The sequence below is a fragment of the Amblyraja radiata genome, chromosome 19, assembly GCF_010909765.2.
Source record: "Amblyraja radiata isolate CabotCenter1 chromosome 19, sAmbRad1.1.pri, whole genome shotgun sequence".
Lineage (NCBI taxonomy): Eukaryota > Metazoa > Chordata > Chondrichthyes > Rajiformes > Rajidae > Amblyraja > Amblyraja radiata.
Window position 1 is genome coordinate 9,293,815 of NC_045974.1, and position 68,637 is coordinate 9,362,451.

The 68,637-nt window shown below is 44.8% G+C and overlaps 1 protein-coding gene across 1 annotated transcript; it reads right to left on the bottom strand.

Annotated features, from left to right (window-relative positions):
• Nucleotides 1-19,895: 19,895 nt before the first annotated feature.
• slc13a1 (solute carrier family 13 member 1) lies at nt 19,896-57,156 on the bottom strand. Its single transcript, XM_033038372.1, has 14 exons — nt 57,058-57,156; nt 53,630-53,758; nt 50,728-50,864; nt 49,081-49,272; nt 45,350-45,398; nt 42,683-42,837; nt 40,813-40,932; nt 38,846-38,944; nt 32,530-32,631; nt 30,744-30,828; nt 28,927-29,028; nt 27,663-27,824; nt 25,221-25,358; nt 19,896-20,400 (listed from the first exon to the last, which is right to left on the bottom strand). Exons 1-14 carry the CDS (start codon nt 57,154-57,156, stop codon nt 20,263-20,265), a joined length of 1,707 nt encoding a protein of 568 aa, XP_032894263.1. The 3' UTR covers nt 19,896-20,262.
• Between the last annotated feature and the right edge of the window lie 11,481 nt (nt 57,157-68,637).

Consider the following 68,637-nt stretch of genomic DNA (forward strand, 5'->3'; position numbering starts at 1 on the left):
AGTTTTCTACGATTAGTGACAAGTTTTCTACAATCCGGCTTCATAACTTGCAGCGGGCAGGTTGCAAGTTAACGTGCGATCATGGGTCATTACAGTTAAGCAGTAGAGACTACGTGGACGTTGAACTTGAGGAACGCCTGCACTGTCTCGGACTGCTGCGTCGGGAGGACCCAGCGGCCTGCAGAGCCGCGGAGACATTCACAAACACTGGCCGCTACAGAAGGACACGGAGGCGGCGCTACAGAAGACAGAAGCGGGGCTGTCAAGGAGGGCTAACGGCGAGGCTAAAGGCTAACCCGTGGAGGACACCGCTCCCATCCGTTCTCCTGTCGAATGTCCGCTCTCTGGAAAATAAAATGGATTATTTACATCTGGATCTCACAACAAAAAGGGAGATGAGAGACTGCTGCGCTATAGTTCTGACAGAGACATGGCTAAACTCATCTGTACTTGATGCGGCTGTTAGCTTAGGGGGGCTAACAACATTCCGGCTCGACAGGGACACTGTTTTGACTGGTAAATCCCGGGGTGGGGGTGTGTGCATCTACACAAACAACAGCTGGTGTAATAATGCTACCGCTGTTTCCAGCCACTGCTCTCCGGACATAGATTTTTTGACTGTGAAATGCAGGCCAATCTATCTGCCACGGGAGTTTACTGTGGTTAGCATTACTGCTGTATACATCCCCCCCGCGGCCAACACTAAGGAGGCTCTGCGTATTCTCTACCGTTCCATCAGTGAGCTGCAAATAAATCATCCAGAGGGCGTTGTCATTGTTGCTGGGGACTTTAACCAGGCCAACATGAAGACTGTCCTCCCTCATTTCCATCAATATGTGGACTTTGCTACACGTGGAGAGAATATGCTGGACCGGGTCTACAGTAACATCAAGCAGGCTTTCAGAGCAGTACCCCGGCCTCACCTCGGCTCCTCTGACCACCTCTCTGTAATGCTCATCCCAGCCTATAAGCCCCTGCTGATCAGAGAGAAACCCACTGTGAAGCAGGTTAGAGTCTGGTCTGAGGGAGCTACAGAAGCACTCCAGGACTGCTTTGAGTGCACGGACTGGGACATGTTCAGGACAGCAGCCACTTACAACCAAAACATCAATGTGGATGAGTATGCCATGTCAGTGTCGGGCTACATACAGAAGTGCATGGAGGACGTCACTGTCATCAGGAACATCACAACCCGGGCCAACCACAAACCTTGGATTACTGCAGAGGTGCGTGCCATGCTGAAAGCACGGAATGCGGCTTTTAAATCTAGTGATTTGGGGGCTCTGAGAACAGCGAGAGCCAACCTCAACCGTTAAATAAGGAAAGCAAAGCGCGCCCACGGACAGAAAATCCAGGGTTTCTTCCAGGATGATACCAACACCAGGAACATGTGGGAAGGCATCCGGGCCATAACAAACTACAAGGCCCCTCAGATGTCTTGTAAGGATGACACAGACTTTCTCAATGAACTCAATAATCATTTCGGCAGGTTTGAGGCGCTGAACACCACTACAGTGAGGAAAGTAGAGCCTCAACCAGGAGAACAGACACTGTCTTTTGAAACTGCTGAAGTCCGCAGAATCCTGGAGGGCATTGACAAGCGAAAGGCAGCCGGACCGGATAACATACCGGGGCGTCTGCTTAGGGGATGTGCCGACCAGCTGGCCCTGGTTCTGACAGACATTTTTAACATCTCCCTGAACCAGGCCATTGTTCCATCATGTTTCAAGACAGCCACCATCATACCAGTTCCCAAAAAGTCTACAATAACCAGCCTGAATGATTACTGCCCCGTAGCACTCACACCAATAATAATGAAGTGCTTTGAGAGGCTTATTAAGCAGCACATGGTCTCTAAACTCCCCTCCAGTTTTGACCCGTTCCAGTTTGCTTATCGCCCGAACCGCTCCACAGAGGATGCTATCTCCTCTGCAGTCCACCTGAGCCTACAACACCTGGAGGAGAAGAACACCCACGTGCGGATGCTGTTTGTTGACTTCAGCTCAGCATTCAATATGATAATCCCCCAGCATCTGGTGAGCAAACTGGCACCCCTAGGATTCAATACCACACTATGCAACTGGATCCTGGATTTCCTTTCTGAAAGACCCCAGTCTGTGCGGGTGGGGAAGAACACCTCCTCGGTCATCACACTGAGCACCGGCTCCCCTTCAGGGCTGTGTCCTGAGTCCGCTGCTCTTCACATTTATGACACATGACTGTGTCGCCAGGTCCACTACTAACCATATCATCAAATACGCGCATGACACAACAGTAGTGGGCCTCATCCGCAACAACGACGACCAGGCATACAGAGAGGAGGTGGAGCAGCTGGTGAGCTGGTGCAGCAGGAACAACCTTCTCCTAAATGTGGACAAAACCAAGGAGATTGTCGTCGACTTCAGAAAGAAAAATCAGCCCAGTCACACTCCGCTGTGCATCAACAACTTAGCAGTGGAGCAGGTGAAAAGCTTCAAGTTCCTGGGAGTGCATATAACGGATACCTTAACTTGGACCACAAACATCACATCTCTGGTAAAACGGGCACAGCAGCGTTTGTACTTCCTCCGCAGGATGAGAAGATCACACCTCCACCCTCCCATCCTCACCACATTCTACAGAAGCACCATTGAATCAGTCATGACCAGCTGCATCTCTATGTGGTGCGGCGGCTGTACAGCTGTGGACTGGAAGTGCCTTCAGAGAGTGGTGAGGACAGCGGAAAAAATCATTGGGACTTCTCTTCCTTCAATCATGGACATTGGTTACAAACGCTGTCTGACAAGAGCTAAGGGCATTACCAGAGCCCCCACACACCCACAATATGGACTGTTTACACTGCTGAACTCTGGGAGGAGGTACCGCAGCATGAAGAGCGGGACAACCAGGTTCTGCAACAGCTTCATCCCCCAGGCCATAAGACTATTGAACTCACAATCAAACCGAGGCTAGAACTTTCTTATACATTGCCACTTTTAAAAACTTTCCTACATATCTATTTTACAGAACTATGCACATGAAGCACTTTTTATGGACACACTAAGCACTTTTACTGATCGCCTGATATAAATGTTATATTCTGCTGCTACTTTGAAGAGTCAATGCAACAAAATTTTGTTCAATGTGCACTGTGTCTATGTGTATACCTGAATGACAATTAAAGTTGTTATTATTATTATAAAGGTTATTTCAAAGGTTATTTATTAGTCACATACACCTAGGTGTAGTGAAATGCTTCTTGCCAGTGCAGCACATAAAGAAAGAATACAGACTCCCAGGAAAGAATACAGACATAACATTAATAAGAGATTTAAACATAAAGAACATCCCCCCACAATGGCTCCCACCATGAGGGAAGGCACAAAGTCCAGTCCCCAACCCCAGTTCACCCATAGTCGGGCCCATTGAGGCCTCCACAGTTGCCTCTACGGAGGCCCGATGTTCCTGGCCGTTCTCGCCGGGTGATGTTGCTCCGGCGTCGGGAGAATCCTCGCAGCGGCCTGGGAACCCTGGAACGGCCGCTTCCGTACTGGAGGCCGCGGCTTCCGAAGCCAACAAGGCCGCGCCGGTTGGAGCTCCACAACTGGCGATCTCATCTAGAGATCCCAGGCTCCCGGTGTAAAGTCAGCGCCGCCGCCCGCAGCTGGCCGCTCCTCAGACCCGCAGCTCCGCGATGTTTTACTCGGCGGTCTTCAGCTCACCGGAGCTCCAGCGCGGCGACCCAGGCAAGGCATCGCCCGCTCCGCGATAGCGCTCCAGCGCTGTGCCGCTGCCGAAGCCGTGGTCCTGGGTGGTCCCCGACAGGAAACGCCGCTCCAGGCCCGCTGGTAGGCCGCGAGGACGGGTCGAAGCTGCAGCCCGGAGAAAAGCTGCCTCTCCGACCAGGTAGGGACCCTGAAAGGTAGTTTCCCCCTTCCCCCCCCCCCCCACCCCCCACATAAAAAAGTCTAGAACTCCAGAAACAAAAACACTTTAACTAACTAAAAATAAAAAAAAGATGAAAAGACAGACAGCTGCAGGCTGGGCAGCCGCGCACAGGTCAGCGCCCCCTGTTATTATTATTACCCACTCATTCCTGGGATCATTCTTGTAAACCTCCTCTGGCTCCTCTCCAGAGCCAGCACATCCATCCTCAGCAGGTGTGGATTCGAAGAAAGTGAGTGGGGAACCTATCTGATAATCATGGGTCAGTACATTGCCTCATTGCTTTGCAAAGGGTCTAATTAATACCAGATCAAGGACTAAGACAATTCCCAACCTCCCTCAACAAAAGCTTATGCAAAGTCATGAGCTTCTATATTGTTCAGAAACCATGTCCAATAATTTAACCTGGATTTTACTTCGGAGTCACGTGAGTGGCTACGTGAAGAACCCCGCCAGGACACATGCGTGTCATATCGCTACACGCATTGCAACGAGTCACAGCAGGGGGAACGACGTTCCCTTAGCGGCAGAATTTGAAAGCCGGGAACAGCAGGTAAGGAGACTCTGCGTTCCTTCCACTTACCTTACAGCAGGTGGAGACATGGACCAGATCCACGAAGGCTGCGGAAAAGCTGGCGGGGGAGAACCGCGGAGTTGCGGGCAGCCGGCAGCAGCAGCCAACGGCACGCCAATCTCCCGAAATGGGAACAGCTGTGCCCGACTTCGCTCCCGCACCGGCCACGGCCGGGCGGTAGAGCGAAGCAAAAAACTAACAGAGTCGTTGACTCCGATGAGTCCGACTCTGAATAGCCGCGAGCGGTCAGTGCCCGTGAGCATTGGGGCCGGTTGGAGCGGCTTCAGGAGCAGCCGCGAGCGGCCAGTGCCCGTGCGCATTGGAGCCGGTTGGAGCGGCTGGGAGCGGGGAACAAATGCAGCCGCGACGGCCAGTGCCCGTGAGCATTGGGGCCGGTTGGAGCGGCTGCAGGATCAGGAACAGCCGCGACGGCCAGTGCCCGTGAGCATTGGAGCCGGTTGAAGCGGCTGCAGGATCAGGAACAGCCGCGAGTGGCCAGTGCCCGTGAGCATTGGAGCCGGCTGGAGCGGCTGGGGGAACAGGAGCAGCCGCGAGTGGCCTATGCCCGAGAGCATAAGAGCCAGTTGGAGCGGCTGCTGGAGGAAATACTCCAAAGTGGCAGGCTCCAGGAGATGGAGGCTAGCCACAGTGGGTAGTTAGTAAGCCCCACAGCAGTACCTCTTGTGGGGCTGCACAGTGTTTCTCCCTCATCAGAGGGGAGCACGGAGGGTCAATTCTGGGCTGACCCTGAAGCGGGGAGTGATCAACATACCCCTAGTATGCCTGGGGTGAAAGAAAACATGTTGGATATGGTGTCCCAGTTTATCCAACCCGACCAAACTGGCCTAAACCTGGAGCCGAAAATAGCGGCAAGCATTGACTACATGTCTTTTAACCAACTACAGGGACAAGCATTATCGGACACCACAGCACGACACTTACCACCAGGGAACTGCAAGTCGCTAAATGTTCCCAGTGTCAACCAGTGCATCTGGAAACATGTTGGGGCATCAATTAGAACCAGGGACTTAAAAATACAGAAAGTCCTAACAGTCCTAACAGCAGGAATTACGGCTTTTGCCCGCACATTGAATGAGCAAAACATGACCCAAGACCACCAAGATGCACTGGCTTTACTCTGCAACTCACAATACGAGTTAAACAATATTAGGAAAAGTGCTATCCAACCGGCTTTAGACCCCAAATTTGCAGGCCTCAGCAAACCTGGAACCTCCAAACCATCAATACTACTATTTGGAGGGGATTTATCAAAACAAGTCAAAGAATTTGACGAAGAGGCGAAAACCCTGGGGCTCATAAAAGCAGAATCCAAAAGCTACTACGGCCAAAAACATCACCCCTACGCACCCACCAGTCGGCCAAGACCAACTGGAGAAAGCGCAAAAACCAGGAACACCCAACATCGGTCTCTTTTAGGCCATGGCCCAGACCGACCTTCCTGGAAAATGCGCAAGCTCTCAACACCAACCCAACTACAGACCCAGACAACGGCGCCTCAACGTCCACGGAGGATGCCGAAGAAATAACACACCTACCACTGGTAACCATGGAAGGTGGGTCTGGTTCCTTAAGAATTAAAGGGAGCATGGAAGTTGGTGGGAGATTACGATATTATTTGGATGCATGGAATAAGTTAACTACCGACACTTATATTCTAAGCAGTATCCAGGGTTATACCATAGAATTTATACAAAAACATAACCCTCCAGTTCAGCATGTACCGAACCGAATGTTTGTGCTCACAGGCATAGAAAAATCTAAAGCACATGCTGAATTACAGCGGCTATATAAAAAAGGAGTAATTGAGAAAACCCAACACGAATCACCGGAATTCGTGTCCAACATCTTTATAAAAAACAAGAAAGATGGTGGTTGCCACATCATCATCGATTTGACTACTTTGAATACCTTTGTACAATATATTCATTTCAAGATGGAAACCTTTGTTACTGCTAAGCAATTGATTTCCGAAGGCTACTACATGGCAAGCATCGATTTAAAAGATGCTTACTATACAGTACCCACAAGATGTGACCACAGATGTTATTTAAAATTCAACTGGATGGGTCAGCGCTGGCAATACAGGGCACTACCTAATGGCCTAACATCAGCCCCAGGCTGTTCACAAAAATTTTGAAACCAGCCCTAGCGTTGCTGCGGAAACAAAAACACATGGTAATGGCATATCTAGATGACATACTTATTGTTGGCAAAACTTTGGAATTGGCTAAACAAGCGGTAACAGCCACAAAACAATTGTTTGAAAAACTGGGGTTTATCATCCATCCAGTTAAGTCTAAATTAACGCCTTCAACAAAAATGGATTATGTGGGGTTCACCATTAACTTAGTTCTCATGTCAGTGACTTTGCCTAATCAACCATGGTTCCCGGTGATACTAGACATGGTATTAGAACCATGCATCACCATCCATCATAGACCTAATTTACTGGTCCATCCGGTAACAAAGGAAAGATCACCCACAGATCTATGAACATCCCGTCTGTTCTGGAATTCCTGGCAAGCCTCCATTACGATGAGAGGCTCAGTCATAGTGCCATCAACTGCGTCAGAAGTGCTCTGTCAACATACCTGTGGCAAGGAACAGAGCGGCATTCTGTTGGGACACACCCTGGTAACCAAACTCATGAGGGGCATTTTAATGTTAATCCCCCAAGAACCAGGTACTCCCAAATATGGGATGTGAGCATTGTACTGACCATGTTAAGAAACTGGTCTCCAGCTACAGCTCTGTCCCTACAGAAACTGACTATGAAAACAGTCATGCTGATGGCCTTGGTCACGGCACAAAGGGTCCAGTCACTACAGAACCTAAGGCTGGACAACATGGCTATTTCATCTGGAAATTTAACTTTTCACATCAATGAATTAGTCAAACAGAACCGACAGGGGTCAGCAGGCCTAAAAACAGAATTCAGGGCATACCCGACAGATGATCGTCTCTGTATTGTAACACACTTACTATTATATATGGAGTATACTAAGATCATCAGAGGGAAAGAAATGTCACTTTTAATCAGCTACAAACAGCCACTCAAAAAAGTGACAGTCCAGACCATCTCTAGATGGCTAAAACAGGTCCTAATAAGGCTGGAGTAGACACTAGCATTTTAAATCTCACTCCACCAGGGCTGCCGCTACATCGGCAGCTATGAAGTTGGATGTTCCTATGGACCAAATCCTCAAGACAGCAGGATGGTCAACGGAGAAAACTTTCCAATGATTTATAACAAACCAGTCATTAAACCTGGAACATTTGCAGAAACAATTTAAAGTTCTGTAATATAATTTACCCCATAAATAGGGGCTATAATTTGGTGTTAATATATTTATCGTTGGGTTTTCAATATCGTATTGATGTCTAATGATGTTAACACTATTCTCCCCATAATCAAGGCAGATGTGATGCATGGACTCGTTTCCACGGCATGAAATCACAGAGCTTTAAAATCTTCACGTAGTCACTCACGTGACTCCGAAGTAAAATAGTAAGATTAAACGAGAACTTACCAGTTTGAAGTTTGATCGTTATTTTATGAGGAGTAACGTTGAGGGATTACGTGCCCTCCGCTCCCACCCTTGATCATATACTCAACTGGTATCTCTTCTCTAACCTTACTATGTTTAGTCATTACAGTTATCTGTGATTTCACACCGCTGCTTTGAAGAATGACACGCATGCGTCCTGGTGGGGTTCTTCACGTAATCCCTCAACGTTACTCCTCATAAAATAACGATCAAACTTCAAACTGGTAAGTTCTCGTTTAATCTTACTATTTTATTGAATTCTAATCTTCCAATTTGCTTTAGCCAATGTATCCAAACTGCACGCTTAAATGTTGATCAACCAGAAAGAGATTCAGGTGTTCTCTGGGTGATGGGTGTAGTTGCAATGTCCTGGAGAATTGTGTGTCCACGTTAAATGGAGGATTAAATCAATGCCACTTTTATTGTCACATGTGCAAACTGCTAACACAGCGAGATTCTTTATTTCGAGTCAGTTCAATAGAGTATTAACATACCTGGTAGGCTCAGTGGCACAGCGGTAGAGTTACTGCCTCATAACACCAGAGACCCGCGTTTGATCCTGACAACGGGTGCTGTCTGTACAGAGTTTGTACGTTCTCCCCGTGACCCACGTGACTTTTCTCTGGGATCTCCGGATTCCTCCCACACTCCAAAGACGTACATGTTTGTAGGTTGATTGGCTTTGGTAAAATTGTAAATTGTCCCTAGTGTGTGTAGGATGGTGTCAGTGTGCAGGAATCATTGTTCTGGGCCGGATGGCCTGTTTCCGTGGCCTGCAGGAGGAAGTCACTGAGCGGGTCCCCTGCTCGTTGGAGAGCAACTCTACCGCTGCGCCAGCGTGCTGCTCCTTTCTTCCATTCGACCGCGAGGACTGGCTCGGCGGCTCCCCTTTGAAGCGGCGATCCGCCGGGTCTTCCGTACTAAATGCGGAGACTCTGCCTGTGAAACCCGTGCACACTAACGTCATTACAGTTCGTAAATTATCTCAAGTAGCCCTGCTTATGGTCACACTAATATAGAATTTGCTTTGCCACAAACAGTTTGATCATATTTGGTAAACTGGGAGACACAAGGAAATTGTATTTATTAATAACATCACAAATGTCAACATAATCTATTAGTGCCTGAAGTAGATAAAATTGAATGGTTCTTTTGGCTAGTCTTTGAATTCACAACCGCTTTTATATGCATCATCCACCGTACTCGGGCTCCTGACGTGGACTGGTGTGCATCGGTGAGACAAAGATTAGACCAGCGACCATTTTGTCGAGCACCAGCGCTCAGTCCGCCAAATCCTGCTGGGTCACCCGGTTGCTAACACTTTTACCTCCCCTTCCCATTACCCATACTGACCTTTCTGTCCTAGGCCTCCTCCATTGCCAGAGTGAGGCCACACACGAACTGGAGGCACAGCACCTCATATTCCACTTGGGCAGCTTACACCCCAACATATCGTCTATATTGAATGCTCTTGTAACTTTGTCAGCGCCCTTTATGTGGAAGCTCTTTGCATACTTATGTACCGCAAGCAGAACAAAGAATTTCACTGTGACAATAAAGTACCTACCTACCTATTTATCAACCTACCTACCTATTTATCAACCTACCTACCTACTTACCAACCTACCTACCTACCTACCTACAATTTAGGTAAACAATAATCCCTCCCGCTACCCCTTCTTCCACCACTCCCCCTCTCAGCGGATCAGGCAGCATCTCTGGAGAAAAGGTCTGCAGAATGGTCTCGACCCAAACCGTTACCGAAAAGGTCTCGACCCAAGAGGTTACCTAATCCTTTTCTCCAGAGATGCTGCCTAATCTGCTGAGTTACTCCAGCTTTTTGTGTTTATCTTTGGTGTAAACAAGCATCTGCAGATCCTTCCTACACTGCTTTTAATTTAGTTTTGTTAACTTAGAGATACTGTAGATACGGCACGAAAAACAGGCCCTTCGGCCCATCGATTTCAAGCCGACCAACAATCCCCATACACTAGCACCATCCTACGCACTAGGGACAATTTACAATTTTTACCGAAGCCAATTAACCTGCACACCTGTACGTCTTTGGAGTTTGGGGGCAAACCGGAGCATCCGGAGAGAATCCACTCAGTCACGAGGAGAACGTATAAACTTATTACAGACCGCACCCGTAGTCAGGATCAAACCCGAGTCTCTGGCGCTGTAAGGCAGCAACTCCACCCGCAGCGCCAACATGCCGCCCAAGACTGAAGACTGAATTATGCAAAATAGTTTTTCATAATTACATCACTAGTATTACAGTTACAATATTGTAGCACTTGTTTATATTCCTTCTTCTGGAGTATGTATTTTAAAAATGATCTGAGCATGCATTTATTTAAAAAAAACCTAATTAATAGTACATAGTAACACAGGAAAGAAAAGTAACGTGAAAAATGAGGACATTGAAAACAGAGAACTGCTTTGGTTGAATTCATAGTGAATCCTAAATGAGTTTTTTTAATTAACTTGGTATCAAATAACCGTTAAAAAGGCTACCAATTAAAGGAAATTGCTGTCAATATCAGTCAATATCAGTTTTATTCGTTATTCACTTTGCATAAAGTGCAAGTGAAATGAATTAATTGAGGTTTAGTTAAGTTTTGTTTAGAAGTACATGCCTTTGGCCCCCCGGGTCCGTGCCGACCCCCGCATATTAACACTATCCTTTGGGATGACAGATGGCACAATGGGCTAAGTGTGCGGCTGGCAACCGGAAGGTAGCCGGTTCGAATCCCGCTTGGAGTGCATACTGTTGTTGTGTCCTTGGGCAAGACACTTCACCCACCTTTGCCTGTGTGTGAATGTGTGTGAATGTGTGTGAGTGATTGGTGGTGGTCGGAGGGGCCGTAGGCGCAGAATGGCAGCCACGCTTCCGTCAGTCTGCCCCAGGGCAGCTGTGGCTACAGAAGTAGCTTACCACCACCGAGTGTGACTGAGGAGTGAATGAATAATGCGATGTAAAGCGCCTTGAGTATTAGAAAGGCGCTATATAAATCCCATCCATTATTATTATTATTATCCTACACACATTAGGGACAGTTTTTTACATTTATACCAAGCCAATTAACCTACAAACCTGTGCGTCTTTGGATTGTGGGAGGAAACTGAAGATCTTGGAGAAAACCCACGAGGGTCACGGGGAGAACGTACAAACTCCATACGGACAAGCACCCGTAGTCGGGATCGAACCCGGGTCTCCGGCGCTGCAACCCGGGTCTCTGACGCTAAACTAAACATAATCCATTCACACTCTCCAGCACCCACTCCTAAATGAAGAAGCACAGACCATTAAAACTGAATCCACTTCTATATTCAGTCACATGAGAGTGTGCTTTGCATATAAAAGGTATTACACAGGTCTACAGGTTAATTAGTTTAAAATGTCTCACTCTAGTGATTAAATTTGAAATAAATCTATCAGCCGTGACTTGTGGCATTATTTACACAGCATCTGTTACCAAACCTCATAGAGCTTAATATATTTAGCCTCTATGTACTGACAACAAACATTACTAGAAGTGTGGAATATTCGTAGACCCCCCCCCTCGGTCACGACTGACCATGGGTGATGCATCCTAGTTGTTGGAGGCTTGCTCCAAACCTCGGCTAGAGCAGCGTCGCTTACGGTCGGATGCAAGCCTGGGCGATGTCATATGGAGGACAGGCTGTTGCCCATGCAGCACGTCCCCCCTCTCCACGTCGCTGATCGATCCAAAGGAACAGCAGGGCCGTTACAGTTTGGCACCAGCGCCGTCGCAGGAGCTGCCAGATCGAGGTTGTAGACAACGACGAACTCCCTTAGGGGCCCCGACTCCGGATTTTCTTGAGGTTTACTCCTAGAGCCTTTGCCATGACTGGATATGGCCACAAGGCAGTGGAGGTTTTAAATCAGAGTTCTACCTCTCCTAGATGGACCGCCTTCCCAGGCTGACGAGCCCCATCTGCCTGAGACTCGTGGGGACGGGAGCGTCTACCTTCCCGTGCAGGTCTATAGCACCTGCCCACTGCTTTGTTATTTCTTACTTTGTGAACACTGCAAACATTTTTAAAAGTTTTAAAACAGGTTGGCACGGTGGCGCAGCGGTAGAGTTGCTGCCTTACAGCCCTAAGGTCGATCCTGACCACGGGGGCTGTATGTACAGAGTTTGTACGTTCGCCCCATGACCTGCGTGGGTTTTCTCTGAGTGCTCCGGTTTCCTCCCACACTCCAAAGATGTAGAGGTTTGTAGGTTAATTGGCTTCTGTAAAATTGTCCCTCATGTGTAGGACGGTGCTGGCGTACGGGGTGATCACAGGTCGGCACGGACTCAGTGGGCCGAAGGGCCTGTTGCCATGCTGTATCTCTAAAGTCTGAAGACTGTGTAGGGATTTCTCTAACATCAAGTAACCCTTGCATCCCCTCTCTCTCCGTCCCTCCTCCAACCTAGTCGTTATACTAGTTTTACTGTCGTCCTATTGAGTTCTACTGTCTGTATAACTCGTTATCACCTATCCCACAGCCAACAATGCACCATTGTGGGCTCCTTGATTACCGTTGCTTTCTGCAAATCTTCCATTCATTTTTCCCGAAGTACCCTCTATATCTCTCATAGAAACATAGAAAATAGGTGCAGGAGTAGGCCATTCGGCCCTTCGAGCCTGCACTGCCATTCAATATGATCATGGCTGATCATCCAACTCAGTATCCTGTACCTGCCTTCTCTCCATACCCCCCTGATCCCTTTAGCCATAAGGGCCACATCTAACTCCCTCTTAAATATAGCCAATGAATTGGCCTCAACTACCTTCTGTGGCAGAGAATTCCAGAGATTCACCACTCTCTGTGTGAAAAATGTTTTCCTCATCTCGGTCCTAAAAGATTTCCCCCTTATCCTTAAACTGTGACCCCTTGTTCTGGACTTCCCCCAACATCAGGAACAATCTTCCTGCATCTAGCCTGTCTAACCCCTTAAGAATTTTGTAAGTTTCTATAAGACCTGAAGAATTTTCCCCCTCGTCCCCCTTTCCCCAGACTCTCAGTCTGAAGAAGGGTCTCCATCCGAAACGTCACCCATTCCTTCTCTCCAGAGATGCTGCCTGACCCACAGAGTTACTCCAGCATTTTGTATCCATCTTTTGTGAAACACTTCTTTGTTTAAAAGGATTCAATAATAAACTGGGGTACTGTCTGATTCACCTCTATATAATTGAAGATATTGGACCCTTGTATAAGATTTAAGACTTCACTTTCAGTGACCAATGTCAGGTGAATTAAATTTACCCAAAAATATCGCCGGCACTCATCTTGGTCATCAGTTTCACCACAAATGATTTATTGCTTTCTCAATGTTTACCAAATTTATTCAAATATCGTTTTATGGTTCCCTTCAAAAGTGCGGTAAAATAGATGAGCTGTTTGTCTGGGCAATCTTCTTGAAAGCTTAAGTTACTGGCTTCTCTCCCTTGATAAAATCAGTAAATGCATGTCAGTGAAATAAATTCATTCTAGATTGATACATTTATGAGAGGAATAATATTCTCTTCCTGAAAACTGGCAGAATTTCATCATTCAAATGCTGGCGCCATTCAGACAAAATTTCTTGATTAATGAGGAAGGGGTTAGAGGAGAGAGAAGAGAGAGAGGGAGAGATAGAGAGAGAGAGATGAGAGAGAAGAGAGAAGAGAAGAGGAGAGAGACAAGAGAGAGAGAGAGCATAGAGGAGAGTAGAGAGAGAGAGAGAGAGAGAGAGAGAGAGAGATAGAGAGAAGAAGAGAAGAGAGGAGATAGAGAGAGAGAGAGAGAGAGAGAGAGAGAGCGACGAGAGAGAGAGAGAGAGAGAGAGAGAGAGAGAGAGAGAGAGAGAGAGAGAGAGAGAGAGGAGAGACGGGAGAGAGAGAGAGAGAGGAGAGAGAGAGGGAGAGAGAGGCTGAAGAGATAGAGAGAGAGAGAGAGAGAGAGAGAGAGAGAGAGAGAGGAGAGTAGAGAGAGAGAGAGAGAGAGAGAGAGAGAGAGAGAGAGAGAGAGAGAGAGAGAGAGAGAGAGAGAGAGAGAGAGAGAGAGTAGAGAGAGAGAGAGAGAAGAGAGAGAGAGAGAGAGAGAGAGAGAGGAGAGAGAGAGAGAGAGAGAGAGAGAGAGAGAGAGAGAGAGAGAGCGAGAGAGAGAGAGAAGAGAGAGAGAGAGAGAGAGAGAGAGAGAGAGAGAGAGAGAGAGAGAGAGAGAGAGAGAGAGAGAGAGAGAGAGAGAGAGAGAGAGAGAGAGAGAGAGAGAGAGAGAGAGAGAGAGAGAGAGAGAGAGAGAGAGAGAGAGAGAGAGAGAGAGAGAGAGAGAGAGAGAGAGAGAGAGAGAGAGAGAGAGAGAGAGAGAGAGAGAGAGAGAGAGAGAGAGAGAGAGAGAGAGAGAGGAGAGAGAGAGAGAGAGAGAGAGAGAGAGAGAGAGTAGAGAGAGAGAGAGAAGATAGAGAGAGGAGAAGAGCAGAGAGAGAGAGAGCGAGAGAGAGAGATAGCGAGAGAGAGAGAGAGAGAGAGAGAGAGAGAGAGAGAGAGAGAGAGAGAGAGAGAGAGAGAGAGCGAGAGAGAGAGAGAGAGAGAGAGAGTGAGGGAGGGAGAGAGAGGGGGGGGGGGAGAGGGGGGGAGAGAGAGAGAGAGAGAGAGAGAGAGAGAGAGAGAGAGAGAGAGAGCGGGGGAGAGATGAGAGAGAGAGAGAGAGAGAGAGAGAGAGAGAGAGAGAGAGAGATAGAGAGAGAGAGAGAGAGAGAGAGAGAGAGAGAGAGAGAGAGCTATGGAGAAGACTCTCTCTCTCTCTCTTTCTCTCTCTCCGTCTCTCTTTCTCTCTCCCGTCTCTCTCTATCCAACCCTTTCCGTCCTCTCTCTCTCTCTCTCTCTCTCTCTCTCTCTCTCTCTCTCCAAAAATCGTAAATCCAGAGATGCCGCCTGTCCCGCTGAGTTACTCCAGCATTTTGTGTCTATCTACTGCTCGCTCTGCCCATTTCAAGTTTGATGGAAATTCCTACTTTTGTTTTTAAAAGGCGTGCACACACGGCCAAACATTTTCTCAGCGCTGGTTAACAAGTCCGCCATCTCACAGCAGAGAAGTAGAGAGCCTCGGGCCCTGTCATCGCCCCTCAAGGTGCAATGAAATCTGCTGGAACCCCTTTGCCAATTGGCAAAAGTCTAACGTGTGGGCAGTCATGAGCCAATGTTTTGCAAGGATTTGGGTTGATTTGCCAACACCACATCATGGTTCTTGGCCAAATCCCTTGTCATTGTGCATGTGTGGGGGGTGGGGGGGGGCAAGGTGATGTCGGGCATGAGAAACCAGAAGTGACAATCTGATTACATTTGCACAATTCTTGATGCTTTATCACTTTCCGTTCATTTTTCAGCGAACATGTTCTGCGTTAGAGAAAACATTTCCTAAAAATTAAGAGTTAATTAATTTCGTTTCTGCCGTGAGAATAAATATGCAGTGTATGAGACCCTGCTGTGATTTGTGCACAGTGTCACATCCTTTCAGCACCATGGCAATTCTTGGCATTTGAACATTGGTTGATCTAAAACACAACTAACGACAAATCCTTTCTTCTGCAAATATCTGTTTTGTTTGCATTAGTGAACGTGTGTCTCTAAAACGTCAACAAGGCCTGAAGACATGCTCACTTAGGGACTTAACAAATTTAATTACAATTTCATGAACATTTGCTCAGATGAATACAAGAGAAAATATATTTTTACTTCAGAGAGCCTCACCAGTTGATTTTGTCGTTCGGGTGACTTTAAACTACAGAGGTACAGCACGGAAACTGGCCCTTCGGCCCACCGAGTCTGCGCCAACCAGCGATCCCCGTACACTAACGCCATCCTACACACACTAGGGACAATTTATAATTCTCACCGGAGCCAATTAACCTACTGTACACACCTGTATGTCTTTGGAGTCTGGGAGGAAACCGGGGTACCCGGATAAAACCCGCGCAGGTCAAGGGCAGAACGTACAAACTCCGTGTAGACAGCACCCGTAGTGAGAATTGAACCCGGGTCTCTGGCGCTGTAAGGAAGCAACTCTACCGCTGCGCCACCGTGCCGCTCATTTTGTAGATCTGGTGACTTTAGATGTTCAAGTTCAAGTTCAAATTTTTACTTGGTCACATTTAGGTGTAGTGAAATTCTTTTTGCCATGCAGCACATAAAAAAAAAAAAAGAATACAACATGACAGTAATAGATAGTTTCAACATCAAAACATCCCCCCACAATGGCAACCATTGTGGGGAAAGGCACAAAGTCCAGTCCCATCCCCATGCCCACCCTTACTCGAGACCGTGGCTTCCGGAGCCGACAGGGCCGCGCCGAATGGAGCTCTACTGGCGATCTCATCAAGAGATCCCAGGCTCCCGATGGAAAGTTCAGCGCCGCCGCCCGCAGCCGCTCCACAGACCCGCAGCTCCGCAACGGACCCAGCTCCAGTTACCGGAGTTTCAGCGAAGTCACCGCCAGCCCCGCAATGGCGCTCCAGCGCAGCACCGCCATCCTCCGACCCGCCATCCTCAGCCGGTACCGCTGCCGCCGATGCCGCCGCCGCTGCTGAGCCGGTGCCGCCGCCGCCGCCGCTGAACCGGTGCCGTCGCCGAGCCGGTGCCGCCTCTGAGCAGGTGCCACCGCTGCTGAGTCGGTGCAGCCGCCGCTGAGCCGGTGCCGCCGCCGCTGCTGAGCCGGTGCCGCCGCCACCGCCGATGCCGAAGCTCCAGGCGGTCCCCTCAGGAGACGCCGCTCCAGGCCCGCTGGTAGGCCGCAGGGACGGGTCAAAGCTGTTAGAGACACAACGCAGAAACAAGCCCTTTGGCCAACCGAGTCCCCGCCAACCAATGATCACCCCTACACTAGCAATATCCTACCCACACTAGGGACAATTTACAGAAGCCAATTAACCCTTAAACCTGCACATCGTTGGAGTGTGGGAGGAAACCGGAGCACCCGGGGAACACCCACGCACAAGTGTTCAGTGAAACAGTCACCGAGTCTATGCTTGGTCTCACCGATGTACAGGAGACCACATCGGGAACACCGGATGCAGTAGAAACATAGAAAATAGGTACAGGAGTAGGCCATTCAGCCCTTCGAGCCAGCACCGGCATTCAATATGATCATGACTGGTCATCCAAAATCAGTACTCCGTGCCTGCTTTCTCCCCATATCCCTTGATTCCATTAGCCCGAAATGCTATATCTAACTGTCTCTTGAATACATCCAGTGAATTGGCCTCCTCTGCCTTCTGTGGCAGAGAATTCTACAGTAAGTGAGGTTAGACAAGGTTGATTCAGATGCATTAGATGATCCATTTTTAGCATTGACCATGTTTACCTTGGCAGCTTTCTTCTGGATTTGATCGATGGTCGGCGCGGACTCAGTGGGCCGAAGGGCCTGTTTCCCTGTTGTATAAAATATTTCTCATCCCTATCTCTCCTTTCTCTTGATGAAGGGTCTTTGACCCGAAACATTAAGTCTGTTTCTCATTCCACAACAGCTGCTTGACCTGCTGAGTGTAGCTGCCGTCCTCTGTTTTTGTTTCAGATTTCCAGCATCTGCACAGTTTTTTTTTTTTAATTTTCAGTCTGAATAAAAGCTCTGCGGTAATTAGCAATCTTGTTCAGATTGCACTCGCGCGCTGACAATTCTTTTTTCGCATGTTTACTTTATTTGTTATTTAATTCAAAGCATACGCTGTGAGTGAATTATTGAATGACAGAAACAGACTGCTAAATGTGGCAACATTGCTCCCTTGTTTCGATGGAAAACATGATACGACTTATTCTACTTATTGAAATCACATGTCACAATTAATCGAAAAGGAAAACAGCTTTATTAGCTTTACAGTGAGACATTTATTCTAAAGAAAATTCTGCAGTTCCCATCTGCAGCGGCATTGATGAATAATGTAACAGAAACATGACACTGATGCAGAGAAGTTGTTTGATTTCCTGTCATGAGCAATTCTGCAAATAACAGGCATGCTATTCTCTCATGGTAAAAAAAACAATATTACGTACTGTCTTGTTCTCACTGCATTGGTGAAATTGGAATGATTTAGTTTAGTCTGGAATGATTTAGTCAGCGTGGAAACAGGCCCAATGACCCACCAAATCTGCGCCAACCAGCAATCACCCCCGTACACTAGTTCTATCCTACACGCTAGGGACTTTACAGAAACCAATTAACCTACAAACCTGCACGTCTTTGGGATGAGGGAGGAAACCGGAGAAGGTCACGGGGAGAATGGACAAACTCCGTACAGACAGCACAGACACCAGCAGTCAGGATCGAACTTGGGTCTCTGGCGCTGTGTGGCAGCAACTCTACCACTGCGCCAATATGCCGCCCCCAAATACAAATACTAAAAATAGTTAAGATTTCTAAATACTTTCTTTTAAAAGGGATTAAAATGACTTAAAATGATTTACTCTGGTGCCGTGTTATAGTTACATGGACAAAAAAAACATCATAAAGGAAATGGAAGACAAATAAAATTAAATTCAGACACAAGATCAAAGGCCAGTATGGTATTTAAATCACATTTCTACGAAACAATACGATAGAATATTTATTCCAGGAGGTAAATTAATTTGCTAACAATCATAAAAAACACAAAATACATGAAACATGAAAATAAAGTGACGAGTGGTAAGGCTTTGGGGATGTGCAAAGGTGGGGAGGGGGGGGGGGGGGGGTGGGTGTCTGTCTCAGTCTCAGTCTACTCCACGACAGAGAGGGGAAGAATCGTAGAGTTTGATATATTGTATATTGTATAGTAAATCGTTTTTTTGGCATCACTCACGGGCAAGTGGTGATATTACTGTTTCAAATGTACATACAAAATAATGGGGAGACGTTTCGAGTTAAGACTCTTCATCAGACGTCAGTATTCCACCTTTCCATGATCATCATTGTTGGCATCCATTTGGCCTTTTGCATACCTTTCATTCATCTGTTACATGTACCTTTTCATATCTTTTGTTTCCCTCTTCCCTGACTCTGTCTGAAGATTGGTCTCAACCCGAAACACCGATGAAAGGTCTTGTACCAAAACGTCACCATTTCCTCCTCTCCAGAGATGCTGCCTGACTCGCTGAGTTACTCCAGCATTTTGTGTCAATCCTCGGTGTAAACCAGCATCTGCAGTTCCTTTCAACACAAAATAATGGTTGTTTTGGGTGACGGAATTCAGACCAAACTTGTTCCAAGGAGCCACAAAGCAAGCAAAACAAGTATTTAAACCTTGATGATTGATATGAATAGAAATGAGGATGATTCAAGAAGTGCCTTTCAAGATTTTCATTGTGTCTGTACCTTACTATGCTTGTGCATGGGACAATGAAGTTGACAGAAAAAGCAAAAAGAGTCTCGACCTCGAAACGTCACCACTCATTTTTTCCTGAGAAAAAACACTGATGAAGGGTTTTGAACCTGGTGCCTTTTCAATGTTACCCTGCACCAGTGGGGTGATTAGTACTGGTGATTAATATGGGTGTCAGGGGTTATGGGGAAAAGGCAGGAGAATGGGGTTGAAAGGGAAAGATAGATCAGCCATGATTGAATGGGGGAGTAGACTTCATGGGCCGAATGGCCTAATCTTCCCCCTATCACTTATGAACACAAACTTATGAACAAATACATATGATATTGTGAAGGCATTATGCATTTGTTCAAATACAATATATTGCATTGCAAAGCAAGACAATATTTGCATTTGAACAATATTTTACGTGACCTCAAAATGCCGCAAGTAACTTAATCAGTTATGTAACATTTCAGTCGAATCTCAGAATAAATGGTGTAATGCAACCATAGGCAGGAAAAGCTTTTGTGCAAATCTGGATGTTTTGTAAGTGGAATGTATAGCAAATTAATTGTAAGTCATACATTCATAAAATGACAACGGAAGTTTCAACTATTTCACAGTAGCAAGTACTTCCAATTGTCTTAAATGGATGCAGTATTCCAGTTATAATTTTCATTATATATTCTATGTTGCAGTTTGGGTCTTTTGTTGGAAGAAGTGAAGTCTAGAAATGAAGATGCTGTAAACCTTATTGTATAACTTGTGACTTTTGAAAGTCTTCACTGTAAGAAAGTGTCTTCATCATTCACATTAATAGCAATAGGATTCCCAGTAATGTTCTGCCTGTTCACGTACATCCTAGATGCTATGGAGCTGTTGCATTCCTGAGATCTTTTGCCCACGAGGGATATGTTTTGAGATCAAAGATTGGAATTGCCCACGTTGATATCGCGACCATCACGACCACAACGCCAATTAAATTAAGACCCAATCCTGCTTTTACCTGAGGAACAAAACACAAGTTAGAAGTGTGCTTCCATCTGGAGTTCCTTTCCTGGTACACGTGCAAAACTACGAGCAAACGTGGGCCCCGTATGGGAAGGACGTGCTGGCGCTGGAGAGGTTCCACAGGAGGTTTACGAGAATGATCCCAGGAATGAGTGGGTTAACATCCGATGAGTGTTTCTCGACACTGGGCCTCTACTCGCTGGAGTTCAGAAGGTGAGGGTGTACTTCTTTGATACTTACGGAATAGTGAAAGGCCTGGATAGAGCGGATGGGGAGAGGATGTTTCCACTAGTGCGAGAGTCTAGGACCAGAGGTCACAGCCTCAGAATTAAAGGACGTTCCTTTAGGAAGGAAATGAGTGTTGTAGCCATTTAGCTTAACTCAGTATGTTATAAGGATAACTTTACATTTTATCTGCCTGTAATTATGTGGGTGGGATTTATAACCTAGTCGGAGGCGTGTTTGCGGCTGGGATTCTCGAACCGACGCCCTAGTCGTTTTTAGTTTAGTTTGAAGAAGCATGGGGGAGTGGTCACGGCTTTCAACCATGCACGAGTTTAAACATGCACAAGTTGGACTACGAGTAAGATCAAAATGTACTTAAACAAGAAGAAGTTTGGATGAATATCTTACTGTTTTTACTATGACAATAAAGAAACTATTAACCAAGAGACTGTGTTTTGAAGATTTATCTTTAGGTCAGGGGGTGGTGAATCTGTGGAATTCATTGCCATAGAAGGCCGTGGAGGCCAAGTCAATGGATACTTTTAAGGCAGAGTGGGTGCCTGGAACACACTTGTCTCCAGCAATGGTGGTGGAGGCAGATACAATGATGGTGTTTAAGAAGCTTTTAGACAGGCACATGGATAGGCATGGACGGGAGGGTATGGATCATGTGCAGGCAGATGTGATTAGTTTATCCTGGCATCACGTTCAACACAGACATTGTGGGCTAAAGGTCCCCCCGTTCCTGCGTCCTACTGTTGTGTGCTCTATGTAATGTTTGGTGTCAGGCAGCTAATTTATTTATTCATGTTGTCCTTCTCTACATCGCTTCTGAAAGTACTGACTGCCATGCTGTAGAACAAATTGTTCAGGATCTTACAGCCTCTTTATACTGGCATTTCCCCCCCACCTCATTGCTCACAGTCAAAGGTTACATCTCCGCTTGAGCCAAGACCACAAGCAGAATCTTCAACTACCTTAGTCCTCTGTCTCTTAGGTTCTTCCCCGAACCCACCCTCATCGATGCATCAACACGTCTCAAAGACCTGTTCAACACCTACTTCACAGACTCTGTCCATCTGCCCAAAGCATTTCTCAACATCTCCCGGAAAGCCACGTACAGCTTTGCGAAAGACTTGGGCAGCTGACAACCCAGCGGAATATATATTAATTTCTCTAATTGCAAGTAAGCCTTGCATCCCCTCTCTCTCCGGCCCTCCCCCACCCTAGTCATCGTACTAGTTTCACTGTCGTCCTGGTGAGTTCACTGTCTGCACCACTCGTTATCACCTATCCCACAGCCAACAATGGACCATTGTGGGCTCCACCTCTGCTTGATCATAGTTGCTTTTTGCATATCTTTCATTCATTTTTTCTATGTATCTTCTATATCTCTCATTTCCCTTTGCATCGACCTATTCCTTTTCTCCAGAAATGATGCCTGACCCGCTGGGTTACTCCAGCTTTTTGAGGCTATCTTTTGCGAAACACTTCTGTGTTTAAAAGGATCTCAATAATTGCTGTAATAAATGAAAATGCCAGCTGTAATGGCAAGGATAAGTGTCGTACTAAGACGTGACTCAAAATGATCATTCAAAATTACAATTATGATTTCTATTTAAAACAGTGTGACATATTGTTCGAAGTAAATGTACATTTCAAGATAAAACCCAACCTAAAATCACTGACATTCACCAGGATCCAATTAAAATTCTAGAGAATTACTTCCCTGCTGTGCATTATTGATAGTTCATTTTAGAATCATTGCATTTCTACCAGGCTTAGCATACAGAGTGTTTTTCGAGGGCGGCACGGTGACGCAGAGTAGAGTTGTTGCCTTACAGCGCCAAAGTCCCGGGTTCAATCCCGACTTATAGTGCAGTCTGTACGGAGTTTGTACGTTCTCCCCGTGACCTGCGTGGGTTTTGCTCCGAGATCTTCGGTTTCCTCCCACACTCCAAAGACGTACAGGTTTGTAGGTAAATTGGCTTGATATAAATGTAAATTGTCCCCAGTGTGTGTAGGATAGTGTTAATGTGCGGGGATCGCTGGTCGGCGCGGACTGGGTGGGCGGAAGGGCCTGTTTCCGCACTGTATCTCTAAACTAGACTACAGGGTCAAAAATGGCCATGGAGTGAATAATGCATTTGGATGTCTGAGATGGAACAATGATCAGTATTCCTTCTCAAGGAAGTTATATCCTATAATGAAAGCACCATAAATATACTTAGTTTTAGCGAAACAGCGTGGAAACAGGCCCTTCGGCCCTCTGAGTCAGCGCTAACCAGCGATCACCGTATGCTAGCACTAAACCACACACAGGACAATTCACAGAAGCTAATTAACCTACAAACCTGCTTGTCTTTGGGATGTGGGAGGAAACCGGAACATGTATCTATACACTGTAAGGGTCCTTCGGCCCTTCAAGCCAGCACCACCATTCAATATGATCATGGCTGATCATCCAGAATCAGTACCCTGTTCCTGCTTTCTCTCCATATCCCATGATTCTGTTAGCCCTAAGAGCTATATCTAACTCATTCTTGAATACATCCAGTTAATTGGCTTCCACTGCCTTCTGTGGCAGAGAATTCCATACATTCACAACTCTCTGGGTGAAAAGGTTTTCCCTCATCTCGGTCCTAAATGGCCTACCCCTTATTCTTAAACTGTGATCCCTGGTTCTTGTCTCGCCCAACATGGGGACCCTGTTTCCTGCATCTAGTCTGTCCAATCCTTTAAGAATTTTATATGTTTCTATGAGATCTCCTCTCATCCATCTTTCTGTTGACTGGTTAGCCCACAATAATGATTTTTCACTGTACCTCGGCACATGTGACACTAAACTAAACTAAACGCACCCGGGGAAAACCCACGCCGCCACAGGGAGAAGGTACAAACCCCGTAGCAGCTCTACCCACTGCGTCACCGTGTTGCTATTGAAACATTTCTTTGCTCTGACTATTGCCAAGGCTCTGTTACTATGTGAACAAGAAGATGGAATGGATACGAGGAATTATAGAATCTTTTGCAAAGATTAGAAGACAGAAAATGATCTCAACAATCAGATTGGAGCTACCTTGGACGAACTTTGTGGTTACATGGTCTGTTGCATATTTGAGCTCTGGGAATGATGGCACATTCTAAGCCGCCCTAAAGTAAACTAATCGCTGAAGCTGCAAAAGTAAGCACCACAGTGCCGGTATTAAAATTAATTTATTTCGTTACTTCGCAACAGCCTTCATTTGAGCTGCAGACTCATTTAGTTTAGTTTAGAGATACAGCACAGAAACAGGCCTTTTGGTCCACCGAGTCCGCGCCGACCTGCGATCCCCGCACATTAGCACTATCCTACACACACACAAACTAGGGACAATTTTTTACAATTATACAAATTTTGGCGCCGTTTAGAGGGGGCGGGTTTAAAACGCGATTTTCCCTAGGCTGTTCAAATCGAGGTTTTTCAGCCTAGTTAATTATTAACGACAAATCGCTGGAAGATTCCCTCGCTTGAGCTATTATTAGTTTTAAGGGCGTTATTTAATTGTTATAGTAGGTTAAAAATTAACCTCTAAACCCCCGACCGCCGACAACGGGCCAGATTTCATACAGGGGAAAACGGAAGGTAGGCTGTTTATTTTTACGTTAAAAAGGGCTTCTTAAGATCCCTTTATACAAAGTTTAATGTTGCGAGTAGCTAATTTTGGGCCCATTATATCCCGCAGTATTTTTCTGGGCATTTGAGGGCACAAATCTACCGCAATGTGAACGTTCTAAACCAGCGCGTTCACAGGATCCCACTAGAAAGCTGATTTAAATGGACTTTAATTTACAGCAATTAAACACTAAATTCCTTCCATTTGGCCTATAAATGAATGTAAATGAGATTTAAAAATCATGTTTTATTGTGAATTATTTGTGAATATTATTTGGACACTTTGGCTATTTAAAAATGTTAATCATTTATTAAGAAATGGATAGATGTTTAGATCTAGTAACTGAAGTTTGGAATTAGCTACAATTGGGTAACTAACTAATTATATGCTTTAATTTCAGGTCATCCAAGTAAGATTATTTTATATTTGTTTCAGAATGCTTCAATCTATGATAACTGAAAATTTCATTCAGTTCTCTTAATTTTTAAGAAAGTTATGGGCTTTTGACTGTCCACGATCACAGCTTTTTTGTTATGTCCATAGAAAATCAATAGGGAACAAGATGCTAATTTCCGAGTATGAAAATGGCCATAACTTTTTAAATAATTGAGATATGAAAGTGAATTAGTGCTTTATCTTATGGGATAAATTGGGATAAATTGCAGACTTGATTTTTAAAATCTCAAAATGTTGTAATATTGCTACATATATATGCATATACACACCCACACACACATACACACACATACACACACATACGTATATTATGTTATTCGTTTATATAGGTCATATGTGTATGTTATATATTATGTACATATACATATATCACAAATGCTGCTCAGAGTTATATATGTACCTTTATCAGTGCCAAGTTAAATAACATTAATGGATGATGTTATTCAAGGAAATGCTGTCACGAGTATCATAGACTTACCATGTCCATAACTGTAAGATGGCCGTATCCAAAGACTATAGCATTTGGAGGATTGGACACGGGCAGGAGGAATGCAAATGAAGTGCAAAGAGTTGAGGGTATTAATAAATAAAGTGGATTTACATGAATGGCTTCAGACTGTAAGACAAAACAAAGAAAAAGATTATTTTGTCACAGCTAAAGAAATTAAACATGTTATTATGTAAAATGGAGACACCAGGAACTGCAGATGCTGTTTGACACATAGTGCTGGAGTAGCTCAGCAGGTCAGGCAGCATCTCTGGAGAACATGGTTTGGTGACATTTCGGATTGGCACTCTTCTTCAGACTGATGTGGTCATACCACCTATCACTTGCCAGAATTTCTCCGGCCCCACCACTCTTTCAGCCTTCTGCCCACCTGCAGTCCACCGGTTACAATGGGCAAATGTTTTCCTTAAGTATTCTTATATTCACCATTGCCTGGGGAGTATTTCTTTGTTGAAAAGTTTTAAATTCTTAAGATGTAAGGGTGGCAAGGTGGTGCAGCGGTAGAGTTGCTCGCTTACAACGCCAGGTTTGATCCCGACTATGGGTGCTATCGGCACAGAGTTTGTACGTTCTCCCCGTGACCTGCGTGGGTTTCCTTCAAGCACTTTGTTTTCCTCCCACATTCCAAAGACGCACAGGGCTGTGGGTTAATTGGCTTGGTATACATGTAAATTGTTCCTAGTGTGTATAGGATAGTGTTAATGTACGGGGACCGCTGGTCGGCGCGGACTCGGTGGGTCGAAGGGCCTGTTTCCACACTGTTTATCCCTAAACTAAACTAAACTATGGTCAGTCCGAAGAAGGGTCCCGATCTGAAACATCACCTATCCATGTTCTCCATAGATACTGCTTGCCTGCCGAGTTACTCCAGCACTATGTGTTGTTTTTTATCATTATGTAAATGTAGTTAAGAATGAAACCATGAGACGCTTGCTTTGCGAGATCGCAATTGTAAATACGATTTGTTTGTGAAAACTATTAGCCAGCGGCCTTTTTCTCAGAATTATTCATTGCACTAGTTAAAAATTCACAGACACTGGAGAAATGTAACAGTGGTTGCTGCTGACATCAAAGAGAGCTCAGCACAATATTGCAGCAATCCTATCGTGAAAACCTCCCATTTTCACATGCCTGCTGTTGTCAGGTGTCAGTTCAAAGAGCTCCTTCCTGTCCTGTAGCTCTGATCTCATCTAACTCACTTAGCAACCAGTCTTTAAACTTTAATTTAGACTTTAGTGATACTGCGCAGAAACAGGCCCTTCGGCCCACTGAGTCCGCGCTGACCAGCGATCACCTCGTACACTAACCTACACACACACACTAGTGCCAATATTTACAACTTACCGAAGCCAATTAACCTACAAACCCGCACGTCTTTGGAGTGTTGGAAGAAACCGAAGATCTCGGAGAAAACCCACACGGGTCACGGGGAGAACGTGCAAACTCCGTACAGACAGCACCCGTCGTCAGGATCTCTGGTGCTGTAAGGCAGCAACTCTACTGCTGCCCTGCCATTGACAGTCATGTTCAAAAAATTCTCAGGCCATGTATCCAGAAACGAAAAGCATAATTTGAAATGAACTCCTGCACATTGAATAAAATACTGAATAAAGACTGCAACCTACAAATGTATGAAGAACATAGAACAGTACATCACAAGAACCTTGCAAGTCTTGCAAGTGATAGGTGGATGCAGATGAAGGGTTGGAGGGGAGGGATGGGTTGATAGGCAGATGGTTGTTCAAGGGCTAGAGATGAAAAGACAAAAAATGTGAGGTAAGAGGTGTGAATGGTGGAAGGAATACAGTGGATGGGGACTGGAGAGCAGGGGAATGAAAGGGGGTGGGGGAGGGAGAAATAGGTGCAAATCCCTATGTGGCACAGGGAAGAGGGGAGAAAATGGAGGGTGGGGAGAAAGCGGGGGAGGGATGGGGAGAAAGGGGGGAAGTTTTACCATATAGCTCAACATCCTTTTCAAGTGAAAAAAAATCAACATTTCTCTGTATCAGGTTAGATGCAGGAAAGATGGTCCCCCTGATGGGGGGGGGGGGTCCAGAATCAGGGGTCACAGTTTAAGAATAAGGTGTAGATCATTTAGGACAGGGATGAGGAAACACTTTTTTTACACAGAGAGTTGTGAATCAGTGGAATTCTCTGCCACAGAAGGCAGCGGAGGCCAATTCATTGGATGTTTTCAAGAGAGAGTTAGATTTAGCTCTTGGGTCTAACGGAATCAAGGGATATGGGGAGAAAGCAGGAATGGGGTTTATGATATTGAATGGCGGCGCTGGTTCGAATTTTCTATGTTTCTATGTATCCTTATTCTCCTCTGAGACCTCTCCCATCCATTCTTCACTGAATGGCATATAGTCACCATGACCGGATAGAGAATGCATGGAATGGGATACTCACCAAGGCAATTAGAATTGGAAGGAAGATTGTGATCGTGGCCGGGTTACTTGCAACCTCTGTGACACTTGTCACAATCAGACAGGACACCAGTACGATAAGCCATGGGGGCAGACTGCCAAGAGGTTCCAATTTGCCTCCCACCCATAAAGAAAGCCCAGATACCTGGAGGACAACACAAGCATACAGTACGTTACTTATGCTCGACTTAATCAGATTTGGAATCGCTTCTACATTAGATTTACAGTATTTTTTAGCATTGGGCAGTCACGGTGGAGCAGCGGTAGAGTTGCTGCCTTACAGCAAAATGCAGCACCAGAGACCCGGGTTCGATCCCGACTAGGGGTGCTGCCTGAATGGAGTTTGTACGTTCTCCCCGTGATCTACGTGGGTTTTCCCTGAGATCTTCGGTTTCCTCCCACACTCCAAAGACGTACAGGTTTGTAGGTTAATTGGCTTGATAAAAATGTAAAATTGTCCCAAGTTGGTGATATGCTGAGTACTGCCCTGCCAACTACAAAATTCAGAAGGTTCAAGTATAACAAGAGAGCTAGTCCTCGCCCACAATCAGCCTCATAGGAGACATTTGAACTACCTTTAATCGGACTGCATCTTCCACTAAACATTATTCCCTTTATCCTTTAGATTAGTTCAGAGATACAGCGCAGAAACAGACCCTTCAGCCCACCGAATCTGCGCCGACCAACTATCCCCAAACATTAACACCATCCTACACACACGCCTGAGGGACAATTTACACATTTACAAAGCCAATCAACCTGCAAACCTGTACGTCTTTGGAGTGTGCCAGGAAACCTCCCCGTGACCCAGAGAAAACCCCTGCGGTCACGGGGAGAACATACAAACTCCGTACAGACAGCATCGGTAGTCAAAATCGAACCTGAGTCTTTGGCGCTGTAAGGCAACAACTCTACCACTATATTACTGTACCACGTCTGAAGAAGGGTCTCGACCCAAAACGTCAATCATTCCTTCTCTCCAGAAACGCAGCCTGTCCCGCTGAGTTACTCCAGCATTTTGTGTCTACCTTCCATTTAAATCAGCATCTGCAGTTCTTTCCTACACATTGTGTCAACTCTGCCACTGCGCCACCATGCTGCACTAATAGCTCACCTGAACCTCCCGATGTGCTACATTCTGCTGGAGTTTAGTTTAGCTTAATTTAGTCCAGAGATAGTTTACTCTTGTGAAGTTTTCTCTCATTCCTTGGTGAATGGAAATGTACACATGCGACAGGCTACGTTACCTCAGAACCCTTTGCCAGGGCAAAGCCGCCACCAACAAGTATTGATGTTTCCCAAGGCATGCATGACTGGAACTCTTTCCAAGTAATGAGTGCGGTGTACTCCTTCCCCCCTGTAACAGAAACAAAGTCAGGTAGCAAAAGATCCAGCAGAACCTTGCCAGCTCACTTTAAAGCCTGTAACAATTCTAAACCAAGACACACTCTTGCAGCCCATGTACTCTGACACACAGTTATTTTAACTTAAACATGTTTATATAAGTTATTCATATATGGCTTATATAAACATGTTTAACATAATAAGTGTATGTATATACACACACACACATATACTGTATATACACACGTATGTATATGTACAGATAGATAGATATGTACACACACACACACACACACACATATATGCCTTTATTTTGTCCACACATCTCACTGCCCCCTTTCCAACTACTCAATTAACATGGAACAGATCAATAACTCAGAGAGGGTCATAGCCTCAGAATTAAAGGACATTCTTTAAGGAAGGAGATGAGAAGACATTTATTTTGTCAGAGAGTGGTGAATTTGTGAAATTCTTTGCCACAGAAGTCTGTGGAGGCCAAGTCAGTGGATATTTTTAAGGCAGAGATAGATAGTTTCTTGATTAGTGCAGGTGTCAGAAGTTATGGGAAGAAGACATGAGGATGGAGTTAGGAGGGAGAGATAGATCAGCCATGATTGAATGGTGGAGTAGACTTGATGGGCCAAATTCTACTCCTATTCCTTGTGACCTTACTTGGGTTATATTGATATTTAGTTGACCTTAGCTTAGTTTGGAGAAACAGCATGGAATCAAATCCTTCATCCCACTGAGTCCATGCCACCAATTGATCACTTGTTCACACTAGTTCTTCATTATCCCACTTTCCCACCTGCAAGCCCGCACGTCTTAGGGATGTGGGAGGAAACCAGAGCACCCAGAGTAAACTCACACAGTCACAGGGAGAATGTGCAAACTCTGCAGCGATAGCATCCGAGGTCAGGATCGAACCTGGGTCTTTATTGCTATTAGGCACCAACTATACCAATGTGCCTCACTTTTATAAAACAGGCCAATGTGTTTTTCTCCTGTACAGTGGGGATTGGATTGGTCAGCCAGTCTTTCTATTGCATCTCAATAAATATTACTGGATGGGGAACTAAAGACCAGAATATTGACGTGGAATTTTCACACAAAGGGTGGTGGGTGTACGGAACGAGCTGCCGGAGGAGGTGGTTGAGACAGGTACTATCGCAACATTCAAGAAGCAATTAGACAGGTACATGGATAGGACAGGTTTGGAGGGATATGGGCCAAAGGCAGGCAGGTGAGGCTGGTGTGGATGGGACATGTTGGTCGGTGTGGGCAAGTTGAGCCGAAGGTCCTGTTCCACACTGTGTGACTCTATGACTCAAATATTCTCCATAAACCAACAGTTCTATTAATTTCCATGGTCCTGGAGTCTCTTCAAGCTTCTTTATATGTAGCAGGGCATTTGGGAATATTCTTCCAAATTAAATGAGGCCTTTATCTCCTTGCACCTCTAGCCAGTTAATATGAAGCATCAACATTGGGATTTTGTTGATCGGAGGTAACATATTGTATCAGGATTGTGACTATTTACAACAATTAATATGTAACCTTAATGCAGAGTTTCATGATGCATTCTCCTTCAGTCACCAACTCATCCACCTGGTTTTCGGAAGGTGTAACCCCATTTGTGACACTACCAACCTGTTCCAATTAAAGAGAAAATAAGATTTTTTTTTAACAATGAGATAAGAACTCAACTCTTTTTTATAACTGAAGCAGGATTCTCATCAGGCAAGATGAAAAATAGAATTCCTAGGAAGAGTGCGACGGTGGAATCCGTGGCAAAGCCTTTGTACCTGCAAAGGAAAAGTTTACGTTCAAGTCACATTGGTATTTTCTACTTTTAGTTTTGAGACACAGCGCGAATACAGGCCCTTCAGCCCATCGAGTCTGCACCGACCAGCGATCCCCACACATTAATGGTATCGTACGCATACTAGGGACAATTTACACTTCTCCCAAGCCAATTAACCTACAAACCTGTACATCATTGAAGTGTGGGAGGAAACCAAAGATCTCGGAGAATATCCACGCGGTCACGGGGAGAACGTACAGGCGGCACCCGTAGTCAGGATCGAACCTGGGTCTCTGGCACTGCAAGCGCTGTAAGGCAGCAACTCTACAGCTGTACCACCGTGGCCCAAAAGATTATTCCGCCTCAATCAATAGTCACATTTATATTTCTTAGCTTGGTATAACATAAAGCAGATGTGAAGAAAAAAAGTGAGGATTGCTTGATTCTGACTGAAATTACACAACCATGTAAGCTATGGCCAATTGTAATTCAGCGGGCAGTCATTTTGACTCTGTGTTAGAGGGGTGCTGACTCTTTGCATGCTCTTCCCAGGGAAGGGCCTACTGCCATTTGAAACAGTTGCTCCACTCTTCAAAGTCTCTTTTCTACTTGCAAGTACAGAACTATATTCTGCACTCTGTGCCTTTCCCTTTGCTCTATCTATTGTACTTGAGTTTGATCAGATTGTATCTATGTATGATATGTCTGAACGGTTTGGAAGGGTGCAAAACCAAGCTCTGCACTATAAGTCGGTATATCAAGTTCAAGTTCACATTTATTGTCACATGCACCAATTAAGGTACAGTGATATTTGAGTTACCATACAGCCATACAATTAAAAGAACACAATACACAATAGAATTTAACATGAACACCCATCACAGTGGAATCAGCATTCTTCACTGTGATATCAGGAAGGCAATAACGTTTCAGTCATCTCCCTCCTTTCTTCAGCCGTGGTCGGGGCCTTGAACCCTCCGCACCGCGAGGGGGGCGAAAATGCGACATGGAAAAAAGTCGGATCTCCGTCGAGGTTCCATGGAGGTCCTAGAGACCCTAGGTTTTTGCTTTCAAATCGTTTAATCAGAAAATCTCCTTGCAGCCAAACCACAGATCATTGCTGCAAGAGAAAAAGCTACTTCCCTACAAATAGAGCCTTAGACTTAGACTTAAATTAGACAAATGCATTTCGTTGTCTAATGCATTTCGTTGTCTCTGTACTGTACACTGACAATGACAATTAAAATTGAATCTGAATCTGAATCTGAAGTTGGATGTAATATCTAGAATTTGGCCGTCTCCTCATCTTAACATTATTACATGGGAAGACCACCAGTCCTGAAGCTATCAAGATGGAGGCGTTAAATTACATTGCGTATACAATGCAGCTTGGTATGCACTGCGCTTACTTCTCCATGTTAAAATTAATTGATTAGTACGGATGTCAGGGATTATGCGTAGAAAGCAGGAAAACGCGATTAAAAGATAGATCAGCCATGCTCGAATGGTGGAGTAGACTTGATGGGCTGAATGTCCTAATTCTGCTCCTATCATTGATGAACATATGAATTCCTTATACAAGAGATCAAAAGTTTTAGAATTTTAAGCAAAGCCACACTTTTTCATCGTTTCTATTCCAATGCAACGTGAACGATGAGATTTGATCTCAAATTCAGAAAGGTGTTTATTTGCTTTCACTTACTGTGGAAATAGATTGGACCATCCGGGGAAGAATCCTGGATTCCGTGTAAACCACAACAAAGCCATGGAGCAAAAGATGGTGAGGGTGACAATCTCCTGATACCTGGGAGACAAGAAAGGTTTACAGTCGTCGTAGCATAAATCTTAATCATAATCATACTTTATTAGCCAAATATGTTTTGCAACATACGAGGAATTTAATTTGCCATACAGTTATACCAATAAAAAGCAACAAGACACACAAAATACATTTTAACATAAACATCCACCACAGTGACTCCTCCATATTCCTCACTGTGATGGAAGGCAAAAAAAAAGTTCAATCTCTTCCCTTCTTTGTTCACCCGTGGTCGGGGACCTTGAGCCTTCTGTTGATGGTGCGATCTTGGCTCCCGTAGCAGGCAATCGGGCCCTCTGCATCGGAGCGATCAAGCTCCTGAAGCGGGGGGATCTCAGCGCCCCACGCCGCACGATTGGACCCCGGGTTGGGGCTGGTCGAACCTTCTGCATCGTTGGAGCTTCCGGGCTCGGTCTCTACCCGAGATTGCGAGCTCCGCGATGTTGAAATCCGCAGGCCGCGGGTTGGAGCCTCGATCCCAGGCAAGGGATCGGCTCCGATGGTAAGCATGGCAGCATATTCAAGCATAACTCAGTTATCTCAACATGGATGGTTTGAGGATGGTTCAGCTTCCTCGATACAGCAGAACATTCAAGGATGATTCATGAAATGTGCAACAAAGAATTCACAGTAGCTTTCTGTGAGGCTGAAGAGAAAATGACCAGAGACATGGCCCCGGGAGGTAGACTGAGAGATGAAGGAGGGTCTCCACCCACAACGTCACCTATTCTGTCTGTCCCATTGTTACTCCACCATTTTGTGTCTATTTTCGGCTTAAACCAGCATCTGAGAGATGGGATGAGTTGAGACAATGATAGAGGGGGTTTTCTTTTTACCAGCAAGTTCCTTCACCAACACCATGTTTAGGATAGTGTTAATGTGCGGGGATCGCTGGTCAGTTCGGACTTGGTGGACCAAAGGGCCTGTTTCCGCACTATATCTCTAAACCTCAACTAAACTAAACACTTCACTCTGGTCTCTGTAACCTACCTTACGACAGATAGCGCAATGGGGCGACAGATGGCACAATGGGCTAAGTGTTCGGCTGGCAACCGGAAGGTAGCCGGTTCGAATCCCGCTTGGAGTGCATACTGTCGTTGTGTCCTTGGGCAAGACACTTCACCCACCTTTGCCTGTGTGTGAATGTGTGTGAATGTGTGTGAGTGATTGGTGGTGGTCGGAGGGGCCGTAGGCGCAGATTGGCAGCCACGCTTCCGTCAGTCTGCCCCAGGGCAGCTGTGGCTACAGAAGTAGCTTACCACCACCGAGTGTGACTGAGGAGTGAATGAATAATGCGATGTAAAGCGCCTCGAGTATTAGAAAGGCGCTATATAAATCCCATCCATCATTATTATTATTACCTGAAGCATTCTGAGCCCACAAATATTCCTCATCCCTTTAATCACCTGCAGTCTTGATTAGTTCCTTCGGTTAGTCTCTGAGTTTTCAACCCGCTAAGTTACTCCAGCACTTTGTGTCCTTTTGTGCAAACCAGCAGCTGCAGTTCCTGATTTCCACAAATTACTTTCACATAGCTTTCCTGTTTTCCTATCACATCAAAGAAGGCTATTTAGACCTTTGAGTTTCTACTATCAGAGCGATTCCATCCATTCCATTCCCCCACTTATTTCCCTGTTTTCCTCACAGACGCAGCAAATATTTATCCAGAGAACTGCTGATGTTGCAATCTTCATAAGTGATAGGAGCAGAATTAGGCCATTCAGGCCATCAAGTCAAGTCCACCATTCAATCATGGCTGATCTATCTCTCCCTCTAAACCCAATTCTCCTGCCTTCTCCCCATAACCCCTGACACTTGTACTAATCAAGAATATATCTATCTCTGCCTTAAAATTATCCACTGTCTTGGCCTCCACAGCCTTCTGTGGCAATGATTTCCACTGATTCACCACCCTCTGACTAAAGAAATTCCTCCTCTTCTCCTTCCTAAAGGAACGCCCTATAAATTTTGAGGCTATGACCTTTGGTCCTAGACTCTCCCACTAGTAGGAAACATCCTCTCCACATCCACTCTACCCAGGCCTTGATGGAAGTTCCCTTTTAAATTAATCTGGTTAACCATTTTGAGCAAAACACAAAGAGCTGGAGAAGTTCAGGAGGTCGGCCAAAACCTGTGAAGGGAATGGACAGACGATGTTTAGGGCTTGGACCCTTCTTCAGACTGAAACATTGGATGATCTTCAAAATCTTCACTGCCAATATGAGGAATGAGGAAGATTTTCAATCTAGTCCATCTCATATAAGAACATCCAAATCTTCCTCTTCTATCCATAGATGCTGCCTCACCCGCTGAGTTACTCCAGTATTTTGAGACTACCTACAAGTCTTCATTGACGATATGAAAAGGGAATATTTTCAATCTAGCTTGGTTCTCAGTCTTCATACATGTATAGGTTTTATATCTTCGAACCTTCACGGACTATATTTTGCATCAGATCCTCTTTGACATTCATTGTGGCCTTCACTCCTCCCTGGTGTCTCCCACACCTTTAAGAAAGAGCCTGCCAGTGCTCCGCAACTCAGCTTCAATCAGAATTAAAGTACATTATGCAGGGCTGACAACATTGGGTGAGAGTTGAGAGATGAGTAATCTGAACCCACCTTACGACAATGTCTACGACAAGCTACTGTTGACCGTCGACACAATTCCTCGCGAATTGGGACATCCACTTACGACCACACCTGCGACAACCTCTGACAACACGGGCGACATTCCACGACAACCGAAGTCAACTTACATCCACCTGCGACAAGATACGACAAGCTACGACCCTGCCGGCGACAACCGAAGACGTCGCATCATAGTGACGTCACGTCACTAATTGTACTGCGTCAGGGCGGTGCTGAAATGAGAGAGTCTAAAGGGCCGGTCCCACGAGCATGCGACTGCATGCGGCAAGCGCGACCTAACGTGGTCGCTTGAGCCGTACGGCCTCGCGGGGCCGGTCCCACTTCGATCGCCGGAGCCTTATGGAGTTGTGCGGAGCTGGTCCCGACATCGCGCAGGGCTCCGAAAAACTGACAATGTTCAAAAATTCCGCGCGGTAACGGCCTGCTGGCCCGCAGCCGCCTCGACGCCGTACGCACCGCCTCGAAGGGCATATGCAGCGTCTCGACGCCGGACGCAGCGTCTTGACGCCGTACGTCACGCGCGAACTTCCCGCGGACTTCGCTCGAACTTCACGTCACTCACTCAACCTCCGCGCGGCCCCCACTTCCGGTTTGGTGGCGCTTGCCGCATGCAGTCGCATGCTCGTGGGATAGGCCCATCATGCTCAATGCGTGAGAGTTAGCAGCGCTGTATTATGGGTTAGTGCATACACATATGCGCATGGATTTTACATCGTTTTGAAGGCCACATCCATCTGCAGTCAAATCCAAGACCTATATTTCCCTTCCTTCTATTGAGGTCCTGTTTGCTCCTTCATAACCTCACAACTTTCAGAATTCCTCTCAGCCTATGATATGAAGTATAAACCTACTGCACGTGTTAAAATAAATCTTCTCCATAACCAGCTCTAGTGATGGCCTCTGTTCCTTTATTTTATATTGAATTATCAGGCAACTGAACCGTCCTCTCACCAGCTAGAGAGGGGTCCTGACCTCCCATCTACCTCATTGGAGACCCTCGGCCTATCTTTAATCGGACTTTACTGGGCATTATCTTGCACTAAACGTGATACCCTCCATCCTGTATCTGTATACTGTGTAGGAAGGAACTGCAGATGCTGGTTTATACTGAAGATAGACACAGAAAGCTGGAGTAACTCAGCAGGTCAGACATCATCTGTACACTGTATACAGCTGTCTGTATACTGTGGATGGATTGATCGTAATTATGTATAGTCTTTTCGCTGACTGGATAGTATGCAACAAAAAGCTTTTCACTGTACCTCGGTATACATGCCAATAATAAACTTAACTGAACTAAACTCAACTAACTGTGCAAAACTTTTGAAGAACATCAGTATTGGTAGAGGGAAATGGGTAACAAATGATGATAGATGTGAGAAATAAAGCACGCCATACTATGCATAAAACCATGCCTGCCAGAAACCTTTCTTGATCAAGATGAAAAACCCTTAATCAAAATGATCTCGCAGCTAAATAATCAAATTCTGCCGTAAGATCAAATAATGCTGGGTATACTCAGTACGTCTGGTTGGCTGTTTGAAGAGTTAAAGAGAGTTAATGTTTCAAGTTGACAGGCCGAGCAACATATAGGAATTAAACATTGGTTTATGTCACAGAGGGGTGAGCAGGGGGAGAGAATAAAGATAATGCTGGCACCAGTTCCTCAGTTCACCACATTGTATTCCTCTATGTCTTGTATGTCTCTAAACATACGTCCTTTTATTCTGAGCTGTGCCCTCTGGTCCTCGACTCTCCCACTAGTTTAGTTTAGCGATGCAGCGTGGAAACAGGCCCTTCGGCCCACTGAGTCCGCACCGACCAGCGATCCCCGCACATTAACACTACTCTACACACACGAGGGACATTTTTACATTTATACCGAGCCAATTAACCTGCAAACCTGTACGTCTTTGGAATGTGGGAGGATACCGAAGATCTCGGGCAAAACCCATGCATGTCACGGGGAGAACGTACAAACTCCATACGGACAAGCACCTGTAGTCAGGATCAAACCCGGGTCTCTAGCGCCGTAAGGCAGTAGCTCGGCCACTGCGCCACAGGGCCACCAAGAGCGAAGACATCCTCTCCACATTCACTCTACCCAGGCCTTTCACTATTCGGTAAGTTTCATTGAGGTCCCCCCTCATCATTCTAAATACGTTTCCTCTGCACTCTCAATCCCTCCCCTCTCTCTCTGCATCACAAAGCATTTAGTGTTCCTCATTCTGAGGAAAGATCATCAACCTGAAATGTTTTCCCCACAGATGCTGCCTGACTTGATGCGCATTTCCATATTTTTTGTTTTATTACTGTAATGTCACATAGATTTTCAACACATAATTTTCATGCAGATGTCCTTGGCTTATATGCTAATTTTTCTGTAGCAGTTTTAGATTTAAAGCATCTGTAGTCTTTTAGACTAGTTATGATGTCTTTGATTTCAAAAATTAATCACAATTACAAATGTTTAGTCGCTGAGCATAACTCATTTTCCAGTATACAGATTAATATAGATTGCCTTTTTGTAGGTTATTTACATGACAATTCTGTTTCTAGTGCAGATTGAACATTTCAGTGGCAGGCAAAACCAAGATTAATCATGGCGTTAGTTTAGTTTCATTTAGAGATACAGCGAGGAAACACAGAGACCGCACCGACCAGCAATTCCCGCCCACCTACACTCGCCAGGGACAATTTACATTTATACTAAGCCAATTAACCTACAAACCTGGACGCCTTTGGAGTGTGCGGGGAAACCGGAGATCTGGGAGAAAACCTATGTGGTCACGGGGAGAACGTACAAACTCCATACAGACAGCACCCGTAGTCAGGATCGAACCCGGGTCTCTGCCGCTGTAAGGCAGCAACTCTACCCTTGCACCACCGTGCCGCCCTATTATTTATTTGGTGATGAGCTTCTAAATAACACCCAAATGGAATGGAATCCAATTAGCATTGGTATACGCCCAATTATCTTTCTTAATGCTTCTGCAAGATATGCGATCTCACCAGTTATCGCTCTGTACCAATTTATGCAGAATGACGTCAAACTTTTGCTCCACCTTCACAAGAACCTGTCACTTTTGGCAAAACGGAAATGCAACTAAAACATCCTGGAAAATGTTAAAATTAAGTGATCATGGATCAACGTTACAATGGTAGACACAAAATGCAAGAGTAACTCAGCTGGACAGGCAGTATCTCTGGAGAGAAGGAATGGGTGAAGTTTCGGGTCGAGACCCTTCTTCAGACTGATGTCAGGGGAGTGGGCAGTACAGAGATGGTACAGTGGTATTTTATTTGTTGTCGCATGTACTGAGGCACAGTGAAATTCATTTTGTATACAGTTCAGTACAAGTATTACTCTATATAAGCATTTAGAAACAGGTGGATCGAGTGGTCACCAAAGGCCTAGCTTTGCATCTTAGTTGTTGTCGATCACAACAGCCAAAATAAATCAATCAAGCTCTTCCTAACTTTCCTCATTTCAGAAACATTGTTTATTTTATCAGTAATTAAATCAATTTATGTAAGATAAGTCTCACCCCATGGGTCCCAGTTTCTTGTATTCTTCTTCAATCAATTTTATTGATGCTTTTTCCCTGTTGCTTTTTTCTTTGCGGAATTCAAATGTCTTTGAAAAGCTGTTTTGTGTCAGAGAAAGTTAGACTTTATAATGTAGTAAGCTTGAAGTCACGTCAAACACAAACTAATGAACTACTGTCGGCAGCATTAAATGAATAATGCTCAGTGCACCCAAAAGACATTCAATCCTTTGCCCTTGGTGTTTGGTACAAGGGGAATGAAATTGTCCAATTACTCAAAAATACAACAGTTAAACGTTTAACATGCAAATGTAGAAAGAGTTGGACATTTTTAGTGGGTCAGTTAGAATCTGGTAGTTCTGACAAAAACTCAATGATTCCTTCACCATGGGTGCCACCTGATCTGTTGGGTATTTGACTATGACTCTGAGACAGTCTTCCTCCTTCAAGATGTTCCTTAAAACATAACCTTTTGAGCAAACCTTTGGTCAGTTGTCCTAATATATTAAGTGGCAGAAAGTCAATTTTAGTTCATCCGCACCTTTTGCATTGCTCACCTCATGTACACAGGTGCGTTGGTGGAGGAGTGAGTTAGAAAAGCCGACGTACTGGAGTTTGCTGCTGTAATTATTGCGAGGCTATTGGTAATTGCCATCATTATGCTGTGCAGTTGTCAACAGTTTGGGGATTTCGGTGCATCTGTTGTCTAACAGGAAGTTCCTAAATTGTCATCAGTTATCAGCAGGGCTGCTTCATTTATTGGCCTCTGTGTTTTCAGTTCTCAGTCTTGAATTAATGTACATTATTTTCTAACTAGCGCCATTGTCATTACTCCAACAGTCTGTGCCTTGTTGAAAATAGCACGAGGTTTTAATTGCACGCTTCACTATCACTGCCATTCACAAATAGCAGGTGAATGTAGTCAGATGTTAGGGGTTGTGTACATTCAGCTGATGGACCTATTTAAAACAATTGCAACTTCAACCAAGTGGTAACTTCCGTCTTATAAGCTGGGAAACAATGATTCAAATCATAGAATCCGGGGAACACTTGATTGGGAGATAATATTTTACCGAGAGAGTCATGATATTGTATTGGACTTTTTGCAAATTAGCACAGATCCAAATGATTAATTTTTAATTGAATTGAATCGAAAGATAGAGCATGGAAACAGGCCCTTCAGCGCACCGAGTCCACGCCAACCACCAATCACCCGTTCATACTAGTTCTATGTTATCCCACATTCACATCCACTCCCTACACACTAGAGGCAATTTACACAGGCCAATTAACCTACAAACTGGAGCATCTGAAGGAAACCCAAGTGGTTACAGGGAAGATGTGCAAACTCCACACGGACAGAACCCGAGGTCAGGGTTGAACCCGGGTCTCTGGCGCTGTGAGACAGCAGTTCTACCAGCAATGCCACAGTTTGAAACTGCTTAGATTCCATAGACTGGTAATTAATGTCAATAATCCACGTGGAAGATCATTGATTTGTGCTAATATTATGCTCCATGTGTGATTAGATTTTCCCCCTTCCTCGGACAATGTGTCAGGGGTTACGGGGGGGATGGCAGGAGAATGGGGTTGAGAGGGATAGATAGATCGGGCATGATTGAATGGCGGAGTAGACTTGATGGGCCGAATGGCCTAATTCTGCTCCTATCACTTATGAACATGAACTTTCTGTTTCTTTGCTCGATGCAGAGAAGAAATAGAAAGTTCGTGTTCATAGGTGATAGGCGCAGAATTAGGCCATTCGGCCCATCAAGTTTCTTCCTAGCTGTTATCAGGGAACAGAACCCTCCTACCACAACTAGAGCAATGTTCTGAACTACTATCTACCCCAATGGAAACCATCAGACTATCATTGATTCTAACTGCTAGAACTTATGAACACAAGAAACTAGGAGCAGATGTTACTTCTTTGGGAGTGACTGTGAAAATGACAACAGATTACTTACTTGAATCCAAAGTAAAGCACGTGCAGCCAGACCCAGGATAAAACCACAATGATCACAGTCATCGGGAAGACTAGTATGAACCAAGACCCAAAGTTTATACAGTGGCATTTGGGGTAGTGCCTAAGTGAGACATGATATTATTGAAAAAGTTGCTTATTCATTTCAAACAAAATTATATTCATCCTAACTGACTGAATAATGAAAGGCATAGATAGAGTGGATGTGGAAAGAATGTGTTCACTGGTGGGAGAGTCTAGGACCAGAGGTCATAGCCTCAGAATTCAAGGGCACAGAATTAAAGAGGTGAGGAGGAACTTCTGTAGTCAGAGGGTAGTTAATCTGTGGAACTAATTGCCACAGAGGGCTGTGGAGGCCAAGTCAGTGGATATTTTTAAGGCAGAGATAGACAAAGTCTTGATTAGAACGGGTGGCAAGGGTTATTGGCGGAGAAGGCAGGAAAATGGGATTAGGAGGCAGAGATCGGCCATGATTGAATGGCGGAGTAGACTCGATGGGCCGATTGGCCTAATTCTACTACAATAACCTGTGAATTTGTGACTCACTGGATTTGACTATTTCTGGTACAATTATAAAAAAAACAGACTTCAATACCATTTGCAGATAAAACAAATACATTAACAAAAACCAGAATATGGTAATTTACAGACAAAGATGAAAGAAATTAAGAGAATTAACATCTGATAATTTCTCACCAGCTAATAACCTGTTTAAGAAGGAACTGCAGATGTTGGAAAATCGAAGGTAGACAAAAATGTTGGAGAAACTCAACGGGTGCAGCAGCATCTATGGAGCGAAGGAAATAGGCAACGTTTCGGGCCCGAAACGTTGCCTATTTCCTTCGCTCCATAGATGCTGCTGCACCTGCTGAGTTTCTCCAACACTTTTGTCTCCCAGCTAATAACCTGTGAGCCAAGATTTTGGAAAAGGTTGGCTGTGGAGTTAACAACAAATACCGAAGATTATGGGGCAATCAGCATGTATGGTAACATCCGTGGAAGAAGAAACAGATTTAACATTTCATCAGGTTGGTCAAAAAATTCAACCTGAATTGTTAAACGTGTTCCTTTTTCCACAGATGCTGCCTGGTCCGTTGGGTGTTCCCAGCATTTTCTGTTTTTTTTTGTTAAATTTCAGATTTCCGCCATTCCAAATTATTTTTTTTAATGTTCGTTTACCCCAGAGATAATGCATGCATGGAGTCATAAAGTCTTACAGCATGGAAACAAGCCTTTTGGCTCAACTTGCCCACACCCACCCTATCTATTCCTCTCATGATATTGTACACCTCTATATGATCAATCCTCATCCTCCTGCACTCCAAGGAATAGAGTCCCAGCCTGTTCAACCTCATAGCTATGGCCCCCTCGAGTCCTGGAAACATCCTTGTGTATCTTCTCTGCACCCTTTCCAGCTTGACAACACCTTTCCTATAACATGGTGCCCAGAACTGAACACAATACTCTAAATGCAGCCTCGCCAATGTCTTTTACAGCTGCAGCATGACCTCCCAACTTCGTGTCTCAATACTTCAAAGCTCTGTTATCATCTTCCTAAATTCCATTGATCCTTGATTTTAAGTTAACATGTGTATAATTTTCGAAAAGAAGGCGAGAGAAAATGGAATTAAAGACCAGTTAACCTGATGTCAGGAGTTGGGAAAATGCTGTTCAGGGTCTTGCCATTTACCGTATCCTTTGCCCCCACCACATTACAGTACGCAGAGCAGACAGACTACTATTTCAATCCACTAACTGCATATTAATGAGTTTTACTCAACTTTAATAGGAAAGGAGACAGAATTCACTGGGCAAGTTCAATAAATATATATGAAATGCTGCGAAATACTCACATGTTGAATTCCTCAGCAAAAATAAGATTGGTGGAGGTGCCGGTGATTGTAGTTAATCCTCCGATAGTGGAAGAGTAAGCGACGCAGAGACAGATTCCTTTGCATAAGTTACTATCTTTCTCACTTTTATATTTGCTCACACTTTCTTTTGCAGCCTGTCGGAGAAAAAAAAATAACGCTCGAGAATCATTGGGAAATATTCTGATATATTTTACACTCCACGTGGCACCTGGATGTGGGAAGTCAGCAGGTCACAGTTTGTTCATTCATTCATTCATCATCGTTGAAAACATTAGCGGCTGGTTTCCAACGGGAACGGCGACGGACACACCACACATATCTGTCCTCCAGTTCCTGCAGACTTCCGCCGCTGGAAGTATAGGATTTTGATGTGTGTGTGTGTGCTTTATCATCAGTTCCAAGCACAGTTCCAAATACAATTGTTTTATGATTTACAAATTGCAATCATTTTTAATTTTTGTCAACAATCAGATAAATGCAGGGTGTGTTTTCGATTGAGGCACCAAAATAAGAGGAAGGATTCTGCAAAGAAGAAAGGCTGAAATACTGAAGTTGGACAAGATGGCGCCTAACGCAAGTTACTCCCTGCGCGCTGGTCCCAGACGTGGATCTGCAATCACTCATTACAATCGCTCCACTCTTTTAAACCCCTACTCCAACAGCAGCATTTCTTACTCACCAAACGCAAGTCCCTTTATCCTGTCTCTATACAATGAGGATGGTTTCATTGGAATCATGTATTATCTTTGGATTCTTTCTGACTTGTATTCTAAAACTAAACTACCCTGAAAATTCTCCATACCTGCAATTCCAGCCTTTATTGCTTTACAATTTTACCCTGCACCTTCGGGTATTTTTACTGTGTTTTCTATACATTATGTCAATGGGCCTGTTTTATGGATAGAACAGATGATCGAGAAGACAATGGTTTGCAGTAATTAAGTCCACTTCTTCTTCCATTAACATAACATTTGGAAGAGTGAGGCCCAGCGCAAATTGGAGGAACACCATCTCATATTTCGCTTGGGCACCTTACAACCCAGCGGTACAGACATTGACTTCTCTAACTTCAAGTAACCCTTGCTTTCCCTCTTTCTCCATCCCCTCCCCCTTCCCAGTTCTCTGACCAGTCTTACTGTCTCTGACTACATTTTATCTCTATTTGCTTTGTTGTTTCAACTTCTCCCAACTAACAATGATCTATTCTACATTTTCCTTGATCTCCATTCCCTTTGTCATGTTTTCACATCTTACACTTCCTCATCTGTACACTTACTTATCTATGTACCTCCCACTTTGCTGACATCAGTCTGAAGAAGGGTCTCGACCCGAAATGTCACCCATTCCTTCTCCAGAGATGCTGCCTGGCCCGTTGAGTTACTCAAGCATTTTGTCTCTATCTTCGATTTAAACCAGCATCTGCAGTTTTTTCCTACACACTTTAAAAAATGGAGCAGGGAAGGGTTCAGATCTGTGATGGGTTAGTTAAACCATGCTGGTGCAATGGTCAGAAGATCCCAAATGTCTTAAATGTTCTGCACTGGCGAGAAACTATAAAAACAGGCTTCTCTACTCTATTAGTACTGGAATTTGTACAAATTATAGGGGCACCGTGGCGCAGCAGTAGAGTTACTGCCTCACAGAGCCAGAGACCCAGGTTCGATCCCATCTACGAGTGCTGTCTGTACGGAGTTTGTACGTTCTCCCCGCGACCCGCATGGGTTTTCTCTGGGATCTCCCGCATCCTCCCACATTCCAAAGATGTACAGGTTTGAAGGCAAATTGACCCGTAAAAACTGTAAGTTTTTCCCACCAGTGTGTAAGATTGTGATAGTGTGCGAGGTGATCGCTAGTCAATGTGGACTCAGTGTGCCGAAGGGCCTGTTTCCATGCTGTACCTCAGAACTAAAGAAATCTTGAAGCAACCATAATACAACTATATTAGAATAGTTTGCCGAAATTCAAGTTCATTTCAGAAGAATTTGAGCAATCGAGTGAACCAATGGTCCATATTGAACAATCTCAGGGCAGAAGGGAATGTTTAATTATGGAAGAAATATCAAAGGTTCAAAGGTTCAAAGGTTATTTATTGGTCACATACACCTAGGTGTAGTGAAATGCTTCTTGCCAATATGAGTAGAAATATATAATAATAATAATAATAATATATAATAATATATCTTTTATTGTCATTGCACGTCAGTGCAACGAGATTTAGTGTGCAGCTCCACTGGTGTCCAGGAAAGGTAAATAAATACAATACATAAATAAACAAGCTGGATTGATTGACGTGACCATCTGAGGGAGACTGTCCAAAGGGGGTGGGTGGGGGGGCACTCATTAGGGCCGGTTCAGAGCCGCTATAGCTCTTGGGATGAAACTGTTCCTGAGTCTGGAGGTTCGGGCGTAGAAGGCCTTGTAACGTCTGCCAGAGGGAAGTAGTTGAAACAGACCGTGGCAGGGGTGTGATGAGTCCTTATGGATGCTGAGGGCCTTCCTGAGGCACCGCGATGCCAAGAAAGAAATTAAACTTGCAACGTTACAACTTCAGTTAAAAAAATAGTAGAATTCTTCAGACTGACGACAAAACAGAGGATTGGGATTGTAATTAAAGTTAAGCAAGTGTTATTAGGAAAATTTAGTTACCTCTTCTGATGCGATTTTGCATTCTTGAATATCTTCACCAATAGAATGACTGGGGAGACAAACAAAATCAGTGAGACATCTACTGCAAATGCAGAAATTGAAACAAAATAATTCAGGAAATAATCAGCATGTCAGGTGGCATTGGTGGAGAAAGAAACACAGTTAACATATCAGGTACTTTTTAGGGCGTCACGGTGGCGCAGCGGTAGAGTTGCTGCCTTGCAGCGCGGGTTCGATCCCAACTACGGGTGCTGTCTGTACGGAGTCTGAGATCTCCCACACTTCAAAGACGTACAGGTTTGTAGGTTAATTGGCTTGGAGTAAATGTAAATTGTCCCTAGTGTGCGCCAGGTTGTGTTTATATGCGGGGGTCGCTGGTCGGTGCGGACTCGGTGGGCCGAAGGGCCTGTTTCCATGCTGTATCTCTAAACCAAACTAAACTACTGACTTGTCAGTAGACCTATTGATAACTTTTGACAGGCCAAGTGGTCATGCAAATGGCAGATTGGGTTGACTGTATCTGGCATTAGCTTGTCCTATTGAGGCTGAGCTAGTTAGAGTACGCATGGAAGCTGGGTAAAATAAGCTTGAAACTATAAGAACATGCAGCTCCATGCTTTTTAAGGCAGAGATTGACACATGTTGGATTAGTACGGGTGTCAGGAGTTATGGGGAGAAGGCAGGAGAATGGGGTTGAGAGGGAAAGATAGATCAGCCATGATTGAATGGCGGAGTAGACTTGATGTGCCAAATGGCCTAAGTCTACTCCTTGAGCATGAACTTTTAACCTCCCAAATGGGCTCTTAGAGAAACTTAAAGCAAGTGTAATTGTAATTAAATTGACATCCAAACTATAACTGGAATTGTGGGTGGTATCATGGCACAGCTGCTGCCTCACAGCACCAGAGACACGGGTTCGATCCTGACCTCGGGTGCTGTCCGTGTGGAGTTTGCACATTCTCCCTGCGACCACTTGGGTTTCCTCTGGGTGTTCTGCTTTCCTCCCCGATCTCAAAGACGGGCAGGTCCGTGAATGAATTGGCTGCTGCAAAAATTGCCCCCCAGTGCGTAGGAAGTGAATGAGAAAGTGGGATAACATAGAATGTGTGTGAACCAGTGATCGGTGGTGGGCATGGACTCAGTGGGATGAGAGGGCCAATTTCTGTGTTGCATTGTCAAACTGAACCAAAGCAAACCCAAGTAAACCAAACCAAACTAACCTAAGTGGATGTAAAAATGAGATAACATAAAACTAGTGTGAATGGATGATCGATGGTCACCATGGGCCATAAGGGCAAATTTCCCTGCTACATTGCTAAACTGAACCAAAGCAAACCAAAGCCAAACTAATGCATCTTTCCATTGAATAAAGTCACATAAGTCTATGGAAGGGGATAGTGAAAGGCATTGTAGACAAATTATTAAATCACTAAATATGCAAATTTCTTCACATTTTTCGAACGTCTATCTTAATGTACTGCCCTATAATTTATGACTCATGCTACAATTGAAATGTGAAGGGCATAGTATGTAATCTTCGATAGCACCACATTTGAGTCGCAATTAAAATCTGACACGCATGTCAAAGCAGCAATTTTACAATGTAAACTCAAATGTCGTTTAGCTTGCAGACTAGTTACAGTGAATCATTGCAAACCATTTTCTCCCGACTGCGATCATTGCTCTTGATTAGGCTGTTATGAGACAAATGTATCAGAGGATGATAACATCATCAATTGTGAAGTCAATCTGCTAGAACCACGATCGGCGAGGTCGTTTGCACTTTGTGGTATTCGGAGATATAGTGAAAACTCATCGTAACATTGAAACGCTTATTTGCGCATTTTATTTTGTCTTCTGAAAGGATTTGAATCACAGGTACTCATCATGCGCAGCCTGTTAATTGGCACAGAGCATAGAACAGTTCAACACAGGAACAGGCACTTCTGCCCATATTATTTGTTCTGCACATTAGAGCAATCCTTCATTAGAAGATAGACACAAAAAGCTGGAGTAACTCAGCGGGTCGGACAGCATCTCTGGGCAAAAGGAATAGGTGACGTTTCAGGTCGAGACCCTTCTTCAGGTTTGATTCCACTTTAAGGTACAATTTGACGCTCATACAACTTGGGTGAGGGAGGAATGGAGAGAGGGGGGATACAAGGGTTACTTGAATCAATATTCATACCACTGCCCAAGCGAAATATGAGGTCCTCTTCCTACAGTTTGCGTTTGGCCTCATCTGACAATGGAGGAAGCTTAGGACAGAAAGGTCAGTGTGGGAATGGGGAGGGGAGTTAAAATGTTTAGAAGACAGGACCATACCATACCCATACACTAGTTCTATCCCACACACTAGTGACAATGTACAGAAGTCAATTAACTTACAAATCTGCACGTCTTTCGAATGTGGGAGGAAACACCCGGAGCAAACCCACGCAGTCACAGGGAGAACGCACAAACTCCATACAGACAGCACCCACAGTCAGGATGGAATCCAGGCCCCTGGCACTGTAAGGCAACAACTCTACAGCTGCGCCACTGCACCACCCGCCTACTTATATTAATCACACTACTGCTGAACAAAGAGTTCAATATCAGTTTTATCTTTCTGTATCAAAGTGAAACGTTCAGTCACATTTTAATGAAAGAGACAAACATGATGAGAAAATCCTACCTTAAAGTGGAATCAAACCATGAAATAAAATTACAGACAACTTCAACAAACAAATTAACTGCTTGTAAGTGACACTTGCAGCAAACATCAGAGCCTTGAACAGTGTGAACTGGCATATTCAATACTTCACCTGGGCTGAACAGGAAACAGCATGAAGACCAGTTCCAACAGCCTATGTAATATCGTCATCGCATCAAGGAGCACAGGCCCTTCAGCCCAACCTGTCCATGCTGACCAGGTTGGCAGTCTGGGCTAGTCCGCAGCCATCTAAACCCTTGATATCCCTATATATGTCCAAATGAAAAAATAGCCTTGTGGCTGGTTTACAGGATGTAGGAGAATTAACTGCGCTTCAAAATATTAGCAATTATGTTATAGGAGCAGAATTAGGCCATTCGGCCCATCAAGTCTACTCCGCCATTCAATCATGACTGATCTATCTTTCCCTTTCAACCCCATTCTCCTGCCTTCTCCCCAAACCCCCTGACACCCTTACTAATCCAGAATCCATCAATCTCCGCTTTAAAAATATCTATTGACTTGGCCTCCACAACCTTCCGTGGCAATGAATTCCACAGATTCACCACCCTCTGACTGAAGAAATTCTTCTTCAGCTCCTTTCCAAAGGTGGGTCCTTAAATTCTGAGGCTATGGCTCGGGTCCTAGATTCTCCCACCAGTGGAAAGATCCTCTGCACGTCCACTCTGTCACATTGGGTTGTCCTGTAAACTTTGCATTATGAATAAGGAAATTAATTAGCATAAAGTAGGAAAGGAACAATGTGTGAGCTGACAACGTAGTGATAATCTTTGTTGAATACACTACCCATTCATCTCTTTGTTTTTTTCTTTCATCTGTCCATTTTCCTTTACTAATTCCTTTGTGCTCCACTCAAGTTCGACTTGTTCTTTTTCTTCCAAATTCTTCATCACAGATTCTTTCTCTTTGATTTAAAGGGTAACAGAGGGAACGTGAATGGAGGTGCAGAGATCGAACCGAATAACTAAAAGAAGTAAGATGACTTGAGCACAAAACTGAGTGTGCCCTCTCTCACATCTTACCATTCACTTCCAAGGCCTGGTTTGTGAATCCATTCGTAGTGTTGTGAGCGGCATCGGTCACCGACCCTGCCTTCATGATCTGTTGAAGAACGGCCTCAACGATGGGCATCACCATAGCTGCAGTGGAGGTATTACTGAGCCACATAGAGAGGAAAACGCAACTGAGCATAAACCCCATCATTAGCCTGTTAAATGTAGAACAAGGTGATGCATAATCAGAAAGACTCCACAGAAAGTTTAATCTCAAATTAGCAAAGTTGAATGTAATAAACTTAAGAGATACATGGCGGAAGCAGGCCCTTCGGCCCACGCCGACCAGCTAGCACTCACACTGTTCCACACAACAGGGACGATTTTACAACTTACCGAAGCTAATTAACGTACAAACCTTTGGAATGTGGGAGGAAACCAGAGCACCCGGAGAAAACCCACATGCTCACAGGGAGAACGCGCAAACTCCATACGGACAGCACCCGTAGTCAGGATCGAACCTGGGTCTCTGGCGCTGTGAGGCAACAACTCTACCGCTGCGCCACCGTGTCGCCCATACTTTCATTAAAACAAGAAGGTTTACCCTCATGCAAAACACAATCTGTTGGAGAAACTCAGTGGGTCAAGGGGAGGTAATGGACAACGGCGTTTGGGTCAGGGACCTTCTTATGTCTAGAGTCCGAAGAAATGGGTGGTACAGTGACGCATCTGGTAGAGCCACTACCTCATTGCGCCAGAGATCTGGGTTCAATCCTGACCTCGGGGGCTGTCTGCGTGGAGTTTGCACGTTCTCCCTGTGACCGCGTGGGTTTCCTCCCACATCCCAAAGACGTGCAGGTTTGTAGATTAATTGGCTTCTGTAAATCGTCTCTAGTGCATAGGATAGAACTAGTATAGTTCTATGGGCTGATCGTTGGTCACCACGGACCAGATGGGCCGAAGGGCCTGTTTCCACGTTGTCCATGTCCACAACTCCAGGTACTTTGCAAGACACTTTAATGTAAAACATTTCTATTTAATGATATTCTAAAGTTCCAAAGGCTTAAAGATTATTCTATATCTCTGTTATACCAGCCAAATGTGGATGTTTTATGATCTGCCCCTGTATTAGGGTGGAGTCAAAGAGTCAAGGAGCATAGAAACCAGGTCCATAATCCTGCATCATCACGCCAACTAATTAGAGTTATAGAATGATACAGCGTGGAAACTGGCTCTTCGGCCCAACTTGCCCACACCGGCCAACAATGTCCCACCTGCCAGCATTTGGTCCATATCCCTCCAAACCTATCCTGTCTAACTGCCTCTTAAACACTGGGATAGACCCTGCCTCAACTACCTCCTATGACAGCTTGTTCCATTCACCCGCCACCCTTTTTGTGAAAAAGCTACTCCTCACATCCCTATTAAACCTTTTCCCCTTCACCTTAAACCTATGTCCTCTGGTCCTCGATTACCCAGCTCTGGGCAAGAGACTCTGTGCATCTACCCAATCTATTCCTTTCATGATCTTATACACCTCTATAAGATTGGTACACTATTGCCCAGGGAAAGAATTAAGGCCAAAATTTGGTTCCATTACAATAGCGCTATAGTCATTAAATTAGCCTATCATCGAACAAGCTATTTGTTTTTCGGTAAAAGGTCATTACCGTCCAGGATTGACTCCCATTATCAACACCATCCTCAGGGCTATTCTCTTGTGTAGATTCCATTTCTCAATAGAAGTGGCCAAGCAAATAATGCCGATCAACAGGACGTGGAAATCTTTGAAGTAGGCGGAAGCAACCTGGAAATGTTAATTGAACAGTTAATTAAATTGCGGGTCGAGAATCTGCGATGGTATTGGCAGCGGAATAGTATGCACTTGCTGTGCTTAATGCCTACAACCACATCAGTCTTTCAGGAACAATGATAACAATGGGTTAGTGTGGCGGTGCCTAACGGCAGCGGCTCGACTACAGTCGTCTGTCTTTTTAAATTTTTTTGTTTTGTTAAATGTATGTCTTGAGCATAGTTTTTATTATTTTTATAGCAGTGTATATGTGGAGGGTGGGGGGGGGGGGGGTGGAGCTGTGGGGGAAACCGTTAATCTCTTCCCTGTACGGGGACCCGACATTTTCCCTGTCGGGTCTCCGATGTCGTTGGGCCGGCGGCATCGAGGAGCCGGCGGCAGCCTCCGGCCGGGACCAACCTGAGGGCTCCAGTCGTGGATCCTGCGGACCTGACATCGCGGAGCTGGCCGTCTTCAGAGCGGGAAAAGCTGTGGTGGCGCGCGGCTGCAACCCGACTTCGGAGCTTCGGAGGCTCCAGCCACAGGCCCGGTGGACAGGAACATCGGGAGCTCCAGGTCCCTGGTGGGAGACCGCTTTTCGGAGCTCCCGCAACGGAAACTTCTCTCGCTGGAATCGCGGGGTTTAAAGGACACGGAGCTGGGCCTAACATCGCCCGGTGCGGGTTAGTGGCCACGGGGACTTACCATCGTCCGCCGGGGGCTTTAACATCGGAGCCCCAGTTCGCCTCGACGCTGCAGTTGGACTGCTGGACCGCGGGAGAAGAACAAAGGGAAGAGATAAGACTTTGCCTTCCATCACGGTGAGGAGGTGTTGGAGATTCACTGTGATGGATGTTTATGTAAACTGTGTTAAGTGTGGGTCTCGGTTTTTTTTGTAATGTGAAAACTGTAGAAGATGCAATTCCATTCAAACCAAGTTGTTTGAATGACAATAAAAGGCATTCTATTCTATTCTACAAAGAAATTGGTACATTACCCTCTATGTACAGTACATACACTGGTAATTCTCAAGCGCTTAATTAGCAGAGAAGCAGAGCATTGACATGAAACCCAATCCTTAAATGCTATTTTTGCTGTAAAAGTTCATAAACAGGTTAAAGTTTGCCGAATAAGGTGAAATTAATGGAATCCCAAGACATTTTTATTGCTGAGCACTCTCTATTGCCCTGAAAACACAGTTTATAAATGTGGAGTCTCTCAGAACTCAAAACATTAAAAAATCAACAATTATTAAAATCTTTAAATTAATTGGTTTTTTTTAATTTAATATTTCTATCTGTGTCTTTTTTTTTTTACATCCCACTTAATTTCGCTTGCGTGCGACAGTATAAATCAGTGACTGCATTTTTGTCTATGAAAACTGGCCAATCTTAATTGACTGTTAAACCAGTCTTGCATCTTTAGTGTCACTGATGATGTCAAATCTAAGTCACATAATAATGGAGAAAGTCTATAACCAATGCCCAAACCATCATTTGTTAGAGTTAACAACAAACGTAGTTACCTTGCTGTGTAAGAAAGACCTGCAGATGCTGGTTTAAATCGAAGGTAGACACAAAATGCTGGGGTAACTCAGCGGGTGAGACAGCATCTATGGAGAGAAGGAATGGGCGACGTTTCGGGTCGAGACCCTTCTTCAGACTGATGTCAGTGGAGGGGGCAGGACAAAGATAGAATGTAGGCGGAGGCAGTAAGACTAGTGGGAGACGTGGGAAGGGGAAGGGGATGGAGAGAGAGAGCAAAGGCTATCTGAAGTTACCTTGCTCCTGAACACAATATCTGGGACAATGGTGTTTAACATTTTTGTTCTTTAGTTTAGTTTAGTTTATTGCCACAAGGTACGGAGAGAAGTTTTAGTCGTGTGCTAACCAGTCAGCAGAAAGACAATACATGATTACAATTGATCCATCCACGGTGTAGAGAAGAAATGTTGCTGTTGGGATAGAGATTTAAAAGAGCTGAATGATTGTAATGCGCGATTGCAGATGACAGTTTCTTCCCAGCTGTGATCAGGCAACTGAACCATCGTATCGCATCTAGAGAGCAGCCCTGATCTACTATCTACCTCATTGGTGACCCTCAGACTATCTCTGCTCAGACTTTACTGGCTTTACCTTGCACTAAATGTTATTCCCTTATCATGTGCAGGAAGGAACTGCAGATGCTGGTTTAAACCGAAGATAGACACAAAAAGCTGGAGTAACTCAGCGGGACAGGCAGCGTCTCTGGAAACATAGAAACATAGAAAATAGGTGGAGGAGTAGGCCATTCAGCCCTTCGAGCCTGCACCGCCATTCAATATGATCATGGCTGATCATCCAACTCAGTATCCTGTACCTGCCTTCTCTCCATACCCCCTGATCCCCTTAGCCACAAGCGCCATATCTCACTCCCTCTTAAATATAGCCAATGAACTGGCCACAACTACCTTCTGTGGCAGAGAATTCCACAGATTCACCACTCTCTGTGTAAAAAATGTTTTTCTCGTCCCAGTCCAAAAGATTTCCCCTTATCATTAAAATGTGACCCCTTGTTCTGGACTTCCCCAACATTGGGAATAATCTTCCTGCAACTAGCCTGTCCAACCCCCTAAGAGTTTTGTAAGTTTCGATAAGATCCCCCCTCAATCTTCTAAATTCTAGCGAGTTCTGTGAGAGAAGGAATGGGTGACATTTCGGGTCGAGACCCTTCTTCAGACTAATCTTTGTTCCGTTTGTTAGTGGAGTGTTCATTTGCATAAGGTTTGTACCATAACTCACCTCTGAGGATTTCATGATGCCAAAGAGCGGGTACATGAGTGCCGGGAGTAAAGCTGTTGCAGAAAGCGGCATGGCTTCCGTTAGCCAATATATCGCCACAACCAGCATAGTGAAAGCACATTCAGACTCCTTTTCACCAGAAGAGAAAATAACAAACAGTAGAAACAATATCAATTGCAAATTCAAAAAAAAGATAAAGCTGTTTTTGTTATTCCTGAGATTCACTTGCTGTATCATCAATGAACTAACCATCACCACTATAACATCTACATAACTCTGCAGTTCAACCCTCCAACTTTGAATTAAGTTTGCTCACAAAAAAAAAAGATTCTGTGTATTCTTGACTTCTTAATTTTGCTGAATAATTTTAAGTCTGAGACACTACATTTAGAAAAAAGTAGGCTTGTTTTGGCTGATAAATCAGACCAATTCTCCAAAACATGGTCTCATTTCACTGAATTTCTTCAACAATAGAATGGTTGAACACAAATTTAAAACCGATGCTTGGGATGGGTGAGCGGGGGGGGGGGGGGGGGGGGGGGGGGGTAAGGATAGTGGGATATATCTCAGTTTTTTCTTTTTGTATCTTCTTTTTCTTCATTCTTTCCTTTTTACTTTTTTCCGTTTCATGTATCAATTTATAAAATGTTAAAAATGAAGCTGTACAAAAATTGTATAATTGTTATGCCGATTGCTTTATTCTTGTACAATTGCTTCTAATAAAATAAATTTTTTAAAAAATAATAATTTTAAGACTGCCAGCAGAAAGCGAATTCCAGGCATGTAAATCCAAATCAGAAAGTTTGAAGCTGGTCATAAATCATAGTCATAGAGTGACAGAGTGTGGAAATAATCCCTTTGACCCAACGTGCCCACACCGGCCAACATGTCACAACTACACTAATCCCAACTGCCCACATTTGGTCCATATCCCTCCAAACCTGTCCTATCCATGTACCTGTCCTACTCTTTCTTAAACGTTGGGATAATCCCTGCCTCAACTACCTCCTTTAGCAGCTTGTTCCATACACCCACCACCCTTTGTGTGAAAAAGTTACCCCTCACATTCCTATTAAACCTTTTCCCCTTCACCTTAAACCTGTGTCCTCGGGTCCTCGATTCACTTACTCTGGGCAAGAGACTGCAACATCATGCACTGAGTTTGATTTCAGATGTTGCAGTGAGCTAAGTCAGTTCGCTCAGAACTGACTTGATTTTCATTTGAGAATCTCAACAAATATATATTTTCATGTTATGTCCGTATTATAAAAATAAACCTACTTTTGCATGGAGCTGCTTTGAAAAGGTACACTGAGTTACCAGTGTTTGGTTTTGCCATTGTTTCCTTTTTTCTCTAAACCAAACCATGTTTCTTAAAAGTTCAGAAGCAGTTTCATTCAGGGAAGGACCTTCTTAAATCTGCTATCAATAGGAGCGATAGATTGGAGAATTCTGAAGAAGGGTCTCAACCCAAAATGTCAACTATCCATTCCCACCCACTGAGTTACTCCAGCACTAAGTGTTTTACTATGAATATATTGATTAGTTCTCCCTCATTTTTATCACGTCCACCTCGACAGTTTCATTGCTGTTATAAAATAATCTCCAAAATCCAGACCTCGTGTACTTTTGTTTCTTTTGATGTCTGCAGACAACACCTTTTGGTGCTTGTTGTGCAGTTCCATACCTACATTCACTACCCTAACCCATGGTTAAATGACCATAGAAACATAAAATGATGCAAATCTTTAGGCTGCCATTTCAAAAAGTGACCGTCAATTTTGATCATGTACAGACAGAGGAGATTAGTTGTTCGACATGGACATTGCGAGCCTGTTCCTATGCTGTATGGTTCTATGCTCCATGTATGCCTTCTTTGGTTGCAAACCTGATCAGTGTCAGCCTGCTTGTTACAATTCCTTGAATCGGGAATTCAAAGCTGTGTAAATTGACTTCCATTCAGCTTTACACTTAGTGAAAACTTCAGAACCTTGGACAAAGCAAGGCTCAGTATTCAATTACTGCTTGAGTCACATCAAGTCAAGAAGGCTTCTCTTTTGTGAAAATCAGCTACCGGAAAGAACTTAAATAAAGAGAGGTATATTTGTACCAGATAATCCCAGCACACATAGAAACATAGAAAATAGGTGCAGGAGTAGGCCATTCGGCCCTTCGAGCCTGCACCGCCATTCAATATGATCATGGCTGATCATCCAACTCAGTATCCTGTACCTGCCTTCTCTCCATTCCCCCTGATCCCTTTAGCCACAAGGGCCACATCTAACTCCCTCACAACAGCTATGACACCCTACATTCCCCAATCCCATGCCAACATCAACACTCCAACCCCAAAAAATAAAATAAATTTCTATTCATTCATTACAAATTGACTGTCCAGTTTAGTTTGGTTTAGAGATACAGCCCAATTGTGTTCTGTGTCTTTGCTGCATTAGTAATGTAGGTGGAGTATCTTGTGAAATCTATTGCCGTTCTGCAATTTAGTTTAGAGATACAGCGTGGAAACAGGCCCTACGGCCCTATGGCCCGCACTGACCAGCGATCCCCGCACATTAACACTATCCGACACACACTAGGGACAATTGGCATTTATACCAAGCCAATTAACCTACAGACCTGTACTTCTTGGGAGTGCGGGAGGAATCCGAAGATCTCGGAGAAAACCCACGTAGGTCACGGGGAGAACGTACAAACTCTGTACAGACAGCACCCGTAGTCAGGGTGGAACCTGGGACTTTGGCGCTGTAAGGCAGTAGCTCTACCGCTGCACCACCGTGCTGCTCTTTATCGATTGTCATGATTTCGAGCTGTAGGTTTCATGAAATTCACAGTCCAATAATATCTAGAAATTGTACTCGGTGACAATAGACATGTGTATCACAGTGAGCTTAGAAGAAGGCAGGAGACAACTCAGGCAAGTAGACTAAACCTTATTGACCATAGACCCTTCAAATTGGTGTTGCCATTGACATTTTTAAATACTTTTTAACACAAAATGTAATTAAAACACTTGATCTTGGGATCGGGACATACATTTCTTTGTTTGCCTAGTCTGTATTAGGGAATTGAAAATCACATTTCAGAATATCATTTTGTTTTGATTTCATAGATTTGATTTGAGATGATTTTGCATTACCAGAAAATTTACCTTCAACATATATTTTTATAAATCTGGAAATGAGGGTCCAATATAACACAGATGGTGCTGAAATCAAAATTAAAATCAACTTAAAAGTAAATCCCTGCATTAATGGTCCCTCATTGAGAAAGTAGTCTGTTTGCAAGCCCGTGATGCAGAAAAGATCATTTCAACATAATGCTGACAAAATTAACAGCAGCAAAGACCAAAAGGTGGAAAAGCAAAACAAGTCTATTCAGCGCAGTAGATATTTGGCCAACAAATCTCTTACTTTAGTCTTGACGATGAGAGGCAGCGGCAGGAATAACAGAGGACAGAACAAAATAATGATCAACTTTCGGAAGCACCAGACATGACTGGCTAAACCCATAGCTTGAGGTGAATTGTCAGAGCTAACTGCTCCAAGTCAATGGTTCTCCTGATGCTTAAATAGTGCTTCACGAGTTAATCTTTAAGACACACCTCCCTTCCAGCTGGCTCAGTAACAAAGAATACAACTCGACCCCTGAGCTGGTTGAAAATTAATCTTTGCTATTTCGGTGCCCATTTGCTAAACCTCTGATGAAAGGGCAAGTTCTCAGTTGCTTAATGCAGCACTGTCGACTTACAATCTTATTTTAATTATGTATTTTGCTTTCCACTGTACCTCGGTACACGTGACAATAAACTGAACTAAACTGAAATGCACTGCACAATCTTGTGTGAAAACGTTGTAATTCTGCAAAGTATTTCTGACTGAAATAGCATTGACCAACCTCAACCCCACACTAGTTGCCGCACTAGTTTTACTGTCGTCCTGTATAACTCGATATAACTTATCCCACAACCAACAATGGACCACATTTCCTTGATTATCATTGCTTTTTGTATAACTTCCATTCATTTGCCCCAAGTACTGTCTATATTTCATTTATCTCTCCCCTGACTCTCAGTCTGAAGAAGGGTGTCGACCCAAAATGTCACCTATTCCTTTTCTCCAGAGGTGCTGCCTGACCTGCTGAGTTACTCCAGCTTTTAGTGTCTGTCTTCAGTTTAAACCAGCATCTACAGTTCCTCCCCCACCCCCGGGACATTTTCTTAAAATGTCCAACCTTTTTTTCTTTGGAAAACAAGCCAGCAATTTGGTACTTTGTACATGTTACAAGGGTGGTTCAGGGAGAGCACACTAACTGGGTCCATCACGGCCTTGTTCAATAACTCGAAAGCCCAGGTGTGTAGTAGACTACAGAGAGTCAGTGATACATATTGCCTGATCCATCATAGGGACCGACCTCCACACCGTCGAAGGGATCTGTTAGCGGTGCTGCCTCAAAAGGTGCCCATTATCGTCAAAGATCCACACCACCCTGGACATTTTCTAATTTCTCTGCTCCCATCGGCAAGTTGGCACAGGAGCCTGAAAACCATGGTTACCAGGTTCAAGAACAGCTTCTTCCCAACAACCATCAGGCTCTTGAACACTGCACAGCACTAACATCAGCATCTATGATCTTCAGAGTTTAGAGGTTTTGGATAGTTTAGAGATACAACGTGGAAACGGGCCTTTGAGTCCACGTAAACCAGCGATCACACACACACTAGTTCTATCCTGCACACTGGGGGGTGATTTACACGTCAATCCAGCTACAACCCAGCACGCCTTTGGAATGTGGAAGGAAACCGGAGAACCCGGAATAAAAACCGCATGGTCACAGGGAAACTCCACACAGACAGCACCTGTAGTTAGGTTTGAACCCAGATCTCTGGTGTTGTGTGGCAGCAGCTCTACCGTTGCACCACCATGCTATCCCTTCTGTGAACTGAGCCCTTGCTTGCAATATGGACTTTGGTTTTTACATGATAACGGATACCTGATATTACGTAGTATTTTAAGTATTATGTAACAATGTTGTCATTGCGTTTACCGGCCTGTTAAGCTTTAACAAGTAAGAATGTCATTGTAGTGTTGTAGGTACATAGGCAATGAGTTCATCAGTTCGTAAGTGATGGGAGCAGAATTAGGACATTCAGCCCATCAAGTCTACTCTGCCATTCAATCGTGGCTGATCTATCTTTCCCTCTCAACCCCATTCTCCTGCCTTCTCACAAGTTCACACGTTACAAGTTATAGGAGTAGAATTAGGCCATTCGGCCCATCGAGTCTACTCCACCATTCAATCATTGCTGATCTCTGCCTACTAATCCCATTTTCTGGCCTTCTCCCCGTAATCCTTGACACCCGTTCTAATCAAGAATTTGCCTATCTCTGCCTTAAAAATATCCACTGACTTGGCCTCCACAGCCCTCTGTGGAAATAAATTCCACAGATTAACTACTCTCTGACGAAAGAAGTTCCTCCTTTCAAAAAGAGCGCCCTTTAATTCTGAAGCTATGACCTCCGGTTCTAGATTCTCCTACGAGTAGTAACATTTTTTCCACATCCACTCTATCTATGCCTTTCATTATTCTGTAAATTTGAATGAGCTCAACCTTCTACACTCCAGCGAGTAGAGGCCCAGTGCTGTCAATCACTGATCATATGCTAACCCACTCATTCCTGGAATCATTTTTGTAAACCTCCTCTGGACCCTCTCGAGAACCAGCACATCCTTCCTCAGATATGGGGCCCACAATTGCTCACAGTTCTCCAAATGCGGCCTGACCAGGGCCTTATAGAGCTTCAGCGTTATATCTCTGTTTTTGTATTCAGGTCCTCTTGATATAAATGCTAGCATTTAATTTGCCTTCCTTAGTACTGATTCGTCCTGCACCAGCACTCCCAAGTCCCTTTGCACCTCCGATTTCTGGATTCTCTCTCTACTTATTACCAAAATGCCTGGCTCCGCACTTTGCTACACTGAATTTCATCTACCGCTTCTCTGCCCACTCTCCTAACCTGTCCAAGTCCTTCTGCATAGTCCTTGATTCCTCTACACTACCTGCCCCTTCCACCTATCTTAGCATCATCTGCAAACGTGGCCACAAAGCCTTCAATCCACTTATCCAAATCATTCTCCCCATATATCCCTGACACCCGTACTAATCTGTCAATCTCCACTTTAAAAATATCCATTGACTTGTCCTCCACTGCCTTCTGTGGCAATTAATTCCACAAAATAAACGCCATTGACTCTCCCGACTTGAAAATTAAGAAAGCACCTTGCTAACTTTCCCTTGCTACAAGGAGCTGGCATGGATGCCACCATGAACACAGAGAGAGAGCGCATTGTGCTTTACAGTGCACAGGAGTGTCTTTATTCTACCACAGTGCAATCCTATCCAGACTCAATCACCCCTAAAAAATACATTGCTGGGCCAAATGGGATTTGTTCCAAGGAGAATGTTTTAATAGCGCTGTTGCAAGATGAAATAAAAATTCCCTTCCTCAAATATTTTTGCATTTTACAAAAGAATGGCTCTTTATTGAATAAAATTAGAAGACGACCGATCAAGCTCTGAAACAGGAATTTTTGCAGGTTTGCCTAACCTGTGGAATTCTTTGAACCTGGTCTGCATAACTCAAACAATCTAAGTCTCGAGAATAAAGGGAGTGATTTACTGATACAAGCTGTTCCAAAAAGAATGCTTTGTGTCCTCTTTCTAAATAGCTCTATGTTTCCTTTATCAAGATAGACCAAACTTTCTGGGGCTGTTGAAAGCAGAGTACCACAAGTCAACAGCAGGTAAATCTAGAATAACCCTGGGAAAGTCACAATTGAACGATTTAATTGAAGTATTTGAGGAGTCAACAAGGAGTGTCGAAGAGATGAGAACATTTGATGTTGCCATAGATTTTAACGAGATGTTTCACCGTGTCCCAAGAGCGTTATAAATAGCATTGGAATAAATGTGGGGTTAAGAGCATTTATATCTCAATGAACCTTGCAAGAAAATTGGGCGAGGTAGAGGTATGTGGGTTGCAAAGGGTCAAATCACCATTTGAACTTGGTTTAGGTTAGTTTGGAGATACAGCGTGGAAACAGGCTCTTTGGCCCACCGAGTTTGCGCTGACCAGCGATCCCTACACACTAACACTATCCTACACGCGCGAGGGACAATTTGCATTTATACCAAGCCGATTCGCCTACACAACTATACATCTTTGGAGTGTGGGAGGAGACCAAAGATCCCGGAGAAAAGCCATGCAGGTTACGAGGAGAACAAACAAAATCCGTACAGACAAACACCCGTAGTCAAGACAATTTAAGGCAGAGATAGTCAAATTCTTGATTAGAACGGGTGTCAAGGGTTCTGGGAAGAAGGAAAATGGGATTAAGAGGCAGAGATCAGCCATGATAGAATGGCGGAGTAGACTCGGTGGGCCGAATGGCCTAATTCTACTTCCGCAAATTGTGAACTTGTGAATGCAAGCATTTATTGCTTAAATGGCATGTCCCACTGTACGAGTTAATTCAAGAGTTCTCCCGAGTTTAAAAAAAAATCAAACTTGTGGTAAGCACGTAGAATGTACGTAGCGGGTACGTCAGAGCTCGGGGTGTCTCTTAGCGGCTCGTAACGCTAACGGCAGGTACTCGGGAAACGCGGTAAGCTCGTGAAGACTCGTGAAGATTTTTCAACATGTTGAAAAATGTCCACGAGAGCCCCGAGTACCTACGAGCGGCTATTACCGTAATTCTCCGAGTTCAAATCAGGGGAAACGGGGGAGAACTCTTGAATTAGCTCATACAATGGGACAGGCCCTTAAGTGCAAGTGAGAATGAACCAGCAATACTCTGCATGACACCATTTCTAATGTCACCCACTGCACTAGGGTCCTGACAGTTGCCTTTTGGGTACCTATGCCTTGTGGATGCCTATTCCATTGTCTGAAATATTTTATTCTGAGGTCCTTACTCTTTGGTGGCAAAAGCAGGAAGGCAGATTATTATCTAAATGGTGTCAAGTTGGGAAAAGGGGAAGTACAACGAGATCTGGGGATCCTTGTTCATCAGTCACTGAAAGTAAGCATGCAGGTACAGCAGGCAGTGAAGAGAGCGAATGGCATGTTGGCCTTCTTAACAAGAGTAGTTGAGTATAGGAGCAAAGAGGTCCTTCTGCAGTTGTGCAGGGCCCTAGTGAGACCACACCTGGAGTATTGTGTGCAGTATGGGTCTCCAAATTTGAGGAAGGATATTCTTGCTCTTGAGAGAGTGCAGCGTAGATTCACGAGGTTAATTCCCGGGATGGCGTGACTATCATATGTTGATAGAATGGAGCGGCTGGGCTTGTATACACTGAAATTTAGAAGGATGAGGGGATCTTATTGAAACATATAAAATTTTTAAGGGTTTGGACACGCTAGACGCAGAAAACATGTTCCCAATGTTGGGGGAGTCCAGAACCAGGAGCCACAGTTTAAGAATAAGGGGTAGGCTATTTAGAACGGAGATGAGGAAAAACCTTTTCACCCAGAGAGTTGTGAATCTGTGGAATTCTCTGCCTCAGAAGGCAGTGGAGGCCAATTCTCCGTATGCTTTCAAGAGAGAGTTGGATAGAGCTCTTAACTATAGCGGAGTCAGGGGATTTGGGGAAAAGGCAGGAACGGAAACTAATGCTTGAAACTAATCTGATAGCAACCAGTGCCCATGCGAGCGAAACCTGCACGAGCCATCCTTCTACCATCCACTGGGGCAGCCCTGCCAGAGTGATAGGACAGGCAAAGGCACACCAAAGGCTGACACTAACGGATAGATGGCAATTATGAGATGAAAGTTGCACAGATTTTGTCGTGTAAGTGCGTGAGTTATTCTGTCATTGTGGGCATGTGGACTCCAATTATTACATTAGAATTAAGGTAGAAAGGGACATGCACAAGCGACTGTGTAGTTTACTTTAGAGATATAGCGTGGAAACAGGCCCTTGCTGACCAGCAATCCTCACACACTAACACTATCCTACACGTACGAGGGACAATTTACAATTATACCAAGCCAATTAACCTAGAAACCTGTGCAACTTTGGAGTGTGGGAGGAATCTGGAGATCCTGGAGAAAACCCGCGCAGGTCACGGGGAGAACGTACAAGCTCCGTGCAGACTGCACAGCAGTCAGGATCAAACCCGGGTCACTGGTGCCATGAGGCAGCAACTCCACCGCTGCGCCATCGATCCACAGCGCATGCCCCAATGAATTATACATTTTGGAAACACAATGAAGATTGTCTGAGCCAAGCCAGGAGGGCGATCCTGACATTGGCTGCTCTCATTTTCCCCCCGTCCACCTCCTCCATCACTGCGGTCCAGTCTGCAGTTTACTGATGACGGTTGCCATGGATTCCGAGACCCATTCTGCCACTTATTGCAGGGGGTCTCCAGAAGAGACCATGATGCAGAAGCATTGTTTGAGTTGACCAGATGCCCGCTCCATCAGGCTCTTGTGTGGCAGGATGCTGTAGAATCCACTAAATCTCACCACCGAAAGTAAAGGACAAGTGACACCAAGCTTTGCCAAACACCTCATGCCTCGTTTAATAAAATCTCCTCATTACTACTCGTGTGCAGATAAGGCAAATTAGTCCGTCTGACCTCGGAGTTGTTATTCAGCTCTCCTCTCTCGACCGTCACGTGAGGCTGCTCGCTACTAGGCAGCGAGAACAAGCTGCAGCTAGAAACCACGCGGGCATGAAGTCGCCACAACGCCACTTGTTTAGCATTGGCTGTTCTTCAGCACGGATTCCAGACAGGAATCTGGAACCAGCTGCCGAGGCTTACTTTAGTTTGGGTTAGAGATGCACCAGGAAAACAGGCCCTTCGGCCCATCGAGTCAGTCCGCACCGACCAGCGATCACCCGGGGTGGAAGATTGCAACCTTCACGTGGTCCGCCCTGTTACGACTAATGCAATCAACTCGAGGTGCACAAACGGAAGATCAAATAGAACAAGTTGTCCAACAACTTTAGGCTGTGCACGCCACACGAAAGAAGAAGTAGAAGCGATCACCTGTACACTAGTTCTATCCTGTACACCGGGGACGATTTGCAGAAGCCAATGACCCTGAAGCCAGTGAAGTGAAACCCTCTGTGGCATTGTGTAGAATACAGTGAAATATTATCGTTGTTGGGAGGGGACCACCCACCGGCTCCTCTCCCCCTTCCTCCACTCCCACTGCTGGCAGGTTGCCTGATCCATGTCCCTGCACCATATTCCTCTGCAAGTTAATCAGCAACAAACTTGCACATAATTGATTGTCGCTTTACCAGCTCTACTGGAGAGCATCCATCCTGCTGCTCAACATCTGGTCCTCCATAGGAATCAAACCTGTAATATTGGCTCCACCACTGCGATCCAAATTAGCACTGCTAACATGATGGTGATAGCATAATATGCTGAACAGTCCTTCAGGCACTAAACTACCAATCAACCACTAACCTTTGCTTCCTGCAAATATTAACCAGTTTTGAATCTAACTTGCCACTTCCACTTGGAACCCACAAGCATTTATTCTACTGATCAGAGTCTCATGTGAAATCTTTGTCAACTCATCAATCCTTCTGTGTAGGATCATTGTTGCTGGCTTTGATTTGTCCATTTGCATCAGGGTGGGCGGCGCGACTCACGTTGCAGCGGCCTCTGCAGTCTGTCTGTCTTTGTAAAAACATTTTTGTCTCGTTTGAATGTAGTTTATAGTGTTTTTTTTAACTGGGTATGTGTGTGGGGGGTGTGGGGAAACTTTTAAAATCTTTTCCCTGAACGGAGGACCCGACCTTTTCTCTGTCGGGTCTCCGTTGTCGTTGGGGCCTAGCACCGTGGGCGGCCTCCAACTGGAACGACCTGGGGCTCCAGTCACGGAGCTGCGGACTTACTTACCATCGCGGGGCTGGCCGAGGTTGGAGCATGGAGAGCTGTGGTAGCGCGCTGCTGTGGCCCGACCACGGAGATTCGGAGGCTCCAGCCGCAGGTCTGGTGGACAGTGACACCGGGAGCCCGTGGGTCCCTGCTGGGAGACCGCTTTTCAGGGCTTCTGCAATGGCGACTTCTCCCGCCCGAGTTGCGGGGTTGAAAATTACCTGGAGCAGGGCCTTACATCGCGCGGCGCGGCTTTAAATGGCCGCGGAACTTGCTAGTGCCCGCTGGGGGCTCCAACATCAAGACCCAGAGCGCGGCCTTGCATCGCCCGGCGCGGCTTTAATGGCCGTGGGACACTTACCATCGCCCACCGGGGGCTTTGACTCTGACATCGGGAGGAGAATGAGAAGAGCAGGCGAGAGATAAGACTTTGCCTTCCATCACAGTGAGGAGGAGATTCACTGTGATGGATGTTTGTGTAAATTGTGTTGTGTCTTGGTTCTTTTTCTTGGGTGTATGACTGCAGAAACCAAAAGAAACAACAAATAAATTGTATCATTGTATCATTCATTAATTTGTTCTTTGTGCCTCTTCATATCTCTAGTTTCCCGCTCCCCTGACTCTCAGTCTGAAGAAGGATTTCGACCTGAAGCGTCACTTATTGCTTTTCTCCAGAAATGCTGCCTGACCCGCCGAGTCACTCCAGCATTTTGTGTCTATCTTCATCAATTCTTCTTATTGCTGCCATAAAATACTAACTCTAACTTGGGCATTACCTCCATTAAAAAAAGCAGGCTACCCTGGATTTACTTTTTCTTTTGTTTATTGTCACAATGATTTCTACTCTGGGTATTTTATTGATTGGAAGAGTACAGAACTTGTGTACAAGTTGCTCAGAACCTGGGGCAGATTCAGCTACTGCAATGTTGCACGCCGGTTTCAAGGTTTTGAATCAATGATGGGGAAAGAACACTCCAAAGTTACAAAGAAATTAAGTTTGTTGAAGTATAAGGATATACGACAAAAGGATTAGTGAAGGATTAAATAAATCATGTGTCTCATGCCCTTCTGCTTGTTGGGTCTACAATTGAAAATATTTTTGGAGACACAGCATAGTCTTTCGGCCCACCGATCACCCATGCACTAGTTCCACCCGACCAACTAGGGACAATTTACAATTGACCTACAAACAGTCACGTCTTTGGGATGTGGGAGGAAGCCGGAGCACCCAGAGGGAACCCACGCGGTCACGGGGAGAACGTACAAACTCCGCACAGACAGCATCCGTAGTGTGGATCAAACCCGGGTGTCTGGTGCTGTAAGATAGCAACTCTACCACTGCGCCACTGTGCCGCCCTGAGTGGCAGGTGGTAGAATCGAGACTCGCGTCTTTCTTTTGCACGGCAGGGTCTTCTCAACAGCGGCCTGGTCTGGAGAAAGATGGTCCTGGCACCGTTCTGGATCCCAGTTCGAGTGAGCTTACTCCATGCCCACACGTCTTCCCTAATCTGCAAACAGCAATGTTGATAAAACTAGGTATCAATGTTGATAAAACTATGTTGAGAATACTAGGTATCCTCCATAGTGTTGGGAACTGGGGCTATAGAGTTGCACAATCTCGGATGCCAGCGAGACCCGGGGACCGGCTGAAAACGAAGACCAGGTTGGCTGCTGCCTACAGGGTGAAGCTCGGAAGCCCCAAAGACAGGAAAATCGAGGAGGGAGTCACTGGTATCAACGGACGCGAGCAGTGGGCCAGTGGGAGCCTGAAGAAGGGTTCTGTCTGAAGAAGGGATCCGAACCGAATCGTAACCTATTCCTTTTCTCCAGAGATGCTGCCTGTCCCGCTGAGTTTCTCCAGCATTTTGTATCCATCTTCACTGAAAATTATATTATTTCTTTTTAAAAAAATAATCACAAAACAACCGTTCTGTTTTGCAGTGCCCCAAATACATTTAATTGTGATTTTAGGATCTGTGCAAAGAACATAACAAAAATCCTTATGCTACTGCCCCTGCAGCGTTACACTCATGGCATGCAGTACTCCGCGTGCATGCTGAAGGAATAATAACATGAAGGTAACAATTAAGGTAATAATGAACATTAACATAAGAATAATAACAATATTCCTTGATTAAAATGTTTCTTAGAGACATAAAGCGTGGGAACCGGCCCTTTGGCCCAACATACCCACATCAGCCAACATGTCCCACCTGCCTGCCTTTCACCCATACAGTATCCCTCTAAACCTGTCCTATCCATCCATGTACCTGTCTAAATGTTTGTTAAACGTGGGGATGGTCCCAGCATCAACTACCTCCTCTTGCAGCTCATTCAATACACCCTTTGTGTGCAAAAGTTATCCCAAAGTTTATTTTTAAACCTTCCCCCCCACACCTTAACCGGATAATATGAATTTAAATTTGCACACAAAATCAATCCATCTGCACTATAATTGATACGTTTTCCTTTCTCCCAAGAGGAACAAAGAGGTAATTTGACTGAGGTACATTATTTTAACTGCGAGCCGAGTAGTCGGTTGTGTAGAAGAGCTTCAAAAATAAAGAACACAATTTAAGCATTCAGTGTCTACTAACTGCAGAAGAGCATCCCTGAAATAGCACCTTCTACATTGGGTATCAGTGAAGCAATCATCTGCGTTGGGCCGCTCACTGGCGCAGCGGTAGAGTTGCTGCCTTACAGCACCAGAAACCCGGGCTCCATCCCGACTACGGGTGCTGTCTGTACGGAGTTTGCACGTTCTCCCCGTGACCACGTGGGTTTTCTCCGGGTGCTCCGGTTTCCTCCCACACTCCAAAGACGTACAGGTTTGTAGGTTAATTGGCTTCGGTAAAAAATTGTCCCCAGTGTGTAGGATAGTGCTAGTATATAGCGATCGCTGGTCGGCGCGGCCTCGGCGGGACGAAGGGCCTGTTTCCGTGCTGTATCTCTAAACTAAACTAAACTATTGCAGGAGCAGAGCAAAATGTGATTATGCGAAGGACCTTCGCAAATTGATATTCTAAATTTACCAGTACTGTGTTAGATATAAATCTAAACCCCATGTGTGCTAATATAGTATCTGTGAATGTGATTATATTATACTAATTGTATGTGGATTACTGATTTGTGACTCCACCAGAATTTATTTAATTAGCTAATCCATTCCAAATTCGTATTCTTAATTTAAAATGTTTTGGCTCAATCTTTCCTTCAAAAGAATCTTTTCATAGGCTTTTGGCCATCTTATATATCATCATCATGGTTAGCTTGTCTGAAAAAACTAATGTAAGTGAGTTTTGAGTTGCATCCGCAAAATGCAGAGGTCTGTTATTTATATAAAATGTTTCATTCATGTCACAACTAACCTTGCTCACTTGTGCTGTGGTGTTTTGGAGACTTGCTTTCTTATCCCCTTTACAATATTTCAGAACATCAGTTTTGCATTCAAATTAATTTCAAAGGGAGACATTTTATCCGCACTTTCTCATCCTATCTTCCCATTACTTTCTTTTACTCTTTTTGTATCAAAACTACGTAATCTATCAAAATGTCCCACTTGTGATCCTTCTTAATTTAGTTTCGAGATACAGCATGGAAACAGGCCCATCGGCCCTTCGAGTCCTGACTGACCATCAACGCACTAATTCTATGTCATCTCACTTTCTCATCTACTCGTGGCACACTGGAGGCATTTACAAAGGCCAACCACCCTGCAAACCCACACGTCTTCAGGATGTGGGGGGGAAACCGGAGCACCCGGAGGAAACCAACGTGACCACAGGCAGAACGTGCAAACCCCACGCACTCAGAACCACCTGAGGTCAGGATCGAACCCAGGTCTCTGGCACTGTGACGTAGCAGGTCTACCAGCTGTACCATTTTAGTTTAGTTTTGCTTATTGTCACATGTACCGAGGTACAGGGAAAAGCTTTTGTTGCGTGCTAACCAGACAGCTGAAAGGCAATCCATGATTACAATCGAGCCTTTCGCAGTGTACAGATACATGATAAAGGAATAACGTTTAGTGCAAGGTAGAGCCAGTAAGGTCCGAGGGTCCCCGATGAGGCAGATAGTATTTCAGGACTG

Coding starts and splice junctions, on each gene's coding strand:
- slc13a1 (XM_033038372.1), bottom strand. CDS start 57,156: ATGGGTTTAGCCAGTCATGTCTGGTGCTTCCGAAAGTTGATCATTATT. Junction 45,399..49,080: donor TTGGAAGTGAATGGTAAGAT/GTGAGAGAGGGC, acceptor TTGTCTCCCCAG/TCATTCTATTGGTGAAGATA. Junction 27,825..28,926: donor CCCTGGCAAAGGGTTCTGAG/GTAACGTAGCCT, acceptor GTTGTCCTCCAG/GTATCTGGGCTTTCTTTATG.